The 72089-nt window shown below is 36.0% G+C and overlaps 3 protein-coding genes and 1 long non-coding RNA gene across 5 annotated transcripts; 1 reads left to right on the top strand and 3 right to left on the bottom strand.

Moving 5' to 3' along the window:
* Positions 1-2838: 2838 nt before the first annotated feature.
* Positions 2839-31364, top strand: LOC135076853 (probable peptidoglycan muropeptide transporter SLC46). Its single transcript, XM_063971322.1, has 8 exons — positions 2839-3024; positions 21390-22265; positions 25327-25486; positions 26860-26961; positions 27637-27774; positions 27845-27928; positions 29484-29640; positions 30205-31364. The coding sequence occupies exons 2-8, from the start codon at positions 21405-21407 to the stop codon at positions 30458-30460; spliced, it is 1758 nt and encodes a 585-aa protein (XP_063827392.1). The 5' UTR covers positions 2839-3024; positions 21390-21404; the 3' UTR covers positions 30461-31364.
* Positions 31365-31625: 261 nt separating this feature from the next.
* Positions 31626-35456, bottom strand: LOC135076855 (collagen alpha-1(VIII) chain-like). Its single transcript, XM_063971326.1, has 5 exons — positions 35340-35456; positions 33904-34137; positions 33201-33427; positions 32511-32660; positions 31626-31844 (listed from the first exon to the last, which is right to left on the bottom strand). The coding sequence occupies exons 1-5, from the start codon at positions 35347-35349 to the stop codon at positions 31758-31760; spliced, it is 708 nt and encodes a 235-aa protein (XP_063827396.1). The 5' UTR covers positions 35350-35456; the 3' UTR covers positions 31626-31757.
* Positions 35457-38706: 3250 nt separating this feature from the next.
* LOC135076500 (uncharacterized) lies at positions 38707-44116 on the bottom strand. Of its 2 annotated transcripts, XM_063970955.1 has the most exons (9): positions 43993-44116; positions 43258-43346; positions 43031-43140; positions 42848-42953; positions 41905-42129; positions 41445-41570; positions 40707-40781; positions 40489-40636; positions 38707-38928 (listed from the first exon to the last, which is right to left on the bottom strand). In XM_063970955.1, exons 5-9 carry the CDS (start codon positions 42055-42057, stop codon positions 38750-38752), a joined length of 681 nt encoding a protein of 226 aa, XP_063827025.1. In that variant the 5' UTR covers positions 42058-42129; positions 42848-42953; positions 43031-43140; positions 43258-43346; positions 43993-44116; the 3' UTR covers positions 38707-38749. The 2 variants fall into 2 exon arrangements, with proteins under 2 accessions (XP_063827025.1, XP_063827024.1); XM_063970954.1 differs by lacking the exons at positions 42848-42953; positions 43031-43140; positions 43258-43346; positions 43993-44116 and having other exon boundaries at positions 41905-42558.
* Positions 44117-44893: 777 nt separating this feature from the next.
* On the bottom strand, positions 44894-46709 carry LOC135076501 (uncharacterized). The gene is made up of 2 exons (XR_010258277.1): positions 46619-46709; positions 44894-45117 (listed from the first exon to the last, which is right to left on the bottom strand). It is a non-coding gene; the product is annotated as an uncharacterized LOC135076501 (long non-coding RNA).
* Between the last annotated feature and the right edge of the window lie 25380 nt (positions 46710-72089).

The raw sequence follows: 72089 nt of genomic DNA on the forward strand, positions 1-72089 counted from the left end.
TGCCACACTTAAACCCCGCTTCCAATCTATGCTAATATTATAAGGCTGAAGAGTTTGTTTATTTGCTTGAACGCGATAATCTCTCAGCAACTACTGATCCGATTTGAAAAAATATGTGTTGGATATCCCATTTATATAACATCACTCTTCAGCCATAGGGCGGAGCAGTAACAAAAATGTTGCAAAACCGGGAAATATTTTTCCAACTGTTTTCACGCGTCACGGGCACAGCTAGTTTGTCGTAATAGTGCAAAAAATATTAATAAAACATTAACAACAATGGAATCCTTTATTACTCTTATGAAATTACAACTTGCGAATTGCGTAAAACGTGGTAATTGTATCAGATCTTTGTTTTAATGAGGGACTGATTAATGTAAAAGATATTGACAAAGAAAAGGGAAAATCCAGTAAATATTTTTTTGGTTCTTTTCCGATCAAATCAATGTACCTAATATCTTAGGACCATAACAACTTGTAATATCTTAGGACCATAATATGTAAAAGCTGTTCCTTTCTTTTTCTACATTAATAATAATAATATTATAAATAAGAGATTTGATTATGTATATTTTTGTATTGAATAGGCTTCGAAACTACTGGACAGACGTGCAAAATTCTTTTGCGTTTAGAAGCTTCTATTATTTTTACAGAGCATAAGGCGGCACGAAATTCTTTGGGTCAGTTAGTAATAATTATTTTTGATAATATCGATTATCAACATTACAATTTTTATTAATGTTTACAAATATTATTAACGTATTTCGTTGATACACTTGGTAGGATTGCTTAATATTTGCATACATTTTTGACATACGCTCGCTACCAATCACCGTGAGATGTGCAATGTATTGGTCAACACTATATTGCTTGTATAACTTGCCAATTTGTATGACAAATATCGTATAACAAGGATAACGTTTCTGTAGGAAGTAATAAAAGACAAATCAACCTGTCTAGGCTGCTAATCAGACTACGGTACCCTTATCCTAGAATGTAGGTCATTGTTGTTAATAACCTAATACGCATACGTTTGTTAGGATCCTTACACATAAGTGTTGTGTTGGAAAATTTATATAATCTTATTTTTATAAAACGTCAATGTAGATTTTTGTAGAGACTAATTTCAAGAGACAAAACTCGTATCAATCCTAAGAATATTCAATCCTTTTTACGCAAAATCATCATCATCGGGTAATTCAGTGTCCTCTGCAGGAACATGAATCTCCAATTTAACTGAGGCAAATGGAGAATTTGGCCTACACTCCCCGCTCTGGCCAAACGGATTGGGAGTCTTGATACTCGCATATTTCTCCCTTGGTCGCCTTTTACCGCAACAACGGAAGAGTGGTCTTACTCACTCTATCGAAATTACATGATTGCACTTTTTTATGCATAACAAGGCAGGTATTTGACTACAGTCGCACCTGGTGTTAAGTGGGATACAGTCTAGGATGGTAAATATTTGCCCTGTAAGTGCCTATTCATACTTGCATTGAAAAAGCCATTCAAATATTTCAAAAATCAAACACATCAAGCTCTCACGTTTGCTTGAGTTAGTAGAGTTTGAATCTAGTCCCGAGCTTCATTTACAATACGAGCCGTATTAAAAGGTGCATAGAGTTGCCTTTGTGCAACAAACATTTATCGGATGAGAAGAAGCGCCGCATCAAACTCAGTCACCAGTCACCACTGTTACTAAGTCTGCAGGTACCTATCATTAATAAATATAATATTAATAAATTAGGTAGAAATCTAATTTCTTGGTTACAGACTTGATCTACGACACGGTGACTTGCAAAAAATATTGTAGAGTTTTAAAAGTTAGGTACTGTGCGAGTCAAACAAAAACCACTACAGCTTATAAACCGCAAATGTTTTTATGTTAATAACAAATACATACCTATACTTTAAACAGCGAAATCACTAAGGTCATTCAAATTTACGCTTTGGAGAAATTCAAAGTGAGACTTCACGACTCTATGTTTTCATAAAGTTGAACCAATACTTAACCGTGCATTCTAATTCATTTTTCCAGAAAGTCTTTATTTTTATTCTTGAAACCTTATTACTAAGATATTGGACGAATAATAAACTAATCTGGCAAGAAAGTGGTATAAAAGTTTTGTACAGTCTGGTCAGCGAAAAAGAGACCAAAAAGTTGATAACATAACTTTATTCCAATTGTAACAAAGACGTTTTGCGAACTTTTTGGCTACTTTGAGTGTCCCGAACTATTTGACGCTGACTGTACCTATAAAATCACTAAGGAATAGCTTAGTACCTATGTCAATTGATTATTAGTGGTATGGAGTCAATTGCAATAACATTTGATTCTGGTGGACATGTTTGGCAAAAACATGCCGCAATCAAAAGTACCTAGACACAATTTGCTTTGATGTCACTATTTCTAAGTGAATACACAGCCTAATCAAATAGCCCATTCGGGTATCGATAGGGAAATTAAATATTGATTAATTTCAAGTCCAACTTCCTACATGACAATGCAAGTTGAGACAAAAACGATAGTTGTTTTTATTTGACCATAAATCAAAAAGTTAGAATAGGAATAGTAAAAGGTGCAGCTTTTTTATTAATTTTGCAAAACTTCAAAAGAAGGGGAGGCTGAAAAAGTCATCTAGAAAAAAATTGACCCTCTCTCTCGAACCATTTCTCGAAGTACTTCAGAGTAACTAATATTGCCCAAATAATGTTATTGTTATCACAGCCAGTAAGCAAATTAAAAGAACATTTATCTTCAGTAGCCTTTACAGACGTATTGACTGGGACTAGATGGACATCCGTTACTTGTCGAAATGGTTAAGAGTGTAAGCCGGTGCGAACTAACCGCAATCACCTAACCGCTTGGCACGAACGCGCGCGTATCCACTCCTGCGCATAGCGCGGCCGTTTGAATATCGAACGCTCGATTCGAAACAAAATAGAATCGATTTAAAGTGGATTAATGCAAGTGTAGTGAGTGATGACCTGTAGGTTGTGAAAAGTTCTTAATAGGAATAGTTGGTAAGTTTTTATGGAAAGAGCTTTTATGGAATTTTCCGATTTGTAAACAGATGTTTGGAAAGAAATGCTAACTGGAACTTTTTCGTTTTATTTACACAACAGAAACACATTTTATTAAATAAAAAATATAACCATTACCTGTAAATGAAACTAGTTCTAAAATAAATAAAATTATCAATTATTACTTGTACGAGTAGGTACCTACACTTTTGCAGTTTTAAGTGTGAAAAATATAACTCAAAATGAAAGAAAACTTCACTCAGTCAATATTTTTTGATAAACTATTCTGAGTTTACTCAGTTATAAAAAGTTATAATTAGTTACTATTTGTATATTTTTTTATATAACTTGTGTAAAATAGGACCAAAATAATTGATAAATAACGAAACAAAAAATCTTTACTTAATCTTCAAAAGAATTCGGATAAAAACATTGCGTAATGTAATCCCGATGCAATTCAAAATTAAAACAAACGCAACGCAAGAATTTCAAACAACCGCAGCGCAAACGAAGCTAAGTATGCAAATTGGTTAAACCGAGAAGTGAAAGCCACACCGTGAACCTAACACAAACATCGCTTATTCAATGTTTCATAATCGACGACGCTTAGAAATTATTGATTATAAATTAAAATATTGGCGACATAATATAATCCTTTAATCTATCCGGCATACACGATCCTTTTACTTTTATGCAATAATTTTAACCGGCAGATAGTGACAGAGACTATTACGGCACCTTACAGTATTTATTTACCAATTTTTTGTATCGAGGCGAATTAGGCAAAAATATTATGTGAAATGGAAAAACTTAATGTTATGCCTATTTCGGAACTTGAAGATTTCTCATGTAAAAGCTTTGTGGTGGCAACTTTTATGAGGAAAAAAATCTTTTAATACAAAAAGTTTGATGATTGATATGCAAAAATCAAAAATATTTTATTAAATTTTTACCAATAATGGCACTTATGAACGTCAAAATACAGTAAAAAAAGGTAGCCCTTAAGGGGCAGGAAGGATATTATTATTTATTTTGCAAAGTTTCTTCACCTTCTAAATAATAAACGAATCGCCTAATACATGCGTTACGGAAATTAATTAATGCAAAGATAAAATAAATTCAACCATAATGTAGGTTATCTTTCTTATTTGTAAACTTTGATTTACTTTAGCAATCGATACACTGTCATGATCCCTGTCATATTTACTTAGGTAGATTATATTTTTTTCTACTTATTTAGTACCAAAACTGATAAGTAATTAATCATTTGCATTATACTAAATAGTAAAACAAGTACATATTCATTACTCATATTAGCAATAATACAAACATAAATATAAGGTCGCATTTTTATACCAGCTGTATAATGTTTTTCTTGCAGAAAGAGAATCAGAACTGAATATGATTCACCAAAACAAAATTTGGGTGAAACAAATATTGCATTTATCAAATTAATGTAAAACAGTAACTTTAATACAATGACATTTATGTCAAATGTACAAAAATAAAGGAATGTTTTCTTTCAGTAAAATTTTCTATCTAGAGTATTAAGAGTATTTTCCCTTCAGTTGGCATTACAAAATTCCACCTTGTATAATCCGCCTTTATTTACAATTTTAGTCTTGACTAGGATGCGTTCAAGCTTCGAGTCTAATAACCAGCCTTGACACGCGGTATTTAGAGCTCAAAATAACACTATTTCATTTTATATAAGTTTGCAATACGGAACCCCAAAATGTAACTGGAAAGTCTGCAAATTAATTACTTCCTGATACTTACAGGCATAGGACCTAATTATTTCTTACTCGATAGTTATTTGAAAATAGAATTGAAATGTCACAATTAATTGTTTAGGTACGATAACCTCATGAAAAAACATAAGCACAATCTTCTGTTTCAGTGATATATTCAGACACACCATAAAGTTTATGATCGAGAAAATGATAACCACATAAATGGTCATTTAATAATAAGACCAATGCGGCAAGTGGTTACGATGTGCAGTGAACATATTTTAAAAACTACGAATAAAATAAATACATTCTTAAAATAGGCAAGTCTCTTAAATTCTGGATAAAAATGACATACTGAAATATTTACGTATCACATACTATAATTAAGTATTTAATTTAGGCAACTAGGCAATACCTAAACTGGATGTGACTTGGCAATTGAACTATAAATGTACGACTTAGTAATTTGCTACCGACATTTAAACGAATTAAAACTCGAAGTGATGCTATTATGGTCTAAAAATAAGTCAAATTGTCTTCCTGATTCACATGAGCTGACATTTAAGATGCCTACATTCTTATTTTTTCGATGAGGAAAAAAGTTTCAGGCTGACATACTAGTATGGTATTAAGAGCGATACAGAATTACAGACTGCAATGACTGCAATGTATGTCGCATTACGAGTATATTGTAAATATTTTTTTGCATTGCATATAATTTATTCTAGAGTGTCTCAACTGTGACGACATAGTAAGCCAATATCGCTTTACTTAAGGCAAATATTTTGCACCAATAGTCAAATATTATTGTGTAAATCTCTATATCAGCCTTTAGGGGGTTCCACTTCGAACATATCCTCTTCAACCCTCCACCGACTTCTGTCCCTGACCACTTGCATCCAGTTTACTCCAGCCTGCTGCCGAATGTCGTCTGTCCACCGCGGCACCGTTTAGGCGGTCTTCCCCTGCCGCGGGTGTTGTCGCGGGGTCTCCACTCCAGGGTCTTTCTGGCCCACCGATCCTGGTTCATCCGTGCAATTTGCCCTGCCCATCTCCATTGACGGCTCTCAATCTCTTCCACCACGTCGCTGACCCCTGTCTTTTTTCTGATCCACTCGTTTCTTCCCCCATTGTGTAAATAGCACTCATATGTATATTCGCGTACTTATTTCAAATTGGAAGTATCGTCTTACGATTTAAGTAATTGGCTAATAAATGAAGTCTGTACAATGTAAACACTGCAAGTCTTATAAGACCGAATCTTCTGTTTGAACTCATATGACCGTGTCATGCATCTCTGGCGAGAGCCAAAGGACTCGGATTTAAAGCTGTACGTATCTATACGTATTTTGATTGACATTTTGATAAGATACTTTTTTGTGAAACTTTGTGTCACTGTTATCGAAATAGAGCTTTATTTTTGAAGCGCTACAATTGCAATTCGCATGCGGCATCAAACAAACCGTACGATTATGAATTTCAATATGACTTGTGTCATTTAGAATGCGTATTGAAATTCCAATCCGTCTTTCAAAAATCCGTGGATATTTTTTTGCATGTTAACTGAGGCCAAAGTTAAACCATTCGACCGATAAGATGAATGTGGTACGAAAGCCGAAGAGAATAGAAATAGCATTGAGTAAACTATGTATTTATAGTTACACATAATACCTAATTTTAATTCTGCTGAGTATTTGAGTGCAATATCAGGTAGTACTCAGATAACGTCTACTTACAAAATAACAACTTTCTAAAGTCATGCACCTTATAAAGCTAAAATATGTTTTAGCCAGTACTTTTAAGAACTGTAACGTGTATGTCATAATGTCAATTTAATATCCGTATTACTTTAAATCCGTGTTTTTCTGCTGTTTACACACGGTAATTCCCTTTGGTATTTTGGGTTTTACTTAATTATTACTTGCCGAATCTATGTATTTATGAACAATCAGTGTTATCTGCTCGTAAAACTTGTTCAACATTACATACCTATTAAGTATTCATAAACTTCTTCACAAACAAACCTGCGAAAACTTTGGCTATTTAGTTTTCTGATGCCGGTAAATAGTACTTACTAACTAGGTGTCAAATACAAAACTGCTGCGTTTATAACCTGTTGGTATTTTTTGGGAAAAAATTGTATTTGTTATTTGCTAGAGAATTGGTAGATAACCCAGAATGATATTGGTAATAAATAAATAAATAAATAAATAATATCTGTTCACTAACATACATTAATTTGTCGAATAGATCATATTTTTTTTCTATTTCTTCATACCATCACCATCACTATTGTCATGTTGTTTAACATCTATTTCGATGCCTTTTATCGCATTGTTTTTTGTGGTGGTTTCCTAGGATAAACATTGAATCGTGTGTGCGCAAAAAATCCGCAACTTTTTTCATGCATGTCATCACTACATAATTTTTCCCTAAAAATTACGTAGTGATGACATGCATGAAAAAAGTTCCGGATTTTTTGCGCACATACGATTCTCTTTATCAGTTTTGAGAACATGAAAGCCTAATAATTGCAGCATGAGTTTTGGGTGTCAAAAGAAGATTGTCCAAATAATGTTTTTAGGTAGCGAGAGGTTTTGAGGAAAGTGAAGTAATTCAAAAGCATAACTTTGGTACATTAACACAAATACATATACATTTTCTAAGATACAACAACAAAATTGTGATGTGAAAATGTACGGAACATTCCGCACACAGGATTTCTCGTAGCTGGCCGGATTTTCAGTTCTAATAGCTAAAGTTCTAAAAGCTACACAATAACACGTATGATAAGTTACATTTTTAGCAGAAGTAATCTAGGGTCATGTTATTTGTTCGCCTCTTCCACCCTATTTACGTCTAAACGTCAAATTAGTCTTTAAATATAGAGGAAAATAACCATATTGACAAACTACCAAAACAGGAAGCCTTCTGTGGAAGCTTGTATGCATAACAGGTGACAATCCTAAGTATTTTCCACCGTTTTTAAAGAGTGATCCATCGTTTGGTCGCGAATAGGTGATACGACCCTATCAAACTTAAAATCAAGGAGCGTTCATAGCGCCATCATTCATGATGTATGTCTTTAACGCCCAGCCATATTAAATACAGTCCAGATACCAATTTAATTGCAGCTTAAGTGTATTGTGATAAGGGTCAAAATAAGTATTCATACGGCCTTGCGAAGTCCATCATTCCTTTGTTGCCCAACTTCACATGCTCATCCGATAATTGCATCCATTGTGTCCTGTAAGGCTTTATTACTCACTAGCTTGTAGTTAGCGTATTGTTCTATGGGTTGGCAGTCAGTTAAAACAGTTTTTGATATAATGAGAGGTTTATAATTACTTTTTGCATGACGTTGGATAAAGAACATACACGCGTAATGTTTGTCTGAAACGTTTCATGCTGCAGAAATATTTTTTTACTGTTAAGCTCTTAAGTGTCACTCTGACCTTATTAGGGTTCCGTATTTACTCTACGACTTCATTTCAGCTAGAAAAATAAAATTAAATGCCAAAATTAATCTCTAACTGTTAATAAATTAGGTTTCATTTAACATGTCTTACAAACAGAATACCTGCAATTATTACCGTCAAATTACCTACCTGTGTACTTCCACTTCTTTGAAGTACCTACTTACAAAAAAGTTCTATTCACAGTACTACTTAGTTTCGTCACGATTTCGAATAAGTTTAAATTAAAATCTTAAATCGAATAACAACTATCAGAAAGAGGTATAAGTTTCCTCTTAAAAACCCCATGTGCTTTGTACTAACACTTCGAACTTTGTACTTTGATTCGATTCCCAATCACATCAATTAAAACATAAAAATTTTCGTCTGCATTTAAGATCTTTACAAGAGGTGGTCTCTACAACTTGTCTATTTTATAAATTGAAAACTGTTGGCTGACTGTAATGTCATTTAGATATGGTTCGTTCGTTCGTTCGTTTCAGCCGATAGACGTCCACTGCTGGACAAAGGCCTCCCCCAAGGATAGGCCTTAGATATAGGTACTTATAAAAAATAAATGTCGTAGACTCATAATGTACGCGCCAGCATTAAAACCTCATGCAATTCAAACTCATGTCACACTATTCTATCACTCATTCTGACAGTCCTTTTTCCTATCCTCTCCCTCCCACCTTCAGTCTCGCTCTCGCATCGCAACGCGCCGCTTCGCCTACCTATCTGGGCGTTAATTACTAAATAAGTATCCAAAATAAACCAATTCAAATAAACCCAAATCGCGCGCTAAACTCATCTCAATAAAATTCAAGTGTTTGTGAAAGTGAAAGAAGAACCAAGCTTGGACCGTCCTGTGGAGTCTGCTCAATCGAAGGTATCCCATCCCATTCCTATCCCAATCTCCTACAACTCCTTTCTGGTCCTACCGAGCCGCATGGTTCATTTCCTATCCTTTACACTTACAGAAAATCACAACTACACATTTTCACGCATCCGTCATTTTGACAACTCTCTAGAAAATTCTAGAAAATTCGCTCGTTTGACACATTCTTTCTGGAAAGTTCGATTCGTTTGATATTTGACACATTCTAGAAATTACTATTCGCTCAAACGTCAACTCGTTGTTTGTAAACACGTGTATTTTTAAATTCAATCTTTTAAAATTTTATTTCAATTCAATTTCAAATTCGCTTACATACGCTACGCATTTTATTTTCCTACTGGATTATAAATAAATACGCACAACTCAACTCATTTTTTAACGCTAGCTCTCGTGCGTGTGTTTGCTCACCTACAATACAATGGAGGGAGTAAAACGCAAAATTAATTTGCTTGAAGCTAAAAAAGAAGCGCTTTTTCAGAGGGTTCAGGAACTATACGACCTCAGCCTAAAGGTCTCCGACCCTCAGATTGAACAAATTTTCATGTCTCGCATGCATTCGATTGAAAAAACGAGATCGGATTTTCTTGATACCATTGACGAACTTAATTTGTGTTATATGAAAAATGATGAGGAACTCAAACCTACATTTGCCGCACTCAACTCGTTTGACGATTTGTACTGTAACATCCTTTCGGTGCAAAGCTCCATCGCACAACTAAAGGCCAACACAGAGCGTCGCAAACAGGATTTCGTAAAAAAATTACCGCCTTTAGAACTAGTCTCTTTCGACGGAGCCCCTTCCAAGTGGCCCGTTTTCTACCAAAATTTTAAAACGCTTATTCATGAGAACACTGGTTTGTCTCCAGGTGAAAAGGCTCAATACCTTATAGGAAAACTTTCCGGAAAAGCACTTACAATTTGCTCGGGTATTCCACCTACTGGTGAGAACTATTTCATAATTTGGAACAACCTATTAGAAAAATACCAAGACATAAGAGTACAAGCCTCTATGTATTTGGAACAGTTAATAAATTTCAAATCGCAATCTTTAGATGAATTTTTGGAACAGTATTGCTCAGCTGAAGCTGCCTTACGACGTTTACAGATTGATGACCTTTCCGATTTCATTTTGACTCATATTGCTCTCAGTAAATTAGACAAAGACACTCTAAATTTATTTGAACAATCCATTAAGCACGTAAAAATGCCTACGTTTAATGATCTCAAGACTTTTATAAAAGAACAGAATAAGATCCATTCTTTACGCTCATCTTTTACGCAGAATAAGCTGTACGTTAATAATAAAACGAATTTCGCATCGCAGTCTAAAAACTCGAAACCGACACAGTCGTTTGTTTCTAATACAGCTTCTGGAGTAAAACCCAATCAACATTACTTCCAATCTCAACCGAATTCGCAAGGCTCATACACTCCATCCTCTGTACGCAAGAATTGTCAACTTTGTAAGACGGAACCTGAACATGCCCTGTTCAAATGCAGTTATTTTCTCTCGAAAAATGCGCCAACTCGCCACTCTTTAGTTACTAAATGTAACTTTTGTCTCAATTGTTTAGGCTTTCATAACATCAAAGATTGCAGATCTCAAAATCGTTGCTCAGTTTGCCAACGTAAACATCACACTCTTATTCATATAGATAACTTTAACGTGAATAGACCTATGACGTCACAACAGCTGACTTGCAGCGCGACGCTTTCGCCGACCGACGCGTCCATGTCCGCGCCCGGTCCGGTCACGCCGCCGTTGCAATCGATGCCAACCAACAATGTATCTCTCTCTGCAGTCACTCCGTCGATCGCTGATGAATCTAGTACCACGGTCTTATTACCCACCGCGTCAGTGTATACTTATGACAATAATAAGACGTGTCAAAAATTACGCGTGTTTCTAGACACAGGTTCGATGAGCAACTTTATCACAAATAAATGTTGTGCGCGACTGAACTTAAAAGTCAATCCGCTACCTACCACTATTAAGGGCATAGGTCAGTCTGAAAGTGTGTCGCTAGGATATGTATCTTTCACAATTGCCTCACGCTTTGATCCCAGGTGTAAATACACAATTAACGCACGCGTCATTGATACAATAACCGATTATTTACCTAATGTAAAGGTTGACATAACCCAGTTATCGCATTTACAAGGTCTTCCTATGGCTGATGACAGCTTCGATATCCCTGCTGAAATCGATTGTTTGTTAGGCAATGAGATATTCCCGCTTCTTTTAGGTAGTAATAAAATAACTTCACCGCAATCCTCTGTCATCGCTATCGAAACCACGCTCGGATATCTCGCTATGGGACGCGCTCAGTGCTACTCAGCTCATTCACGCAATGATAATAAAGCATTCTTTTGCAATGTAGACTCGCACTCATTAGAATCACTCACGCAACGCTTTTGGGAGCTTGAAAGTGTACCTACTAAGAGACACATCAGCCCTGACGACGAAATATGTGAAAACATTTTCCAATCAACTCATTCTCGCGACGACTCTGGGACTTATACAGTTTCTTTGCCATTTAAACTCGACCCATCAGAACTCGGCGATTCTTATTTTACTGCTAGGCGTCGCTTCTATAACTTAGAAAAAAAGTTAGACTCAACTCCGGACTTACGCACTAACTATAATGAAAATATTCAAGACTGTATCGATCGCGGTTTTCTGTCAAAAGTCGAAAACGCATCGAATTCAGAGGAAAATACTCCAAATTATTATATACCTCATCATGCAGTATACCGACCAGATAAACTCACTTCAAAAACTCGAGTCGTTTTAGATGCAAGTTGTAAAACAACCTCTGGAAAGTCGTTAAATGATGTTCTTTACACTGGCCCAAACTTACAAAGTAATATTTTTGATCTTTTAATTAACTTACGCATTTTCTCAGTCGCTTTATCTGCTGATATTGAAAAGATGTATTTCTGTGTAAAGCTTGATCAAAATCACCACCCGTTTCAACGCATATTATTTCGATTTGATCCTGAATCACCGATTGATACTTATCAATACAATAGGGTTTCTTTTGGCGTTTCTAGCTCGCCTTACCTCGCTATGCGTGTCGTTCGCCAACTCGCTGAGGACGAGCGCGCGAATTATCCTATCGCCGCGTCTGAAGCTCAATCCTGTATGTATATGGACGATTATGTCTCATCGATGGACGGGTTAGAAAAAGCTGAACAATCTTATCATCAAATGGTTAAGATGTTCATGGCCGGGGGGTTTAAAATGGTTAAGTGGATCTCGAACAACCCTGAGCTTATAAATAAGATTCCCGATTCGCATAAAAATCCACAGCTCGTCGATTTTGACACTGACTCAGAAATTACGACAAAAATCATAGGCATGCAGTGGCTTCCTAATGATGACGTTTTTCTTTACAAAATTAACTCTACTAACTCTGACCAATGCACAAAACGCACGATTCTTTCCGCAACCGCTAGATTATTCGACCCTTTGGGTTTGCTAGGCCCTGTGACAGCGTTTCTCAAACTCTTAATTCAAGAATGCTGGCAGCGCGAACTTGAATGGGATCAGCCAGTTCCAGACTCAATAAAAAATAAATGGAATCGGTTTGATAGTGAGATTAACTATTTATCGCAATTAAAAATATCTCGTCATATAGGAATCACCGCGGGTTGTCACGTCACTATCATGGGCTTCGCGGACGCCAGCGAAGTATGCTACGGAGCTGTAGTTTATGTGCGCGTGAGCTCTGATGCAGATTCACCCGGTGAAGTCTTTCTTATCGCATCCAAATCGCGTGTCGCGCCTTTAAAGAAAATATCTCTTGCGCGGCTTGAACTGTGCGCAGCGCTGCTCTTGACAAATCTTTTATTATCGGTTCGCGATAGTATAGAGAATCGTTATCATGTTAACTCAATTTACGCATTTTCAGACTCGACTGTCACTCTCACGTGGATACATTCTCCCGCGTACAAATTTCACACATTTGTTGCGAATAGAATTACTGAAATTAATTCGAAACTCAACGCAAAAATTTGGCATCATGTTAATGGAAATGAAAATCCTGCAGATGTAATATCGCGACCTGTAACTCCTAAAGCATTATTAAATCAATTAAATTGGTTTCACTCTCCTCAATGGACAGCTCAGCCAATCTCGCAATGGCCTATCGAGCCATTTCAAGTTTCATCTAACAGTGTTCGACTGGAAGAGAAAACTATCGCTCTTGTTTCAGAGACAAACTCTCAATCGAACTCTCACTTTTTCGATCGATTAATTGATCGCATTTCCACGTACCCAAAATTATTACGCGCTACTGTGTACGTGTTACGCTTCGCTAAAATACTACGTTCAGACGGAGTGGTTACATCCTCTGATTTAGAACTCGCTGAACTCTATTTAGTACGCCATATACAGGCACTATTTTTTACTCAAGATATGCACGCAATTAAAAATAATAAACCCTTTAACAAATCGCTTCTCAAACTTAACCCTTTCATTGACTCTGATAATATACTTCGTGTCGGAGGTCGACTCACTCACTCTCAACTCAACTATGGACAAAAGCATCCAATCATTCTATCGCCTAAACATCGCTTCACTCAACTTTTAGTTGATTACTTTCATGTATGTAATTTACATACTGGTCCTTCACTTCTACTCAGTCTGCTTAGACAGAAATTTTGGATACTTTCCGCACGTAACTTAGTACGTCAAAGAGTGCATCAATGCAATATCTGTTTTCGTTTAAACCCTAAAGCTACAAACCCTCTTATGGGCGACTTGCCATCATTTCGCGTTTCAGAAGCTAAAGCCTTTGTTTATACATCGGTCGATTATGCAGGTCCCTTCTTTATTACTCACATTCGCCGCAGAGGTGTTAAAAGCCAGAAGGCTTATATTTGTTTATTTTGCTGTCTTACAACTAAGGCTCTACACATAGAGTTAGTTTCAGACTTAAGCTCTGATCTATTTCTCGCCGCTTTTCGTCGATTCATTTGTAGAAGAGGCCCCGTTTCCATGATATATAGCGACGGAGGTACTAACTTCATTGGCGCTAAACGCAAGCTTGACGAAATTTACGCTCTTTTAGAATCTGACTCTCACAAAAATTATTTAAGTTCACATTTGGCTGAACAACGCATTAAGTTTCTTCATAGTCCACCATATGGTCCGCACTTTAACGGCATCACAGAGATAAATGTTCGTTATGTAAAAACGCATCTTTATAAAGTTATTGGTCTTCAAGTGTTAACATACGAAGAGTTCAACACTGTACTTGTACAAATAGAAGGCTTATTGAATAGTAGACCATTGTGTGTTCTTAGCTCTGACCCATCTGATATATCCGCTCTCACTCCCAATCACTTTCTCAATATAACTCCACTGAAATTCTTACCAGTAGAGAATGTCTCTGATATTTCTGACAATCGGTTAACGCGTTATCAGTTAGTCAATAAATTAGTGCAAAGCTTTTGGCGTCGCTGGAGTCAGGAGTATTTAACTTCTCTACAACGCCGTGAAAAGTGGAATACGGTGACCAAACCGATAGATGTGGGCTCTGTTGTTGTTATAAAAGATGACAATGCGCATCCTCTTTGTTGGCCATTGGGTGTGGTTGTGGAAGTATATCCCGGAAAGGACAAAATCATTCGCACCTTAAAGATTCGCACTGCAACCGGTACTTATGTTCGGCCTGTAGTTAGAGTTTGTCCTCTTCCTTTACAGTAACTCAAATAATGTTCTTAACTTTATTTTAACATTAACTTTAATTTAACACAACTTTAACGCTAATTTAACTCGTTTAGTTCTCTCTAACGCATGTTTTTTTACGTTTTTAACTTTTTTTTTTACAAACGCTACTCAATCTAGAGGAAGACCTCTAGGCCGGGGGAGTTGTACGCGCCAGCATTAAAACCTCATGCAATTCAAACTCATGTCACACTATTCTATCACTCATTCTGACAGTCCTTTTTCCTATCCTCTCCCTCCCACCTTCAGTCTCGCTCTCGCATCGCAACGCGCCGCTTCGCCTACCTATCTGGGCGTTAATTACTAAATAAGTATCCAAAATAAACCAATTCAAATAAACCCAAATCGCGCGCTAAACTCATCTCAATAAAATTCAAGTGTTTGTGAAAGTGAAAGAAGAACCAAGCTTGGACCGTCCTGTGGAGTCTGCTCAATCGAAGGTATCCCATCCCATTCCTATCCCAATCTCCTACACATAATATTCTTACTTCATTTAGTAAAGTGGTCGGCAACAGTACGTTTCTCTAGAAACTTCCTGCCCCGTACAACCAAACTGTGGAATGGACTGTCGTCTGCGGGTTTTCCGGACGGATACGACCTGCAAGCTTTCAAGAGGAGAGCTTTCTTCACCTTAAAGGCCGGCAACGCACCTGTAACGCCCCTGGGTCTACGGGTGTCTATGGGCGACGGTAATCACTTATCATCAGGTGATCCGTCTGCTCGTTTGCCTCCTGTCATATAAAAAAAAATACTATACTACTCGTATATTAAGCAGAAAAGTCGAAAAATAAAATCTATTTTTATTCGCTCAGAAATCAAAATTTTTGGTACCTATTCTATTAAATTCAATTTTTTATTGCTATTCCAGACTTATGTATTCAATTTGGTTATTTTACGAGTAATTAAACTATTGTATGAGGAATATTGCGCCTTAGGAGTAACCCGGCTGATACGGATAGGTACAAGAAACATAATATTGATGATACAGTGATGCTAATTCGTGAGACATATTTTTTTACCAGATTGCACCGACACGGAAAACCATACGCCGTTGCACAAAAAAGTCTCAGTTTAACAACGACGAAAATAAATAGTAAATCATTTTAGTATGAACTATTGCATGTAATACCTATCTATATTCTTTCTTTGATGTTGATAAAGTAAGCGTTGCAAAAAATAGGCTATTTCCATGTCTCTTTATGTTTAGGGTCCTATTAGCACTTTGAAAGAAAATATTTATAGCAAAGTGTTGTAGAGAAGACCGTAAAACAAGCTGTGATCGATATTAATTTTATTCTTAAAGTACGTTCAATGTAGACTTTACTTTACCATTTCAAATCAAGTCTTTATTTTTACTTTAGGGGTTTCTAGCGGCCGCCCGCGACTTCGTACGCGTGGATCCCGTTTTACCCCCTTAGGGGTTGAAGTTGAATTTTGTAAAATCCCGTCTTAGTGAGCTAACCCTCATTCAAAATTCGAGACGCCTAGCACTTGTAGTTTCTGAGATTTTGTGATGAGTGAGTCAGTGACCTTCCGCTTTTATAATCGTAGATAGATAAGATGTTTGAAGGTAGTGAGGTTTTAAGGGTTTTAATTAAGATGAGTGGCTGAAACTAACGCCAGAAGTAGCGTATGCGCTTGCGTGTCATACACGGCATTAAACTGCAGAAGAATGAATGGATGCGTTGTTTCGTTTGTATCCTATTAAAATAACCATGTCATGTTTACAAACTCTCACCTGCTACCTGTTGTTCAAACACTGGATACATTTTGCTGAAAATGTTTTCAAAACAGCCACCCTTTGTCTCCTCAGTTACGAAGAAAGAATGGACACGTGATAAGACAAAATTTCAATTTGGTTCTTTAATACAATCTCTAGCAACATTTACACTGAAAATACAGGATGACTTTTAAATCGTTGGCATCCTTTTAAACTAAGACTCTACTCATGGTATATTCCCTGATTATGAAACTTTGATGAGTTAAAATTTCAAAAATCAAAATCTTCTACAGACGATAGAACACCAAACTTAACTCTGTGGCATCTTATTTCGATGTAGTAGGTGTTATAGTGCAACAAAAAATGTATAGTTTGACGTGCTGTTAACTGTACTAAAACAAATAAATAGTAAAATTAAGACAAAAAACTCATTGGATTTGTCTCATATTCAGGGAACGTACTACTCGTATGTATCATGAGTAGAGTCTTAGTTTAAAAGGATGCCAACGATTTCAATGTCACCCTGTATACTCGTCCCCAATAGACATAGAGTAGGGTGTCCCTTATATGGCCGAAAAAAAATTTTTTTTAGATATTGAAATGCATACCCTCTATTTCTTTTCGTACTACTCAGACATACTTAAATACAAAATTTCATCATCCTACGTCCACATTAACCCGTGCCGACTTAGCTCTGAAGATTTTGAAAAATGCTGGTTTCGTTATGTAGCTAAATCAATTAAAATATTTATTTTTTATAAAATATTTATAAAAAGAAGATAACATTACAGATCAGACAATATATTTTACTTTTGAGGGACCCTTTTTTACATTCTGGATACAGATTTCCATGCTCCTGAATATTGGCCTGATTTTTGCTACACTGTGCGTAGCAAAAAAAGCTTTTGCTCTTCCTTTGCAGTGATCAAACCATGAAAATCTTGCATAAGCTTTATAGCTCTTTCAGCTGTATCATTAACTACCCTTAAAGAAGCACTTTTTTGCCTTTAAATAGGCAACATCTTTATCTCATATAGAAATGTGTCTCAGGGGGAAATTATTATCAATTTTCAATCGAGAAAATAAATTTATACTCTTGACAGACACAAAACCACTCAATGGTTTTCCAACAACAATAAATAAGGCAGTATTATTATCAATTCATTACAAACAGGATAAAAAATTAGTACAAAGTCCTATTTACCATAGAAATAATCATACCTTCTTCAGATGGAATGTATCTCTTCCCAGAATCATACATACTCTCTCTTTGTACTTTTACTACAATATTGACGATGTTTGTTCATGACCTTCATCATCAAAGAGTGATAAAACGGCAATTTCTTCTGATATGAAGTACCAAAGATGTTGACTAAACTTGCTCAGGGCTGCTTTGGAAATCAATTTGTCAACACTCTCATATACCTTTTGGAAAGTGGATGTCAAGAGTTCCTTAAGGCTTTCCTCAGAGCTGGTAAGCTGGTCGTGATGTCCTTGCGTTTGTATAGAATCTTGCGTAGTAAGAGATGACGATAAACCTCCGAAACATATTTGCTCTATTTTTATTTATTTATTTATTTAATTTTCTTTGTCTTGCACTTTCTACTTTCTTAACTAACTTTTTGTCTACACCTTAACACTCTGGACGCCTTGGTTTTATTTGTTTTTGTTAAAATATTTTATTTGTTTTTAAATCCTCCTCACCGCGGCGCTTATAAATCTTGATTTTTTTAAATCTTATAAATCTTGAATTTTTCTTGCAACTCCCTCCAAGCATGGTGAAGATACACAAGTTTTTTTTACACAGTTAGGCTCTGGTAGGATTTATAGCTTTTCCCAAAATATAATACACTCCCGAATGATAAGATTAGAGGTTTCAATAACATTTAATTAACTTCGCAAAATATGTTAAAAACTACTGCAAAAACTTGACGATTAACGGTAAATTGGTGCCTATTATTTGATAAATTTACGTCCCCGACTAAGAATATACTTTTTTTATTGCTTCTTAATTCCACAGCCATCTTCTAAATGTCAAACAATAGGTGTTTATCACGAGATTAATTGAGAACAAATGACAAATACCGCGAATACGCACCGCTACTGCCGCGCAACATGTTTCGATGCAAGTCGGCACGGGTTATCATACTCCAAATAAGGTAAAAATTTATTTTCGAGTGTTTTAGAGGCAAACAAACAAAACTAAGACCTATGCGTTACAAATTTAAAACTTTGAAAAATAAGGGACACCCTAACATAGAGTTATAAATTTTTACAATTTATTGAATCTAAGCTATGTGCGGATATAAAACATGTTTAATGGGACTTCTTTCAGAATGTAAAATAGGTTTAGGCTGAAAAATTACTGAAAAACGTGATAGTTTATTAAATTTTCTGTCAAATGACGTCTTACATCGAGACCATTCACCTGTAAATAACTACCTTTAACCAATAATTCCAGAAATAGAAATGTCAAGAACGAAATTGCATCTTGTATCGTAACTTTACAGTCATACCAGTGATCCCGGTAGGTGATCACCTCTATGCAGGTCTAAAGAACTAACGCTATAAACGTATTACTAGATTAATTGAGAATTAAGATTTGGTCCTTAATTTTTATAGCGTTATCAAGTCTGGTGTAATAACCATTAAAATAATTTGCCTACAACATTTATCTGCATAATCTTGGCTTGCAATTTTTATAGATATTTGTGACAAGGCCACCCTAAGATTATGACTGTTACTTACAAGTGAATGGTTTTTGTAACCATTCGTCGGTTAGGCTAAGCTTTTTTCAATGTCAAAAGTTTAATGTAATTTGATTTCGGTTAAAATAAAAAGTGACATAAAAACTCAAGTAGCTTTGTATGCAATATAAAATTACTACTTAATTGGCTCTTATTAACAAAAACTAGCACAGCTTGAATCAAATCACTCAATTCATCTTAAGAGTCAATGTTTGAAAGAGTTATATCGGGATAAAATATACCTAACCATCAGTTTTGTAAACGGATGTGTATGACATCTTTAACTGGTCGTAAAAACAAACACTGTTCATAAAAACTAAATTATTGTTTTCCTTAGTGATTGCCAAAATATGTATGAATAAAGCTTGGTGTGTGGGAAATTTTCATATTCGTCATTTAAGTATGACATGCTCTGCATGGTTAGATGATTTTTCAATTGTCATGATGTTTTTAAACTTTATAAAGTGGTTCTAAAGTGACACAGGTTTTTGTAAAAATCACGTAACCCTGGAAAAATAATATCATTTCCTCTAATCATAGGGAAAATTACACCTTAATTTTAAATTATTACAAATGATTACCATTCACCATGAAAAACTGACAAAGAGTAGGTACCGAGAATTTAGTAAAATTCGATTTACACGTGTTGTTACAAAACTCTACATAATTTGATATATTTTCTTGAAAATTTAAGGAGGCGTTTAAATGACAATACAACACAATGTAGTAAACAAAACCACTACAAATGCAAATTGCGCGCCCATCAACGTGCAAAACATTAAATCCGGCCCATTCAAGATGTCCTCAACTTGCGAGACTGCCAAAGTGATTCGCGTTTGTGTCAATGCGACATCCTCTTATTGATAGCACCAGACCCTTTATGCAAACGTACACGTCCAGTCCCTGACCTTGATCCGTAACGCGGAATCAGTTACAGCAAGGTCAGTGCGATGACACTGCGTTATTTTTTGTACCAGCTGATGTATTGTGCAAATAATACTCCCACAACGCACATGACAGCAGTTAGAGACCGAATTACAGCATTGAATACTACCATGACAAGTTCGTAGTCAATTTTTGGACAGGTTTCATGATTCAATGTAACTATTGTGGAATTGTGTCGATCGATCGCGTTCAATAGATAAAATGGATGGACAAAGCATCAATAGAATGTAATTGTAAAAGACCTGACCAACCCATGATTAGCAGCCCACGGAACTGGCATAGTTATGTATATATACGTTTTGTTAAAACACGATGCTTTACCCCTTAAATTAATAATTACGACGTAACAAGTTGATGTTTTGTATTCTTTCTCAATTGACGTAAGACATTATTTTCTTTTTCTTTTCACTGTGTACTATTATAATTTAATTATTTTCTATGAATTTCATTTGCATATTATAGTACAAAACAGACTTTATTTACATACTTTATCCTATAAAACCTAGTACTCTACAGATGTTTATTAAAATTGATATAAAACTGCAGGTTGGATAGAACCGTGTAAATGTACTAAATCAAAGATTTGGAAACATAAGAGAAATAACGAACAGTTTATTTAGTTCAGACAATCAGTTTAAAATGTAATCTACTGACGAATAGTTATTTCTGCGACACAAGCTATCAATTCAACCGTTAAATTAAATTCCACAGCTACTCGTAGACCAAAATCTGGTAGGTATTGATTAACGTGCACGTGTTTTATCTCTTTTTTAAATAATGTACTAAAATGCTAGTTTGAAACATAAGAATGCAGATTAAATTCCCATCTGTAAACAATGTAACAAAAGAAACAACGTTTTCCGTGACTTAGTGACTGCGATGGTCTACCTCGATAAACCATTGTGACTACGTAAAGTTAATTCTGTCTAACAGTCGGCGACGATTACGTTAAGTACGTAGGCAATCATAAAATGATTACGGCGTCCGGTGTATACTGCATTTACCAATCAAAGGTACAAAGCCCATTGAGCGAAATATGAAGTTTACGTCTGTAGGCACGCGGACACAATAAATACTACTGGGTGGTGTGATACCAGCACTTACTCCATTGATATGTGTCGTCCTTGTTTCAGATACGTGCACCAGTCATGACGGCTGACGCGAAGAATCTAGAAAACAGCAAAGCTGAAAAGGCTATTAATGGCAGCGACTTAAATGGAACCAATGTAATTAAGAATAGCTTTAATAAAGAAAAACTCAATCAAGATAAAAAAGATGTAGACGATTGGGATGAGTTGGACATTTTTCAGAAAACGAAACGAGTGATGTCCATGATTACTGTAGAACCGATTTTAGCATGTTACGTGATGCCATCCGTGCTGTCAGCTTTAGCAACTCAGAATTTATATTTGGAAAAAGCTTGTAGAGTTAATTTAGGGTTCGATCATCACGTGTGTGATGCCTTAACGAGAAGGGAGACTGCTAATTATACTCTTGAAGAGGAAGCAGTTCAGACTCTAGTTGCTTCTGTTGCTGGCTGGAAGACCGTGCTGCAGTCATTCTTGCCCTGTGGAATATTAATTTTTTTGGGAGCGTACAGTGACAAGATTGGACAGAGAAAATTCTGCATGCTGTTACCAATCATTGGAGAATTTCTGACGAGTATAGGTTTGATTGTCAATACCTATTTCTTTCATCAGCTGCCGGTTGAGGTTGCTGCAGTGACTGAAGCTATATTCCCTGCCTTGACTGGAGGGTGGTTCACGATGTTTATGGGAGTGTTTAGTTATATCGCGGACGTCACTACAGAAGAACAAAGGACGTTAAGGATCGGTGTTGTGAATCTGTTTTACTCAGTCGGAGTGCCAGTGGGGGCTGCTCTCAGTGGGATATTGGTGCGGAAAATTGGACTCTATGGTGTGTTCTCGTTGAGTGCTTCGTTATACATTCTGAGTTTCTTCTATGGCTACTATAGGATCAAGGAAGTCAAGAGGCCTGACTTAAATACGGTAAGGACATTTTTTGTTTCTGCTCTATTAACGGAACGGTTTATTTTATTAATGTATTATTATAATTAGTTGCTTGTAAAGTCGACGCCTTGACAGCGCTGCAAAATTAAACGGTTCATTGAACTAAATAAGAAGTTGTCTGTTTAATGCGATTACTGGAACGATAAGATGACAGTCACAGTCCAGTTCATACTAGGTATCTAATTAAATATAGCTCTGATGCAGTAACTATTTTAAGTTGATAGTGTAATGGATAAGATGATTGTTGCATGTGTCGATAACAATCATTGGTGAGAAGGGGTTCTATGTATGTCAGGGCAAAGAGACGTCTATGTGTCAATAATGTTAATTATGTGTTACTAATAATATACTATACTAAGTACTATTATATGACACTTGTGACAAATACAAAGGTTTTCTGGACACGCTATCATAGTAACAGTGAATACGATTTACACGTCACGTTAATAGGACAAACTATTGAAACAACAACATAATAACACAAACGAACAAACAATGGTGGTCATTATAATAATAATAACATCTAATACAAAAAAAAAGATTTTTTCAAAGCAATTATACAACATAATTTTAATATTGCTATGTATGCAGGACGCGTATAAAACTTTAGTAAAAATTTACTATGGAATAACTGTTATCCCATATTTACAATTGTTGTACAGCTTTTTCTATTGACTTTTACTATTAACAAATAATGCGACTTCTTTGTTAATTAATAATAGAGCTGGTCATAATGGTTGTGTCATCATACTCAGAAATAAAATAAGGTTATTAGGTTTTAGCACTCTACTTTCTCAACAATAAATTTGCAGTTGTATAAACATCAATGTTGAAACAAAAGATAATAATATGATTTTCCTATAGGTACATAATTATTGTTTCAATTATTTTTAATTTGTGATAAAATATAATTGAAAATAACTTAATACTTATACAAAATTTTTGTCATACTATACAAATACGATTTGGTTTTCTGTCACTAATGATTTTAAGGCTTTATTCTCAAATGGTAAAATTTTCATGCAAAAAAGAAGTAGGTACCTTAATGATTGTGGTCGTGCATGTTTAGTACGACCACTAATGAAGGAAAAATTCTTAGTGAACAAACAGAACATAATTATTTATTAATGAACAATAAAAAGGGAACTATTTCATTACTTAGTCAGAATTTCCTCATTAGTGCTTTTATGAATGGTGATATACAAATAATTTAAATTAACTTTAATTCCTTGTTTTAGCAATCAATGCGATTTTGTGATTGAACGTGTGTGACCCTCACGTAGTCACGATTTTTGCCTGTCACTTATCCTTTCCCACGCAGGTAGTCTTTGTGATGTTACCAAAGTTACTGAAAATGGGTAGGTACCTATCTAGTATTATAAATTATTTGGAGTCGTATGCCCGTATTCACAAAAATTACTATGAGGTCTCACAGTGCGCGTGGACGCATAGGGTGACACAATCACAGAGCTCTATTCAATGCTGTGCGTTCGATTTGCTGCTTCACATAAGCAAGCATCGTGTGTAAATACGGGCGTTAGTTGCAACTTCTCTAGTAGGTCTCACCAAATGCTGGCTTCATACTGACAAGATTCGAAATGGTTTTTTTTCCACTTCGCAGCCAGCTAAGTTTTATTACGAAATGGTCCGAAGCCAAAAACTTTTGATATTTAAGTAGCCTAATTTTAAGGATTTGTATCAATGTTTCCTTTTCCTTCTTTTTTAGAAATATCAAAACTAAGTAATTAATTTATCTTAAACTTCACGTTTAATGTTTGGTCGGCTTCTAATTATGAGGAATCGGCCGATACCAAATCGGTGTACCTAATGTGTGCTTTCATACTTGCCCATACTGCCAGCAGCCTGCAGTCAGCGTTATTAAGCTAGATGACAATATAATGTATTAGTCGATATTACATTTACATAATAATATTGTTACTATTTATATCGAAGCCTCCTATTCTACGAATTTCATTATTATGCAAATACCAGTACTTGAACTTAAAAGTAGAGTGTTCAATTCACAATTTTATTGTAACACTTAGAAAATAGAAAATATTATACATCCTTGACGGTGGAAGATTCTTCGGCATTCTGTAATCTTTTTACTGACGATAAAACCGGCAGTTACTGTTCTTGTCCGTTATGTAATAGGCCCCAAGTTCAATGATTGGCGTTATTTGAGCATAAAAAGGCCATCAACTTGACCCAAATTGTCACACTCTGTTGACAGGAAGGACCTTCAGTCATTCGTTTTTAGCACGATACGAAACAATCACTTTTACTATTGGGTGTTAAGCACTCACTTACTTATTATTATGAAATGGATTTTGTTGTCTCGTGAGAAAATCGAATGTAGAAATCGACTGGTTGATCGCAAAAAGATATCTATAAATAAGTCCTTTGTATCGAGCGTAGAACCCTGTTGTCAGACGTGTTCAGTAACCAGTGCCCTGAGTACAAATAAATATCTCGTATGAAATGGTATGAAAAACAAAATAACGCCTCTACGGTTAAGTTGTAGAAAGAACACGATTACGAGAGTTATTGTGCTCAGGGTACAGGCGTCTGTGTGCCTACCATGAGTTTACGTTAGGTGTGCTCGCTAGCGACTGCGTAAAAAAATGACATTTAAATGTATGACATATTGTGCAGCGCCCCTAGCGGCTACTTTCAAGAAACAAAATCTTCATAGAATTTTTTGACGTATTCGCTAGCGAGCTCACCTAACGTAAACTCATGGTAGGCACACTGAAATGGTTCGATCGGATCGACGCCAATGTGGTTCATTCTTTGTTCAGTGATGTTCATCGTAATAAATATTTCTTTCTTTCTTTTCTTTCATTCAAAACACACCTAGGAATCGAACCCAGATCACTCTGGGACAAGAATGATGACACCTTGTAACTTGAATCGAAATACCATGACAACTTCTTTCACTGGCTGAGACGTGACGTCTCTGTAGACTGTAACAATATTGATTCTTCGATGCAATAAACCATTGCCTTATAATAAGCTTTTGTAATGATCTTGTTTTCAGAAACCAGCGAAGAACTGTTGCGAATGGCTCCGCCAGTTCTTCGATACGCGATACGTCAAGGAAACCCTCATGGTAGCCTTCAAGAACGGGCCGAACAAAAGGAGACTCCGGGTCATCATGCTTGTAGTGGTGCTGTGTGTGGTCATTGGTCCTATTTATGGTAAGATAGTTTCTTTGGATGTGTTCGTCAATTTCAGCCCAGCTAAATGACGTCCACTGCTGGACAAATGCCTCTCCCAATGATTTCTACAACGATCGGTCCTGCGCTGCCCGCATCCAGATACTTCCCGCGACCTACACCAAATGGTCGTCCACCTAGCGGGCTCACAATACTTCTTCTGGCTAGTGGTCTCCACTCGAGAACATTGAATTTGTGCCAGTAATGATTATTTAAAAGTTTGATGACTTCATGGGAGTAATTTTAAGACATCAACTTCTTCAAGTAAGGCCGTTTGTAGACATCAGTTTTTTTACCGGACGACGGACCGTCAAAAACGGATATCATTTGTTTGCTGTCAATTTTCTCGCCGAACCTATGTAAATGAAAATGAAATATTTTATTCAGCGACACAAAACAGCATCAAAAATATGAAACAAAAGTAAAACTAAATAGAGTAGGTAGGTAATGTGCTTGTCACCGAAACGGCATCCACTCAGCATCATGCCGAGGTGTCGTAAGGGACACCACGACGCTGGTCTTCCGTGGATACCCGAAGGGCAAGAGGCACTGCTATAACACAGCAATACTACTCCGGTTGCAGTACAAGTACCTAACACAGTTATCACTTTAAAAAACACACCGATTTACGAAATAGTTAGGTATGTCCGATGCAAGTTCATTAAAAACCATAACCCACAATAAATCAGGTGAAAAAATCGGGCCGTTGTCCGTACAAGCGGCCTAAGGCGTTCTAAAGCTGAAAATTCGTCTTATGATGTGAATGTAATAATGGTTGACAATTCTTTGGCCTTGCTTGTTATTTTCCACTGCGTTTGATTAAACAATGTAACTTACATAAACATGACTTTCGCTATGACAGGTTTTACTTTCCACAGTGCACTACGGAATATTAATTTCGTCGAGGCTGTGTATGAGTACTATGAGTAGGTATACTAAAAATAGTTAAATCTAACAAATTATTGTAAAAATTTAGTACGGCCAGCACCTGAAATGAAATAAAACGTAACATTCACAGTATGTATCTAAGAAGTTTTAAGCAATCAATTGGTTTCGGTAGCACGAACCTGGATGTTGGGCTACTATTGAAGATGATAGTGATAATTACTCACTCATGGGCTATGATAGCCCCCCCTAAAAATAACCCTAGATACGCCAATGTACCATCGGCAACAGTGTTAACTATCCATTGTCTGTCATGTCGTCTCGTTCTATCGCAAAGAATCACCATTTGATGAGAGCGAGAGCAAAAACGGAAATGGATAGTTAACAGTGTGGCCGTGTGTACGTTGTACTCACAGATCATTATTTATACGTAAAATAAATATTATAAAATACTTTTGTATTTTTTCCAGGTGAAATGTCGGTGATGTACTTATTCACCAGATACCGGTTCAACTGGAACGAGGTGGACTTCAGCATGTTCTCTACTTACGCGATGTGTACTTCATTAGTTGGTACGTTTTATATTTTTTTAAAGATTGTATTGCACAAATATTAAGTCCCGGTAGCCCCTCGTGGTAAATAAGCTTCCTCTCGACTAATTGTGGTGAGCCCACCACAATAGTCGAGCGGGCGGTGGGATTCGAACCCGCGTTCCTCGGATCTCGAGTCGGCCAGTCCGACCCTTCACCGTTCAGCTATCGTGGCTATTATAATTAATTCAGTACTCATTTAGCTAATTAGCCTTACTTCAGTCAAATGGAGCCAGTATTACTGACTCAATTTGAACGTGGGTCTCCTCTGGGTGAGCAAGCACATTAGAATTTTGTATCTGAAAATCATGTTGATGTATTTTGCGTACATTTTGAGTAGCATTGCTTATCCGCGTCGTTATTGTTCTTGTAGACCATTGACATACCCTCTTATTAATAAAAAGTTACACCTAGGATGAACTTTGGCTTAAAATGACATTTCCATAAGTTCAACTAGGGTGTAACTTTTATTAATAAGGGGGATAGTGTACTACGCTAGTAATATTAGTTCAATGTTGTAGACTAATTCAATAGTTTTTTCGATGTGCATCAAATATGAATAGCAAAAAAAAGTTTACAAGTATTTGAGTAAACATATTGAAAATATCATGTAAAATAGAACTTTTCATTTTAATTCTGTTCCAATTATTTTTCCAGGAACTTTGTTCTCGGTGGGGGTCTTCAGCCATCTTTTGAAGTTCGACGACGCCATCATCGGGGTTATATCTTGTACCAGCAAGATCCTAGCCGGGTTCATGTATGCTTTCGCTACCAAAACCTGGCACATCTACATAGGTATTAATGTTTTATTACATTTGAGTTAAAAAATATATTTAAATATGCTAATTTTTAATTTTTCTTTCAGCCCCATTGATCGAGATTTTCAATGGGACTTCTTTCATTGCTATGAGATCTATGGTCTCTAAATTGGTTGAAAGAGATGAGCTGGGTGAGTACGTAAAGTTAAAGTTAAGTTTGTTTAAGGTCATAACACACTTATCAACCCGGAAAGGGATCAACATCATATCGCCTTTAGCCGCACTGTCAACCGCCTTGAGTTGATACGGTTACGATCCGTTTCCGGGTTGATATGTGTGCTTCGTCCTTTAGCTGCTGTAAAGGTGTCCATGTATGTATGGACCAGTCCATATATATGTATGGACTAGGCGTTCTGGATACGCGTAAACTGAGTACGCGTACTATAGTCTTTTTCACCTAAGATGATCCGTATGACGTTTCGAGTTTGAAAGATTTAGAGATGTCACTTAACTAAACCATAGCGATTTATCTATCGATTTGTTTCGAAGAGTTAGTAAAACCTACTTTTAGAGAAATATTTTGTATAGGTGTTATTTAACAAAAAACATGTTTTTTTTTAATTACAAATATTATTGTAACAATTTTTATTGATAATATTTAAATTTCATGGTTCGTGTTCAAAAAAAAGAATTCCTAAAAAGTACTGGTTCTGTTTCTTTAAATTAAAAACTATTAATTTATTTTCAATGCGTTTATTAAAGTCAATAATCGAAAAATATATTTGATTTTTGTGATGTTTTAATAACTAAGTATTCACTGCAATCGATTAATGAACCGCGGAAATAATCGATTTTATTATACAAGAAATACCCCAGCACTAAATCTATTCCGTTTCACACATTGCGTACATTAAATAAAAAATATTTTTACATCGTATTTAATTAAAATATAATCAATAGACTCAGATTTTACTATATATTTCAAGACAAGTAGTTAATTATTTTTTTATTATATTGCTAATAAAATACAAATATTTTTTCAAAAATATTCTGCATATGTAGTATGCGTAATATGGATAACCTTGAAGTGTCATACGGATCATCTTACGTGAAAAAGACTATAGGGTACGCGCAATCCGTACGCACCTTATAATAACAATGTTGCTATCAAAATCAACAAGTCCAAAAACAAATATGATCGGTTAAAAGACGTCAGGCAGTTTTATTTAAAACTTCAATTGCACATACATGTAATATAAAAAGAGTAATACAAAAGGCGAAGTTAATGCCATTTAGCTTTGCTTCTTCAGAAAGTTTTATTAGTTTCGATTTTCTAATAGCAGTAGGTATTCATACTATCTGCTGCGTGATCGAATCAGAAATGAGGAGATCCGCAGGAGAACCAAAGTAACCGACATAGCTCGCAGAATTGATAAAATCAAGTGGCAGTGGGCGGGGCACATAGCTCGTAGAGACGATGGCCGTTGGGGCAGGAAAGTTCTCGAGTGGCGACCACGGGCTGGAAGACGTAGCGTGGGCAGGCCTCCTACTAGGTGGACCGACGATCTGGTAAAGGTCGCGGGAAGATCCTGGATGCGGGCAGCGCAGGACCGTTCATTGTGGAAAACCTTGGGGGAGGCCTTTGTCCAGCAGTGGACGTCATTTGGCTGTAACGATTCATACTATCATACCTATTATTCGTATCCTTAAATTTTATTCGTAACTTGTAACTTTTTCTTTTTCCAGGCAAAGTGAACTCGTTCTTTGGAGTAGCCGAAGCTATGATGCCTTTAGTGTACGCTCCTATGTACACTTCAGTGTATACTGCTACCATAAAGACCTTCCCTGGAGCCTTCTTCCTTCTTGGAGGAGGACTTACAGTTCCTGCCGTGGTGATATTCTTGTAAGTTATTTGTTGATAATCTAACTTAGGTGTATCAATATTTTAAATTACCTTGTTTTTACTATCATCATCATCATCAACAGCCCTTTACAGTCCACTGCTGGACTATGAGCCTCCTCCACTATAGTGGAGGGTTTTGCCATAATCTCCACGCTAGGCAGGCGGGTTGGAGATCGCAGTTTAAAAGATTGATGTTTTTCAGAGAGCGCTGCTGCCCATTCTCTGTTTGATGTGTAGTCCCTAAGTCGCCTCTTACGACACCCGCGGGAAGAGTAGGGGTTGGTGACAAATGTATTCTACTCTGCCGTCACCACACGGTACTAATACTATAGGACATTTTAAAGCTGCTCTTATAAAATGTGTAATTACTTGAACATTCGCGAATACACTGAACTATGGTAATGTTACCGTGACTGAACTGTCGAAATTAATTTTCACCTAGCTCGAATTAATAAGGCTGTATAAAGTTTGGTGCTAATTTTACCAGGCCTTATATTACCGTGTAAGAGCCAACTCGCTATGATACCAAATTATGCTTACGCGCAATTTATATTCAAATTGCAGGTGGTTATACTTGGCGAATAAGAAACATGGCCAACCAGACAAGTCAAACGCGAACGCAGACACCATCGGCAACGTCGAAAATAAACCCGAAAAAGCTGGCATAGACAACAAAGCTTTTGAAGCTGAGAACCACGCGGTTGACCATAAAGCTCCCGATGTTCATTCAAACGCTGGTACCGATACCATAGATAACGTAAACCAATCTCAAATAGAAATGGGGTTCACTGAAAGTATGATGTGTACCAGTAAACTTTAAGGTTTAAAATAAACAAAAGATTAGTGTAATGTTGGGACCATGATACCGAATTATGAATAGTTGGTATTTAAACTTTACAATACAAACGTAGGTATTTAATCTTTACAATACAAACCTATGTTAATAGATGATTAAAATTTGACAGATATAAAGTTGTAAACGAGGGTAAGTCTGGCAAACAGCGAGCATGAGTGGCGTGAATAAGTATCGTCGTTTCTTAAGCTATTGCTTCGCGTCTTGTCGTGTCGTGTTGTCAAAAAGTTCTATGGAGACATCGAACAGTCAGCGTCATTATATTTCACCTAAAATAGCCAATAAGTTCGCAACACGTCTTTGTTACAATAGAATAAGGTTGTGTTGTCGAATTTTTGGCCACTTTGGGTGTCACGAACTATTTGACGCTGACTGTACCATACTAACGCTGCAGCATGCCGCTTGTGTGTCAAAAGCTTAAAGATGTAGATAATGCTAAATACTAAATACGGCTGTGACAAAATGACGATATTACCGACGGCAGAAAGTCCTGTACTGAAAGTGCAAAAATCGAGATAATATGATATTCCATATTAAAGTAAACTGATTTTCAATTGTTTGTCGATACGCATAAAGCTGTGATAATTAAAATATATAAATATTTGTGATTTTATTATAATACTTGAAAGGAAATGTTTTGGTGAAACCTAAACTTCTAAAATAATTGTTCCTGTAAAGAAAATATTTATTATGTGTTATATTTTTAGAAGCGATTTGTGGAGTAGACTCTTATTATTTTTAAGTTAATTAGTACTTAAGTTTTTGATTGTAGTCTGTGCTATATTGACTATTGTAGATCGCAGTGAATTAGTAAACGTCCAAGTACTTAGGTGTTTGATAAAAATTACTAATAAAGATACAATAAAAATTATGAAGTTTGTATTATTAGACCTTCAGAATAAATAGGTCTGATTCCCTATTACTATCGCAATCAAAATATAATTTATCTCATACGTAGTTACCTACTTTGAACCATAATTCATCGGCAAGTAATGGTAAAATAATTAACGCAATATTTGCAATGAGAGGAATTGAGCTTACTTAGATTAATTAATTTTCTAAACCTCAGGATATACCCATTTATGCTGATTTTCAAATTAAAAATAAGTGTTTTGGCTTGAAAATAAAACAATTTCATAGAAAAAAATATTATAAAATAAACATGCTTTACGTAGCATTCCATTAATACAGACATTCTGAAATCATAATAACAAGTAAATATCAGATCAAAAATCTTAACAATCAGATTAATTTTGTAAAAGTTCTAAACGGTACAAAGTACTTCGTAATTGTGGTGTGGGAGTTCGTTTCCAGCGAACGACATGTACATTACTTTGTGGCTTGGGTGGATCTGAAACAAAAAAAAAAAACAAATTATAACCATTTTCGATTTCAGATGTCATAGAACAATATTTTCCAAGGTTCATACTGAAGTATTTAGCGACTGTTTTTTTTACCGAAATAGGTTTATTAGTTACTTAATTTTACTCTAAGATAAAACAACACAAACTTGAGGGAATTTGTATTTTTTCTTAATTTCATTTTTTACAACAAACTGGCAACATTCACTCAGTGACGTAACAGGTGTCAGTTCGAATTTGGAAAAGCGCCCGTGCGCAACAGCAGTGTTTTTAAATTCGGCACTCATCTAAGCGTTCGCCAATTTCAAGTGAATCTAGTGAGTGAGGTATCCAACCCTATGATGTTCTCCACCAATATGTGCTTTACAAGCAAACAGAATTTCGGTGATACGCCGGGCCCGGCCAAGCACAAAAAAAGCACGCATCTGGCACTGAGGAGAAGAGATTTGTTTGCCGTTTGATTTTTAAAAATAATAATAGCCATCAGAGACATTAAATCATTAGTCGTACCTAAAACCTAACGATTACTTTAGCCCCGGATAGGGGTCTTACACTTGAGCAGTAGCTTTTTTATGAAACCCTTGACGAGGTTTTGATTTCTTTATAATTTGATGGACGTTTAAAGAGTTTTTTATTGCTGAAGAAAGTATGCTTACCTTTCCTGGTGTCAGTGATCCTTGGTGCTTGGCTCTGCCGATGTACAAAGTTTCTCCTGATGACGTACGTCCTCCTGGAATTGCGTTGGGAGGTGTAGACCCGTTGCCGCTTTCTATCCATCTGACTCTTTGCGGATCAGCTACGCAGACCTGGAATTATAATATTTTTTTTAACGTTAAAGATGGTGAATAGAGCTGTATACAGTGTTGAAAGGAACAGTTTGTACCTAATTTTTCGTCTGACCACCTTCAAAGTTAAAACGGTGAATTAGTAAAGACAGTCAGCAGGCCTTGCGGTTTTTAACTGTGGCAATAAGTAATCTAACGAGTATTACATACAATCTAACAAAAAACATGCATAGTGTAGAATTTTCAATATGTGATAACCGCATTACCTTCATCATCATCATCAAACGTTACCTAAAATCTCACAAGCTCTCTAAAGATTCGGCAAGAAGGAAGAATAACAAGGTTCATTTTTCTAATATAAGCATGCAGCATGTCCATTCCCAAATTCTCAATTGAAAGTTATTAATATCGCGACTAGCTATTTTCATTTAGGATCGAGTAGCTAGCTAACCTTGACGTGTTATTAAATTTAGTCTATTGAATCATCGAAATGTTTGCTTTGCCTTAGTCTTTTGGAATCAAAATTTACGGAATTATTTTGTGAGACCCTTTTCCACATACCTCGAAATTGTGTACTCTGATCTCCTGGCCTCCCCAAGGTATATAGGCAGATTTGTGTTTGATCGCTAGCTTTCCGGGGATAGTATCGCCTTCATGGTGCGCCCTGATCACCCAGAGAGGGCTTCCATCGTGGCCCTCGTAACCAGCTACCACAGCTCTGTGTACCAAGCCTTCTGCAGCGTAGTCATTGCTGGCAATCCATTCTACAGGTGGTGGTTGATGTGGCTCTGGAATACACATAATTTGATTCTTTAAAAATGTAGGTGCATGAGTGTGTTATAATCGTTTGATAATATGTTATGACCAGGGTCAAACAGTACCTTGGTAACAATGCCTCCTTGATTAACGGTATTTCGTGACGAAAACCAGTGGTTAGAACTTTGTATTGTATTACCTACCTGGTGTTCATATCGAAATAATGTTGATACCTGCCACTACCACTAGCCATGACACGAACTTTATAGAGACGACTACACCATTGTTCTTAAGATTACATGCAGGTTTTCAAGAAAGAACATCTTGCACTTTGTTTTTATACGAACTGATGCCCTTTTGTTACTCAAATGACACAGCTTCAGTATCATGCACATACGTATATGTATACAAAAGGAGAATTTACATTTTGTCAAGACATTTTGTCCGAAGAATGAGGCATTCATGCGTAAAAGACTTCTGAAAGAGAAATTGATGAAAATTTACGTACGTCCTGCAGGAAATCCAGGGTAAGCTGGTGTTGGTTGTATATGCGGCATGGGGGCTCCAGGGTACGACATCGCAGCTGGGTTCATGCCCGCCGGAGGGGCGCTAGGGAACCCTGGCTGTCCTGGCTGCCCAGGGGCACCATACGCTTGCTGGTATATTTGGGGGTAGATCTGGTTCTGGGGCGGGGGATACTGTGGTGGGTATTGAGGAGGGTACTGCGGGTTGTTGTACGGATCTGAAATAGTAATATTACTAATCAATTTAGGAGCTTTATCGAATAAATCGATTTTATTAATCTTCATTTGTTTCAGGTGTACTCGTATATTGTTTACTCGTTGAGCCGTTTTCGCAACATTTATCATTGATGCTCTGTCCCTATTAGACATTGTGTGATTACATACTGTTTGTGATTCATTTTGATTGTTAATCCGTTTTTATGTTAATTTTGTACTTTGACTGAACACAATGGTTAAAATTTTGTTATCAATATTTTGTGAGTAATGCGTGACTCATTTAAATTAAGTTAACCGTTTTTACTGATAAACAAAACGGTTCTAAACTAACCGATAACGTTATGTATTAATGAATTATTAGTATAGAACAACAAAATAATACGACTATGAGAGGAAATTCCAAAGGGAAAAATATTAAATAATGAAATTTTCCGTTTTTACCCATTGCATATTTTACAATTACTTATTAAGTTATTTTGAGTTAGAAGTATTTGACATTTTATAGTTTGTAAACTTGCTGTTATCTTATTTTATCTGAATGAGAGTTAACTGTGCGAAGATAAGACCGTTAACTCATTATTTACCTTCGTAACATTTACAACAGCAAAAATAGTTATTTTGTGACAAACGTGCGCAAAATAGCTATAACAGTGAATTAATTTTGAAACTTTTGAGGTGAAAATTAGTAATTTTCCTGGATACTGAAATCATGTTTTCCTCAATAATTTTCCAACAATTTTCAAAATCAGCTAACGTACTCATAATAATAAGTATAAATTACAAGCACTATAATGCATGGGAAACGTACAACATAATTTGGAGGTCAAATCAGTCTGTTATTAAAAATAGAAAACCGGTAAGTTTCGCAAGCCGGTCGGCGTCTGTTGCGGTAAATAAATAAACAACGCGTGAAATTCCGCGAAGCAACCATTGTCTATTGCAAAGCCTTCGGATTTAGGTAGATGTCCTAACTGAGACGACAATAATAATTAACGACGTACTCAAATAATGAAGCGAAAATCATGTGACGCGCTGCGTAATTTGCATCGTTCACCGCACACAACGGGTAATAATTGTCAAAACAAAAGAGAAACTTAACTAGGCAGCAACAAAAAACAACTCTAACCTGTTTCCAACAATCAAATCTGATTCTAATGTACTTCATTATTAAAGTATAAGGATAAAATAAGTAAAAATGACTCACATCCAGACATTTTTGCGTAGAAAGCAGACGAGCGTGGAGCGTGTAGGGAATGCGGCACTCGACTGGCGGACCGGAGCGACAGTCGACACCGGCACACTTCTGAGTGGATTGTGGAACGGACGAACGGTTCGGCTGAGCTGTCTGGCGTTGGAATTATCTATGGTAGTGTAGTGACGTGTGCGACGTGGAATGACTGGCAAGCGGCCATTGAAGGAAATGACTAGGATGCGGTAGCTGGTTACGATTTTCTGATTATGTATTTTATTTATGTAGGTCTGTACTTATGTAGTAAAATAAAGCGTATATTAAATTTTAAAGTAAAAAATAATAATATTATAAAAAATATAGTATGTGTTGATTTACCTACAGTGTTTATAAAAAGTATAAGTAGGTACTTTTTATTTACGGAAAATAATAATTATTAATAATTGTAATTTACATAATAATTCAGGATTACTGGAAATCATATTTGCCTTAGAGATCTTTATAAATAATTTCTAGATTTATTTTGTAGCACCGATTTTTTGTTTGCACTGCGACATGGTGCAACAAAATGACGTGGCCTGGTTGCCTCTCTATCGTACGAGGCGGCCATTTTGAAACTATTCGACTATTGAAAGGCATTTTCACAAAACACTGTTTACATAATTGCTAAGCCGGTTTTTGTTATCAGCTCCATTTGAATGAGAAGAAATTAGTCATCAATGACACTTGAATGATGTTAGGTAAATATAAAGTTAAATGATATTTCTAATTACGAAAGTAAATAAGAGGTTTCCTTTTAATTTTGTAGATGACGAATATCTTTAGTGTTAAATTTTTATTTAGCTATTCCTCTGTTTTTGGGATTTTCTAGAAAGAACCTTTTTTGGGAAAAAACCTGTTTAATTTTAATCAATTTTCTAATTTATTACCCTTAATTAAAGAGAGCCGCCGTTAGGGCAGGAAAGTTCTCGAGTGGCGACCTAGCGTGGGCAGGCCTCCTACTAGGTGGACCGACGATCTGGTAAAGGTCGCGGGAAGAGCCTGGATGCGGGCAGCGCAGGACCGTTCATTGTGGAAAACCTTGGGGGAGGCCTTTGTCCAGCAGTGGACGTCATTTGGCTGAAAAGAAAGAAGAAGAAGGAAGAAAGAGTTATGGCTGAAATGTTGATGATGATGAAAGAGTTATTTAAAATAAGACAAAGCAGACCGTCGCAGTAGATGACTAAAACATTTTTTATAACTTACAATATTTTATCTCTTGTAAGGTTTTTCGGTACCCCAACATGTTCAAAGTCCAAAGCGTCATAACTGTTACAACTACATATAAAATACTTGCATGTTGTGCTGCATGTCTCAACAGTTTCTAGTCACGTCACTGATAAAATAATGGCGTAAGTTACTCAACCTTTGTCCAGTAAACAGCACATAAGACTCTACATTTTTGCCCTTAATCACACAAATGTTAGTGTAGTCTTAACCGCCTCTGTGGTCTAGTGGTAAGACCACTTCAGACGCAGAGGTCCCGGGTTCGATACCTAGTGGGGGCAGATTTTTCTGTTCGGTTTGGTAGGTGGTAGGGCTTGTTCTAAGTCCGCCTGGCAAGCTACCACCATCTTACCTAAGTCTGTCGCCATAACAACAATGTTAGCAGAATTGTTGTGTACCGGCAGTTAGAGGTAAGATAGCCAGTTCCTCCGTGGTTGAGGATTCCGGGTGACGCTCGCTTCCACCTTCGGCCTGATCATCACTTAACATCAGGTGAGATACAGGCCAAGAGCTTCCTCGTTGTGGATAAACAAAAATTTTAAGTATCCAATTAAATCACAATAACATTAACAATTACGGTGTATGCTATGAAAACGGTAAATTGTAAAAAAAACCTTCCGTACATTTCCCATGTCATCTACTTTTAATTTTAAACCTTGATTCGTTGTCATAAGATCGAATGATCGCAAACAAGATTTTCCACCCCTACCTAACAAAATCTAAGTTCGTGACGTCATACTTACAACACTGACGAATACTGGCGTGGCTCAACAGTCTGCAGACACGTCACGATTGAGAAATAATGACGTAGATAAGTTGCTCAATGTTAACAAACACACCATAAACTTTTTATGAAGAGCTAAGTTTTAATAATTAGATATCTGTTTCAGGAAAACTGTAGGTACTATGATTCAATACAACATTTTTTTTATAGGATGGATACCTTCATGAAAATTGATGAAACTGGGACGAGCATGATTGATGATCTGAGACAGATAAGGCGTTATTTGACCAACCTAAAGTTATGCCCTTAAAACACGTGTTCAAATAACACATGCGTGCCGAATGTAGTGGAAAATTTATCAACAAGCACATATTATATTATTACACTATCTATATCAGAAAAAATAAACAATACTTTTTGTAAAGAAAATTATATCCATAGCCTGACATCTACCGGAAAAGTGACGAACTAACGCTACGAAAGGTTACTGCTCTACACCGGTTGGGCAGAAAAGGTAAAGTTTCTACGGAATTGCTTTAGATGGCATTGAGTCAACTTATATTAAAATTTATTTATGAAGTTTAAATTAATAAAATATTCAGTCTAGAAAATTAATTTAGCAGCATTTAAATTCTTTGTTTGATTCGCAATTACAGAATGTACTAGTAGGTACATGATAATTTTAGTAGGACCTACCTTCATTCTATTAGAAAAACATTTTTGATAGAGTCACAGATTACACGGTGTACACGTATAACATAGCAATTACCATGGGCAATTACCAGTACTGCGAAATTTCAATATTACATAGACAAAAACGATACAACATTCAGGTAACAAAAACTAAAATGGCGCCACACAATAGAGTAATCTTAGACAGTGTTGGACAATGTTGCGTTTATTTCTTATACGGAGCATTTCATATTTTTGTGTCGGATTTCATTTCTCCCGGGGGAAATAAGAGAGCACTTGCATATAAGTTTGCAGGACAAAATTAAATTGCAAGACTCTATAAAACCGTTTTCATTTGGAGTGAAATAAACAGTAGACTGGAATTAATCATAATAGAATTGCATTGCATAAAAATGAGTCACAAAACTGCGTGGTAATTCAGTACTATTACTTTTGATCGTAAAAAGTATGGAAATGAATCATCTCGTTAACGTTATAGTTCTTCAGTCAGATTATCACGGACGTTGCCCTTATTACAGAAGAACCTAATAGATTTGATTGTATTGTGTTATGCATAATTAAGTAAACAGAATCAAAATCAAGTTAGTCCAATGTATTGTCCTGAAGTGATGGTAGACCAAGCTATATTTCAAAATAAATGTGTATGAGTGCCCCGAGAAGATCCTACTGCTATTTTGAATTTGAAATGAAACAATCAAGAACCAATCGAAGTATTTATTCGTTACTACTACGTTTACATACATCATTCTGCGAACAGGTACAAGTAAAAATACTGTATCATGATTACGGCGTACGAGATCGTCTGTCCACAGAAGCCGAGGACTATTGGCGCGTTTACTGTGAACACATTTGCAGTTATTTCTAGTTTCCTCGTCTCTACCAGGTCTATCATTGTTAGCACTTGATCTCTATAAGCTTCGTCTGAAACATATTATATGTATAAAATGTTATGATAACCTTTCATGAAATAATTATTATTGATGGGATTGCTACCATGTACCTTAATTTCGAGTCTCCGATATATCGGCACTGTAGCTAGCGCCATGATTACGATGTTACATGGTATGATGGTAGCAATCCTGTCAGTAATAAATAATTATTCTTTCATGAAATGTTATGGTAATCTTTTTTGTAATTGACTATAACTGTCTGAACCCATTATAAATTCTATCTCTCTTTTCTATTAGGTATTGGACTTTTTAAAATCTATTAGATTTTGTCCGCTTCTTCGCTCGCGTGAAACTCTATATTGTCATTAACTACTACCCTTGTGTTAATCCTACATATCATCCTTAACAATAATACTGCAGTTTCTACAAAATCCATTTAGTATTTTTTTGTGATACAGTAACAAACATCCATCCTCACAAACTTTCACATCGAAAATACCTATTTTGTAAGATAGTAAGATTTTTATTATTTATAAAAGGAACCCACTTTGACAAGGATTGCGGTGAGGAGCTTCAGATTATAGCTCACCTATCCCTTTGTGTTCTAACTGCACAAAGGGAGACCTAGTGAGGGCTAGGGGGCCAGGAGGATGCGAGAGTTGGATTTTGGTCAGAGCTAGATGAATAATTTATAGAAACGTTGTCTTGAAAGTAGAATATGACAGTAAAAGGCATGTGTTCGATAATCGATTCTACTCTACTACGATCATAGATCGGATATTTACGGTATTATTAAAAGTGTGGTTTTATAAGATAGCAGGATTGTAACGCTTTGTTAATTAATTCCAAAGACCCATTATTTATCATTATTTTTCTAATAATAAAAGAACATCAAAGTTTAACAAATTTCTATAAGTAAGTCTAACATGCAGTTTATGCCACTTCATGTAGGATTTAAATAAATATAAAAACAATAAATAAATATCCTTGGACATTTTACACTGCGCCTCTAGTCCTAAAATAAGCAAAGCTTGTACTATATGGGTACTAGACAATGTTAGCGCCTGAATTTATTTGTCAAGCGTAAATTACACAGACAGACTGAAGACAGCAAAAATCGGAACGTGTTGGCAGATTGCCTGCAGAAAAATATCAGGCGTTTTCATTGCATATCACCATTTGTTTTGACAGCAAAAATACCATTTAAATAGTGCTACGGTATTGCAGTAAAAACTAACAGTTTTAGAATTTTACTATTTTATAATAGCTCCTTCTATGTTCTTCTGATTAAATTCGTTGCAGATCCAATGATAGTTTAATTTTCCCAAGGAACAAACTTGACCTTCACGGTTGGGTTTTTATTGGCGGTCAAGCCGTAGATCTTGGCTACACAGGAATTGCAACGATGGGAACGAGAGGTGGTGTTGGTGGAAATAGTCCCGTAATAGACTAAAATAGGTATGTCACAATTATTGTTACTCCTACACTTATTATTATTCTGTGGTACTAGTAACAATCGACTAGTTGAGATACAATGGTTTAATTTTAACATAACGACTATGTAGATAAGATAGAACCATAAGACTCTTACCTAAATTCCCATGGACTAAATAATTTATTAGAATTTCCAATGTTTTCTTTCTTTCCTCTATAAATAATTCACACATCTTCGTCATGAATATGGGACGTCCATTGATAGAAGTGTACATGAAGATGTCACTAAAAATTACTTCTGAAAACTGAAAAAAATATAATTAAAGACCTCTAAATTTCAGTACAAGTTTAGATTTTTAAATAACTTTTATTTACATTTACTGTTGGCGATAACATTCTGCAAATGATCAACAGGGTGCAAATGACCCAAGAGGTGAACATCAAAAAAACCTGAAAAAGATAGAATAGGCTTTTTTTTACAGTTGAAAAATAGTCTTAACTTCTTAAGCTGAGTTGCACCATCTAAAACTATAACGATAACCGGTGTGTTTTTTGTACGGAGCTTAGCAGAATTTTTGACGTTTGTCAAAGTTAAAGTAAGATGTGCAACCCAGCCTTAGTTTAGACACCGCGCAGACTAGAGACTTTTACTCGACCGATAGTTTGATCGGGCTTTTAATCAGTATGAACATTTGTATGGAAGTGCGCACATTACATCGATTGGTATCGGCCGATTCATACAAATTGGAAACCGACCAAACTTTCACCTTCCCAAAGTCTGTATTCTTCGGCTAGTTTACTTAAAATTGTTACAATACATATAGATTTCACATATTAAGCTATGGCATATCATCATCATCATCATCTCAGCCATAATAGGACGTCCTCTGCTGAACATAGACCTCCCCAAATGCTTTCCATGTTGCCCGGTTGGTAGCGGCCTTCGTCCAGCGCCTTCCTGCTATCTTTATGATGTCGTCGGTCCACCTTCTGGGTGGACGTCCCACGCTGCGTTTTCCGGTACGCGGCCTCCACTCCAGAGCTAGCTATGGTACAATATTACCTTTAGTTGCTTTACTTAGGCGCTATTTTGCAGAAAATAATTGAAATTACCTGTCCAGAATAGATTTTGTTGAATATGTAGACACAGTCAGCAACTTTGTCGTATATCTGCATGAGTTCAAACCAGCAATATTGTTTTTTAGAGTTTTCAACTATCACAGGTTCTCGTAGCATGCTCTGGAATATGCAGTGTAGTATTAGGATAGCAAAAGTAAAACATAGAGTTTATCTGATATGCGATCAAAAGTCAAATTTTATTTATTTGATGGAAATTTTATAGGTAACCTTTGAATATTAGTAATCAAAGAATTTATTGTAGATCTTAGTACACTTTGAGTGCAAAATTGTTAATCATACACGTAACACACTTTTATCTTTAGCAGTGTGATAAAAAAAGGTTTAATCTATATGAATAGATAAATGTAAGTCAACATATTTGTGAGTGGAACTTTTTAGAACTAGTCACTGATAAATAAATAGAGCTTTAGCCTAAGTTATTAACTATACTTACTTTGAACACACTGCTTACAAATGATCTCTCAAATAGAATCTTCTTATGCTCAGAGATAGCCCCAGAAGTTTTCTTCAGCAGCAAATTGTTTAATACGAAGTGCTTCATAAATATGTTCAGAATGAAAAGCAATATTATTGACCCTTGCAACATTATTAGAAAGAAAGACAAATGGGCACCAAAGTTACGAATGTTAAATTTTCTCAAGTAACACGTGGACAACACCTGTACGATTGGCAATATTAGTAAGCACACACCCATGATTCTCCTGGTCAGAAACATCTTCTTAGATGTGCCAAAGTGCCAGTCAATTTTGCTCAGTACACCAAACATTTCAACATAGTTCTGACTATTTGCAAAGGATACAATTAAAACTGAGTAAAGCGCCTCAGCAGTATGAAGTATCCCATAACTTTTTGTTAGAATGTTCAAAGGAATATCCAGTTGCGTATATTTCCAACTCACTGGCTTAACAAATATTGTAAGAGAGATGATGGCCGCCACAAAAGACACAGAATATAGTTTGCTGAATGCTTTAACTTTGATAATTTCATCGTTGGAATATTCAATCATTTTCATACCAAATATAGATATGAGATACGTGAAAGGTTTCACTGCAATAGCCATAGAGAATTTGTGTGGCACTTTTATTTTATTTAATCTTGTTATAATAACAGAAAAACAGCTGGATGGTATAGAACGTTTCATGACGCTGTGAACCAGTATGCTATTGACAGAAATACAAATGAAACTAAACTTTACTATGGAATTCATAAAGAAAGCAATCCGTAATAATATTAATTCTAAAATCAATACATTTCATTAAGCGATGATAAAATCAGAACACAAGTTTTCAATTTTAATTAAGGATAGATTATTATGAGTGCCAGACTTAATGGCATAAGATTTTGACTTAATTCTCATGTTACTAACCTATACTTACCTAGTACGTTATTCCATTTCATCGTATACCTTGCGTAAGTTTATGTACATAACGAAATATTATGCTTAAATGTATTTTAATAACATATTATTAACGCCATTCAATCCTGAAAAAAGTTTTGATTAGATTTAAAAAAATAGTTACTAGTTTTTTTAACATTAAGCTTTAAAGAAAGATACTAACAAGATGTCGTTGCAAGCTTGTAAACGTAGACTGTGAAATAAACTAGGATGGCTATGAAGAGTCCTGCTATAATAATGTGTATCACTTGACATGCTAAACTAAATATGCAGCTGAAATTAGGCAAAAAAACGTTATTCAGTGTGTATTAAAGAAATAAGATAGGAAGTGTAATGTAATACAACTCTATCTGCTATATCGCTCTACATATAAGTTTGGTTCATACAAACCACATGTCCAAAAAATAATAAGGTTACTCATACGTTCAGGAGATAAAATAATTTGTGCTTGTCAAAAACACCTTTTTTGATCTGATCACCTGTGGAATAATGAGAAATGATTGAGTATTGTGTTGTGGCCCAAGGGTATCGCGAAAGTTGTGACAACAGAGTTCATAACGTGTCAGATTAAATGAACTGGTATAAAAATCTAGTATGTCAGATTTCTATAGCAGTTCATAACTATTCCCCTGGGCCACAAATAACCGCGACAGGTGGACCGAAGACTTTCGACTATGCAATAAAGTACAAGTGCCTACGCGCGAATACATGGTTACACATCGCGATAGTGCGAATCTTCTGGGCCACCCAGGCCAGGGGTAAAAAGAATCCAACGACAAAAAGACCATGTACGTATATATAGTGTAGGTACTTAAGTATGTATACTCTACTATACAACACTCCTGTTCCCGCTTATGATGCTACCATTAGTTGTAAGCAACCTTGCAAGCCAAACAGTCCACTTACAACTGATACCAAATTATCTTTATTGGGGGCATAATGTGCACCGTGAAAATGATATCACTCGGTCCAGTTTCTGTTAAAGACTTTTATCATACATAAATGGAAAGTATTGACGCGAACTGTGGATACTGGATAAGCTATCGATTGAAATGTTCTATGGCACGTGAGATATCGATTGAGTGTTTCCGATAAGATAACAGCGATAAAAATATGTATACTTACATTACATGCTGTGTGAGTAACGCATGCACGCCTAGAAAACTATTCGTCAGTTCAATATTTCTGGACAAAGAAACTGGTGGCTTATTTATTTTATTTTCCTTTCAGAAAGAATCTCTTTGACTAGTTTGACTGTGTCAAAGAGGTAGATAATGATAAAAGAGACAAATAAAATAAGGTATCAATAAAAAGGTTTTATTTACTAAAATATATTTATTATTTACAAGATTTGTTGTTTATAAAAAAACATCCTGATTAAATATGCTTGGCCAGGATGGACACACGGGCACGGGTGTGGGTGCAGTGCATTGTACTGAAACATAGTGGCGCCCGTACGTGTTTCATAAGCCTGCGCCCTCGCCCGCGCCCGCGCGTTTCACCTGACCAAGCACTTACATCCTTTCAAATAATATTTATCAAAATATTCAAACATTATTGTATGTTACTTCCTTTTTCTTTTACTCGCATAAAGAATATAAAGTAACAGCAAGATATTTTAGTTAGATAATGAAATACAGTTTTTACTTGTACAGTGAACAAGTAAGTAGTTTTGAGGACACACAGGAGACTTATGTGAATAAGCCTAAAGTATATTTAGTACTTATTTACTAAGAAATAATAATTTAAGAGATAAGTGGCGGTCTCAAGTACATTTTATTTTAAGGTAGGCTGTAATATAAATAATTTTCAAACCACTGATTTTTTAACGCCCCATTTGGTACCACACGCGGGGGCGTGTGGTACCAAATGGTGATCAAGTTAGATTTAATATCAAGCCTGCAATTGGTTCTTGCTGCTTGCTATTAAATTTTTAGGTTTAGCAGCTACTTAACTGCTTAACAGTCATAATATTTAATCATTAAGAGAGCTTAGGGCACTTATAACAATACAAAGGTAACATAAATTAAGGAGGTGTTAAGGATTTTATTTAAAGTCTAACTTAATTTTGAGATAACATCATTTTTGAGCAAAGCTAGTCTTCCATATGCTTCTCTGGTGACTTCCTCGGGTTTTTCATCGTTATTGAATATAACTTTTGTAGCCCATAGGATGATGAGTATTATTGCCACTATAAACAGCAGTGACAAGATGAAGCTGATGATTTTGCACAGTAAATTGCACACACAGCTGTAAAAGAAGAAAATTATCAGCACCTTAAACATCGCGCTCCTTAAAACATAGCTCCTTATTTTAATATTGTTTCAAAAATAAGTCATTTTGGGTCAAGAGGAAACTACGTTAATATTTTTGAAAACGCCTTTCATTAACCATTACATAATTATCTTTATTTGCTCAAATATTTTTTAAAATTTTAGTACTTAGGCACGGCTGGAAAATATGACTGGAATCAGGTATTTTTCGCAATCTATGAACCGACGGTACTGAAAATACCTACTTATCTATGAAGTAATCGCATAATAATCTAATCTAACTAATTTATATTTCTAATGATCTCATAATGAAGTGATAGAGGCAAGTTGAGACAGTTGACATTAGGCTATATTTTGGTTTTAAAATCACAACAATTACAACTTAAGGTGCTACAGTACTGAGCTTTGATATTATGATGGCGTAGTTACAGTCGCCATTTAATACTAGACTATGGATTTTGATTACAAATTCGATTTGCCACTACAACTGCTACAACGATGCCATAGTTTCTCTGTAGTTAAAGAAATAAACTGTTATGATACTTTTGTAAGTCTTTATTCATTTCTATATCACACTAAGCCAAGTTTTAGCCAACTGAATAAATACGGAGGCACATATGGCGTCAACAAAGTGCGTTATCAATTAATTATTTCAAACATCAGCTACTTACAACGATAAAGTATTATTTTTAATTTTTAATTCTCTTCAGTGATGATAAGGGTTGAGTTTTGCGAACTACCTATTTAAAACTACCTAATTCGATTGATTGAAGTTTGAGTTGGTGATAAAGGAAGAGGTGGAAAAGCAGCACCAATATGATATTCAATAGATATAATAAGTAACACCCGTATTCACAAACGATACTTGCTTAAGTGAAGCAGCACAGTGTTGAAGAGCTCTGTGATTGGTTCGTGTCTGACCCTGTGCGTCCACGCGCACTGTGAGACCTCATAGTAATGTTTGTGAATACGGCCGTAAATGTAGTGTGACACACAGTGTTTTTGTCGATTTGCCACAGACTCACTCTCACAATGTTTTTCTAATTAAAAATTAATGCGTACCTTTATTTAGACTTATGACGAATTTACTTTAATGTTGGAAAATTACAAAAGTGTGACGAAACGAGTTTCTAGCATTGACAATAGCCCGAGTCATGGATCGATGCATCTGGGAAGACGTCATCATGGCCTTGAATTCATCATCAATGTTTTATAGAGTAATGTTTAGATGCAATGTTTGTCCAAGTATTAGGTAAGTATTTATTTCTAAGGCATTAATATTCTCCCAGTCTCTAAACACATTTAAAAACGATTTTTCGTTTTAAATATAAGATTTGCTATTGAAATATGTTTTGAAACATTTTACTCTACTTATTCTTTTTGAAGATTAAGTCACATTTTGCAATCATATCACCACATAAACATACGATTCATGTTAAAAATATACAATTTTAGAACAAAATAATTAAAGTATTTACCACATATTTGCAGATTTTAAGTCCTTGGCGAGTAAAGTCAGTAATTAAAATCGGTGTTTGGTTAACACACAGCACTCGTCACCACGGTTAGAACAACACTGCTGTAAGGTTTCAGAATACAAGATTTTCATATTAGCACTTATCTACGCTTAACTGATATTCGTACCGTATCGCTGATTCATTGTTTATAGTAAATTTTCGCCAAAATATCTTTTGTTGGCATCCGTACTTGATATTATTTTTTATTATGCATTGTTATTTATAGAAGGCATCTCTGACTATCAAGAGATAATTTGATAATACAAAAAGTCCCAAGCTAAGCAGATAAAGGGTTAAAAGATTATAGATATAAGATTAACGAATTTTATATAAAATTCAGATAATTAAATAACCCAATTTTGATGAAGTTTGGTAAAGAAGTAGATTGGACCTTAGAGAAGAAAGACATCGCTTCATACTTTTTGTCGCAAAAATAAATATAGAAAAGGGTGAATTGGTGGGACGAAAGTTTGTATTAGGGATCTGTTATTTCTTATTTCAGCGATGAAAACTATTAATATGATATTGCTTATCAAATATGAAGAGTTTTTTAACGCACAACCGAGATGCGAACCTGTAACCAACCACACTGACTCTCTAGTCCGGTCATGAGTCGAGTTACATAAATAGTAAACTCATCAGAGAATTATTTTCTTGTCTAAAAGCAAGCTAATTAGTTCAAATCTCCTTAGTATTCCCCGGATTTGTATTTATAATTAAACTAATTAATAAAGGTTCTGATGCCTAATTAATTAACTTATTTTGGTTCAAGACGTATATTACTGCTATTGTTAAACTTAAAATAAAGATTTAACTGAAAAATATAGGTAAATAACTGCAGAGGAAACTATAATAAATTAACATATTAAGAACATTCAGTAATCGAGCTTTATATATTATAGATTTTCTTTCAGTTTTCAATTACGCAGTTGTTTCTTCACATAACAAAAACTTTACCATATTTCTGGCATACAAATTCAACAATTTTCAGCTTCATCTGCTTAAATGTAACAGATATAGACCAATGACTTCGTAGCTCAATGGTAAAACCTACCTAACCTATCCCTGATAGTCGTGGGCTCAAGTCCAAACTGTGGCAGTCGATTTTTTTCATTTTTTTATCACGTTAGAGACGTTATGTTCTGCTTCAGTGGGGATGGGATTGGGTACCCATTCTATTGGCCCACTCGTCTAGGCGGGCGTCCCTTATTTCCCAAAGCATTCTTAGGACGTAAATCAATGTAACAACACTGTAAAGACCCAATACACTGAACTGTCCCACCCACTATGACATTGACAGGGGGGCGCCACCGTCAATACCGGATCGCTGGTTCCGATTTTTGCCATATTGGAAACTACACGTTGTACCTACTGTTGAACGTTGGTGGCGCTCCCCTGTCAATGAGTTTGGTGGGAAAGTTCAGTGTAGGTATAGTTAGCGTCAAATTGTTTGTTTGCTGTTTTTTGTCAAGTTTTTGGCCACTTTAGGTGTCACGAACTATTTGACGCTAACTGTGCTATAAAAGATTTTCCAGCAAAAAGGTATAGGCTGACGTGCTGTCGACTGGACGCATACTATCCCCGTATTAGGTATGCAAGGGGTAAAAACGAATACACGTGAAAAAGAGTCACGTTTCACAGGGCACAGCATGTAAAACATTCCTGAAAATTGAACCTTATTTAGACGTCTCACGGTTCAAAACTAGCATGTATTAGCTATCGAATTACCAGTTACATGACTGATAATCGCTTGTGACTCACTAATGCTGTTAGGCAAATGATAAGGTAAGGTTTGATAAAACTGTACCTGAATGTGGTTACGTATTAATGAAAAGCCTAGCCTTTTCCGGTGGCTTTACTCGTGATTTGTCACGAATTATAAAAGTGTGACCACGTTGAGAACGTAGGTATGTTTCATGAATGTCATTTATTCCATTTGATGTTTGATAATTTCTTTATGGTATAATTTAATAAAGAATGTACCTGTTTATTGCGAGCTGAATACTAATAATTCTTAATGAGTAAGAAGTAAGTAAAGTTTGATCAAAACCGATCGCCATTACAACTCTGGCCCACGCAGAAGCGTAGTTTCAATCTATTCTAAAAATGTCTACTCACTCCCAACTAGATGATTACTTCAGAAATATTGTGAAACTTCATGAATATTAATCTGAAACACAATTAAAACTTAGATTGTTCCATTAGTAATCTGTAGTTTGTGCACTAGTAATACTTTAACAGCGACAAATCGGCCGGTGCGCATAGTAGAGGCAGCAAGGGATCTACGATTTTTAGGGTTCCGTACCTCAAAAGGAAAAAACGGAACCCTTATAGGATCACTTTGTTGTCCGTCCGTCCGTCTGTCAAGACCCTTTATCTCAAGAACGCGTGAACGTATCAAGCTGAAATTCACATGAAATACTCAGGTCTATTGTCCCTTTAAGCTGTGAAAATATCAAACTTCTAAGCCAAGCCAATCAAAAGATACAGCCGATTATGTCGATATTTTCAACTATGTAGGACAATGTTCGTTCTCCATACATTGTTCGCCTAAGAACCAACAATTTTGACATATTACTACCCGAAAGCGAAATAATACGATTCTGTGTGTAAGAACAATGATTCCTGATGGACACTTGCCATAAAATTAATGATTAAGAATATTAAATCACAGCGATTTTATAATATGTCGTTTATGACAACATGGCGTCTAATGTATTGTGTGAATGTATGAACACCGATTCGCGAAAAATGTTTTGTATTGTCGTCACGCCGAGTCGCAGCCAAATAGTATAAAATAATAGAACAAGTTTTAGAAATACAACTCGGCATTCCACTTTTATAATATGCCCACATATTGCACGTAAATAAATAACATGAATCGTAGGTTGTTTCCACCCTTGTCATCTGACACATGAAATAAACTCCTATTGTATTATAGATATCGAAGCCGAATCGTATATAATAATAGAATGGGTTTTGGAGATCACTCGGGGTTCCACTTTTATAAAATACCTACATATTGCATAAAAATAACACGAATCATGAGTTTTCTTTTCACCATTTACATCTGACACGAGATAACAAACTCCTATCTCCATGACTACCGTCGTAGTCTATGCCAAAGACTACAATATTTTAAGCAAGAAGTTTCAAACCTTAGCGGCTACGGTAACCCCTGGGCCACATACATCGTGATAACATTCGGTCGACACTGGAACGAAGTCTTGCGATTATGCAAAAAAGCATCGTATTCTAGTGCGGCTATATCACGTTCAACCGGGGATTTAATTCAACTAAAGTCCTGACTAAAGACTGGAAGAAAATACGCCGCATTGTATGAGCACTTCGTGTTCGTTAAAGCGGCTTCAGATCTAGAGCCCACATAGTTTTCTTTCCAATAATATCCGCAAGTAGCGCTGCATGATCTTTACAACAAAAACGGCAATAGTTATTAAGGTGCCAAAATTATATGATTACTTTGGCACGGTATTATACACGTTCGAAGATTTGTCATTTTCATTCATTTCATCATCATCATCATCATTTCAGCCACAGGACGTCCACTACTGAACATAGGCCTCCCCCAATGACTTCCACATCGCACGGTTGGTAGCAGCCTGCATCCAGCGCCTTCCCGCTACCTTTATCAGGTCGTCGGTCCACCTTGTGGTGGGTTGACATTGCATCATAGAATTCGGCGGGGATATCCTCACGGAGGAAGTTCGTAAAAGGGCGGAACAAGATCTTATAATAATGCAAGGCCGAAGCTGTAACGCGCGTGCTCCTACGTGTAATCCGGCGAGTATGCAATAAATAGTAATGTCTGGTAAATAGTGGTAATACGTATCGTTCGTTCGTTCGTTTCAGCCGAAAAGACGTCCACTGCTGGACAAAGGCCTCCCCCAAGGATTTCCACGAAGACCGATCCTGCACCGCTCGCATACAGGCACCTCCCGCGACCTTCACCAGATCGTCGGTCCACCTAGTGGGAGGCCTGCCCACGCTACGTCTTTCGGCTCGTGGTCGCCACTCAAGAACTTTCCTGCCCCAGCGGCCATCAGCTCTACGAGCTATGTGCCCCGCCCCGTCTATGTCTATATGCGCTACGATTACAGGGTATCATTTTGCATAGTCGCAAGACTTCACTCCGCTGCTGTCAAATCAATGTCGCATAATGTTATCGCAATGTGTGTGGCCCTTGGCCAAATCACAGAAGCCTATGCGAAGAAAGAGCACTTGAATGACAATGAAAATCAGGGTTACCATTTTATAAGATCTCCTCACTATTGAGGGTAACAAAGTAACATTAATAATCTAGCCATTAATTACATTTATTACCTATACGAGAAAGTAAAGCAACATGCGGTTTTATTTTAATTTGTAAAATATTTGTAACAGTTTGTTCCAAGTTTAGTTTTACAACAGTATTGCTGTTTCAGCTGTCACTGTGAAGCTTTGGGAAAATAAATAAATACAAAAAATATTAACATAAATATTTATTTAAGTTTTTTCTGTTCATTATCATAATATGCCAATTTAAGTTACACTGTGTGACAGTCTTTGACACTAAACAAACTCTTCAGCTTAATAATACCTACCTACAGGGCGTTTTTATAGTTACTCTTGCTGATGAAACAAGAAGGGTTGATTCTACTACTGAAATACAACTACTTTTCTTACAGGACCAATATCAAATTCTCAAAAAAATTCACATCCTCGTGATGGTGATAATTTCTATGGAGAGGTTTTTTTTTTTATATTCTGTCTCTTGGGATAAGTTATTCCATTTGAGCAGTAGAATTAATCCTTTTTATTTGATCACATATAAAAATAACACAAGTGTGTGTGTTTAGGAAAACTTCTTCTTTGGTATGGTATCACTCACCCGTTATAAGGGTGTCATACTTGCTATCGAACGTTGAAGTATCTATTGTCTAGATATCGACAACTATGCATCAACGGGTCGCTACATCTACGGTACTCCATATTAAAAGTCATGAAATCAACGGGTCGCTACATCTACGGTACTCCATATTAAAAGTCATGAAATCAATCGGTTGTTTAATCAGTGTCAGGCTTTACTTGCTAACATTATCAAGTAATGAGTGCCATTACTGTGGCAGTACTAAATGTATGGAAGCTAGTAACATTGAATTTTCGGATATTATCCAGTCTGTAACCTATTACTAATATCGTTTGAAAGAGCTCGTGAAGCACTTTCAGGATCAGTAATCAGTTTTTCGGTATCTTGTGTAGTTTAGAAATAATCGAGTTAGATCACTTATCGTTTCCACCCTGTATAGGTACTTAATATTTGAAATGTATTACTAATTATTGCTATAAGAATTTTGACCGAATAAAACTTTCAATTCTATTAGAACTTTAGACATTTCTCTCACTTTAAGCGGCATTGGATTTTTAATCGGATTTTGAAACTGTTACAGATATATTAAAGATGATCCCATATTGCTGTCAACGGAACGGGGCAACAACGACTAGGCGCTGCGGAGACATTTGAGTACATACGCGTGCGTGTGTGTGACGAAGTCCTTGCGAGCAAATACGTGGGTTGCGGGCGTACGTTAAAAAACCCATGCCAAAGCGGGAATACAAATAGATACAGCAACATTCATTGTAACGTACCTACTAATTATTATGGAGTACTGTAAATGTAGCGACCCGTTGATGCATAGTTGTCGATATCTAGACAATAAATACATCGACGTTCGATAAAAAAACATTCATTGTAACGTACTAATTAATATAGAGTACCGTAGATGTAGCGACCCGTTGATGCATAGTTGTCAATATCTAGACAATAGATACTTCGACGTTCGATAGCAAGTATGACACCCGAGTTATAATGTCGGCAACTCTGTATCACTGACTTGTAACTTTCAAACAATATGAATAATAAGGGCACCACATTGGTTTTCTTTCTGAAAAAAGGCTTTCACTTTTAGTACTAACCCTTTAGCACTATTTCATTGAAATAAAAATACAATAAACGCACAGAAGACTGAAATTGAGTCAACTGACGTGACATTTATAATTTGTTGACATTATGACAGTTTGACAAGACTAGGGATTGAAAAAGTTTTAATTGAAAAAGTAAAATGACAATTTATTAAAACGATTCACAAGGATATAATCGATTAAAAATATTTATAAAATGTTCTGATACTTGCCTGTAGCGATTATCCAATCCTGGTTTCTACTGAAAAACTACTTCGTGGCAAGATTTTAATAAAATAATAAAATCTTTATCTTCTCTTTCACAATCTATAAAAGTTCATTTGGTCTATTATTAATGTGCTATGAATGAGGGTTTTCGCGATTGAAAAATCCGCGAGATGGCAATACGTAGACGCGAGGTCCAAATGCTGCATGATTGGTGGATATCTGTCAATGTCATGTCAAAAATAACCAATCATGCAGCATTTGGACCTCACGTCTACGTTTTGCCATCTGGCGGATTTTTCAATCGCGAAAACCCTCATTGGCATAGATTATGAGAGACTGGCAACTATACTAGGTTGATATATGTTCCTCACACTTCAACTGGCATTGGATTCAACATCGGATTCTGACACTTTTACAGTTATGATACCATGAATATCAGTTTATGGTCCTAATTATTTTTATTTTATTTACGACCTTCGACCAGTTGGACACTTTAGATAGCTTCTTGTAATAGTGTCAATATCTTTTTAGCTTTTAACGCAAATCTAGTCTTCAAAGCAGTTTAATCGATTTATTTTATTTTCAAAATCGATATTTTATTGTCTATGATGGCCGCAGGAACAACTATACATGGACTCCCAGCAATAAAGTACGGTAATGCCTCGTACAGATTTTATCGGCAAAAATTATGGAACTTGATAGGTTTTAGACCATGCCACGCACCAAAACGTCCGGAAGTTGTAATAGTATTATAGAATAAACGTTAAAAGACTTATTTATTTAATTTTTCAATGCTTAAGTGTCCATTAGAACGAAAGGGTGCTTAATGTATTAAAAAAAATAGAAAATAATTATGATGGGTTAATGTTTTTGGGCGGTTTTTTAGGCGGTTTCTGACAATGTCCTTTTCGACACTCTACCCTACCCTTTTTCACATGAACGCGTAGAGATATTAAAGTTGAAATTCATATCAAACACTTCTTAAATCTAATTGCCTCTAAACTGTGAGAAATTCTAAATCAACGCAAAAATTCAAAACGCTGAGGTAGGTACCTACCTATAATGCAAATATAGGAAAAATAAATAAATAAAAAATAATCATACCGCATATTTTGAAATTCGCCACTACTCGCAACGGAATCAAGTAAGTAATTTGATTTAATACGTCATAAATTGTAAACCGCTACGTTTGTACGGCGGAACCCTCGGTGTGCGAGCCCGACTCGCACTTGGCCGGTTTTTTTCTAATCGGTGCTATTTTTTTTTGTGGCGCCCCTTAAAGAAAAATGGTCAAAATCGTCGAGTAGGTAAATATGTCCAAAATCCAACTGACCGATTCAAATTAACTATCGATAGAATAACTTGCGCTTTGTGACACAATTATTTTTTTTACAAAGCGCCCCCATCTTACCCTGGTGCCCCCTTAGGTTGTCGCCAGGCGCCCCTAGGTCCGTGCCTAGTAAAGTTTTGTGTATTTTTTTAACTTTTTCCATTAGTGCAGAATCCCTGGAGTAAAGGCGGTTCGTCGCGTGAGAATGAGCAATTTCCTCCCGGCCGCGATTTCGATCTGACTTCCCGTCTGGGTAGCGATTTTAAAATTTATAGAATCGCTTTGCATGAAATTGAAAACAAAAACAAAACTTGCAAGTTTGGGCGGCAATGAAGCTATAATTCTTCTGATGGGCGTAACGAGACATGAATTACAGGGAAATGTGCGATTTTATCAACTGAAAGCGTTGTGTTCTAATTTTATCACTTTAATTACATTATGAGTGGTTTAAAGGTATGTTTCTATGTAGATTCCTCTCTGATTAGTAGGTATTTGACATGAGTACTCATTACGAGTATAATAAATAAATTGATCTCTCGATCAGACAAAGTATATAAATTTCCGTTATACAAAATTATCACAAGAATTAAAATTTTGGTATAAAAAAAAATCTTTTCTGGTAGGTATTTGATTTTAACACACATTTTCTTCCCTTACTTAGCCAAAAAATGTGTTTAGAAACTGGAATCCCTTAGTTTAGACTTGTATTCCAGACCGTGCTCCAGTTTCTGCAGTTTCTGGAATCAAATGTAAATTTTAAGCAGTGAACTTTTCTCTAAGTTTCTATTCCATGTTACGGTCTAATGAATGGAATTTTGGGAGGAAAGTTTACTCTATTCGTGTGTAGACTTAGACTCGTAAAAAGGAACTAAAAATAGTAGATACATGCAGTATTTTACTCGTAAGCTCGGTTATCTTGGAATTCAATGGAACGAATTGATCATCGCATAAGGCTAGTGTTTTTTTTTAAATACTTTTAGATTTATTACTTCAGTATGTGTAAAATCAAAAATCCCAATCCTATTCAAACGCTTTTTCGATAGTAACTTCTTTTAAGGCTCTTCTTTTAGTCTGAAAATAACTTGGTAGCTCCAGCCATTTCTAAGCTCTATAAATCTGGCTACGATTGCAGATCGGGCCGTAAGTCTCATTGCGAACACTGCGCCAGTTATAAGTCACTTTTTCACCTTTTATTTACCTTTTATTGGTGAACTAAAACTGTTTAAGGTATGACAATCATATAAATATTACAATCGAAGGCTTGTAGAAATTGTAAGTTAATCAATCAATGAGTTTTATTAAAAATGATCTCGCTAGTAAAAAATAGCTATAAAAACTGTCATTCTGATGTCAATGTTAGTACTTAATTATTATAAAATTATAGAATAAGATAATCATCCTATTATTACAACCCAAAAGAAAAAATAATATAAAAACAGTTTATTGATTAATTACCATTTCAAAAATATAAAAGTCTGTGAGACTAGAACGCAAAGAACACTCATTTCCTCTCTGTCAGCCTTTGAGAAAATAAAAAGCTTTACGTTTTATTTTCTTATCAAAAGAGTAATTAGATACTTTAAATTTTAAACCTATTAAATACCTAATAGTTGATCAACAGACATCGCCCAATTATTAAAATACGAGTATCCCATATAAACCCATTATAGACAAAGATTTCAGTTTCCCCGAAGTTGAAAAGTTTCTGGAAAACTTTTTCAATTTTGCTTTTCATAAGAACCTTTCTCAGATTTCAAATAATATTAAAACAAACATACCTATTGGCGACGTAATTACTCGGAGTTATTTTTACTACTGTCTTATTACTTTCCGTATATATACTTATATTTCCGTAAATATATTTCATGTCAAAATTTTATTCCTTCCGAAAGCTGAAAAGTCAGACGAAACAAACTTAACGTTAACGAATCACGTGCCAAGATTCCTGATAATTTTAACAACGAATACCTGAATTTTATTATGACTTGTTATGTTAACATTAGTTTATTCAAACTTATTCTTTCAAACTTCGGTCGGGTCGGTAGTTACGGTAAATTCAATCGTGTTGAAGTTTCGAAATTTCATCAGCCTCGAAATGAAGATAAAACCTCTCCACGGGTCACAAGTTGGACTCCAGACAGAAACTTCGGAGTTGTTGCGATCGAACTGCTCTTGATTGCACTCCATCTTGGAAAATTTGAGCAAATACTTATACACTGGCGGAGAAATTCAAGGGACTTTGAAATGCGAATCGGGGAGTGGTTTTGCGTTTGAAAGGGCAATCATAAATTGCTATCGTTTGTTCTTATTTTGTTTCATTTTAAACTTAAATCAGAGGAAATTTATGGGGTGTAGCCCCATGGAGCCATGTCAACGGCAAATAAATCAATACCATGTTATAATTTTAGCGAAGAACCGGTTGGTATATAAATCTTCTTGAGACAAACTTTTTTTCGTTTTCCACGAGGCGTCTAAAGCAAAATATGCTTATGCTACTGAGATATTATCTCCTTAGATACTTAATGTGCTTAAAGCTGTATACAAAGAGATTTGTATATTAAAGCGGGTACAAATAGCTGATTCTGTGGACTTAACCACATCTTCCCAGCTGATATTTTGAGCTCCTAATTCTAACACTCTCGAACTCAAACTACAAGTCATCTAGTAAGTGGGTATTTGTCTTTGAATGGAGTTAGTAACATACTGCTTTAAACTTACCCCCAATTAATATTTGCTAAAGGTACTTTGGCAGCTTGCAAAACTTAGGTGCAGTTTGAAACTTACACAGAGACAGGAATCGCGTGTCTCTCTCTAATTAAATGCGTCTTCGGAGTGTTTCATCGTTGGAGACTCCTCCTGTTTCAAAATCTTAGGATCAGTTCACCGCTGTATAAATTATACTTTGAACTTTCCCTCCCTAATTAACTTCTCACGTTAGTTATTAGCTCGCAAATTGAAACGTATTTTTCATTTACTCGAAAATACGAGGTAATATTCAGGGCATAAAGCAAACCATAATTCAAGCCGAAGTTAAATAATTACTTAGGGAACGCGAATCGTTTCATAGATATTGTTTGGGATCCGCTTAGCTCGTTCGCGACCAACCCGGTTGTCGCCATTGTTCTTAGTAGTGATGCGATTTTAGTTCAGCTGATCCTACAGATCCCCTTAGAACTTCGGTTCCATAGACGAAGCTGGATCGATTTAATCGGGAGCTTATCGTTTGAAACTCGCAGTCAGCTATATCCGAAAAGAGATTTGAAAAAGAAATTTTGAATTTATGAGTATGAACTTTGCCTGCAGATTTCATAGTTAGGGTTCGTTTTATAACCTAACTTATAGTATAGTTATGTAATTTTTACTTCAACAATATTTCCATTAAATGCAATTCATTAAAGCCGATAGCGCTGAAAAAAATATGAATCACCTTATGACCCAATCAAGAAAGTCAAATTATGATACTTTATTGCAACTTTTGACCGATGTTTAATTAATTTTATTAATCATGCAGTTCACAAGCCTCAACATAAAACCACTAACATCACTAGATCCGCCCCCGTCGACTTCCGGCGGAAGCGGTCCTTCGCGTCGACGGAAACGTCCGGGTCCGCTTAAGCTGGATCTGATAGCGCGAGGCGAGCAAACAGTTCGCAATTATCGCTGGATCGTCGCTAACTAATTATATCGGTGCGTTTCAATGATCAAGTCGAAGTCGTAACGTGAATCGGTCGGCATTTTTGACGGAATGTTAATTGGGATTTCGAACGTCTTTTGTCTTAATCTTTTGTATTCTCATGCTTAGAACAGAACAGGGTTCCCTTTAAAAAATCTCAATAAATTCCAAAAAAGATTTTTTATTAAATCACATAATATCATCTTATAACGAAACTTCCAAGATTGAATACCAACTACTTGATATTTAGGTAATGTTATTATAATACGCAACTTTTAATTTGATTAAAATAATCAAATTACTACGTACTTCAAGATAGGCTGATAAGCCTTTATTCAGAAAACAGATATTTTATCGTCAATAATACCTACTTAAAAGTAGAAATTATCATATTATTTTACTTACGTCGAACAATTTTAGTTCGATTTTATTGAGTTCTGTAATTTTTTAACTTTAGTATGTAGGTATCTCTTACTTATAAAGCTTTATCTATTCGTAATTTCGTACATATTTTAGTCCAGTTATATACTTACAAACTCAACAATCAATGTATAGTTATCCAGTAAGATACTATCTTATTGAATGAAGTAACAGGATGTTATAGGTATGATGCGATAATAGTAATCACCGTAAATGTTAATCTTTAAAATATTATTTATTGTTGTGACTGAATGAAAGAATATAAGTATGAAATCATACGACATCTGAGCAGGATATTATGATACAATCTTATATAAAAAAATAATCTTATTGATTAGCACTACGACGTTATTTATGCTAAGAAAATCTGGAATATTTGTTTCTGGTAGACAACTATAGGATTTTTTTAATGACTAGACTTGAATCACCTATTTGTATGTAACACAAAGACCTATTTTTTTTCCCTCAATTACAGATACTGTTATGAGACGACAATGATTAGTGGGCATTTAAATAAATAGGAGATATCGCTGTCATGTAAAATAATTTAGGCATACAATATTATTTATTCTACTATAAATAAATTGAGGAGGTACCTACCTATTTATTACCACTTACCCATGTTGGCAAACGCAGAGAGCGACGTCCACGTACAAGGTGGACCGACGACATCATAAAGGTAGCAGGAAGGCGCTGGACGCAGGCTGCTACCAACCGGGCAACATAGAAAGCGTTGAGGGAGGCCTATGTTCAGCAGTGGACGTCCTATGGCTGAGATGATGATAATGATGATGACTCATGTTGCCTCGAATTTCATACAATACTAAGATGTACTTAGATTATGTACTTAGTTTAGCAAACCACAGAATCAAAGCACGTGAATACTTGGTAGTAATTTTGCCAATATCAGAGTGTAAAACCTCATTTCGATTCAAAGTCCTAAATGAGTCACACCACTACAAGAAATGTCTGCAACTGCTAATACCCGAAGTGTCGCAGCAACTTCACCCAAGGCCCGAGATAGATTTCAAGCAACTTCGTACACATTGTAAAGCCTTGTTCGCACTAGTAGAGTAATTAGTAGAGTAACTCGCCTTCAGTAACTGAACTAATCGCTACTGGTAAAAAGATCGTTCGCACTTTGGTCGAGTTCGTTCGTTTCAGCCAGTTGACTTCCACTGCTGAATAAAGGCCTCCCCCAAAGATTTCCACAACGGCCGGTCTTGCGCCGCCCGTATCCAGGCACCTCCCGCGACCCTCACCAGATCGTCGGTCCACCTACAGTACGGTTGAGTACAGTTTACAAGTAATTTTATTAGTGGTTTTATGTGAACCCAACTAAACCGTTCGGAGTCGTTGAGCCGTCGAGCTAGTGAGCAGAGAGGGACGCATGGTGGGTCTAATCGCCTGTCAAAATATAAAAAAATGGATTGGCTCGATTATCGATTTAGTATTCTACTCGACCAAATTTTTGGTGTTCCGACACGTTTCTTTTTTAAAATAATATTAGTAATTTATATTGCACAAAATAATTACTATTAGTCCCGTTAGCCCGTCGTGGTAAGCTAAATGTTGCTAAAGCTTGTGTTACGAGTGGGCTCACCACAATAGTCGAGGGGCGGTTCGAACCCACGTTCCTCGGATGTCGAGTCGGGCAGTCCGACACCTTCTTCACTGTTCGCTTATCGTGGGTTATTCAACGTTTAGCTTCTAAATTACTCATCACTCGACTAAATTACTCGACTAGTACACTAATTATTGTTCTGTGCTAGTGCGAACAAGGCTTAAGACGAAGTTGGAAAACGTATCTCCGAAAGTTGCTAACAACGGAACTATCAGCATCCAGCGACAATACTGCGAGATAATGAATTCAACGTCAGACACACCGTATTGTTTAAGCTGCATCGATGGGACAATGTTGTGGAAAAGGCAGGTTTATTGAGATTACGTCCAGACAATGATGCAAAGAAACAGACGCGAACGCTTTATGCTGGAAAGTTTTTATAGTGCTTATGACAAAGTATAGGTTTCAACGTGTGTGTATTTTTACGAGGGCATACCTACTACGAGCTCAAACACATTTTTTAACAAAAAATATCATTCTAACAGAGACAAACTACCTTGCTGGAAAAAAATGTGTATAACCAAACCAAAACCTTAGCATTAAACGGGTCTTTAAGGAAATGTATGTACAACAATGCAATGTAAGCAATGTAAAATGTTAAAGTTGTTAAATAGACTTTTATTTATTTATTTAAATACAGTGAAATGTTTTGGTATTTGATCTACCCCTGAATTTGATTTACTACCACATGGTAAAACGTTTTGATATTTATTTATCGCTGGCATACAAAGGAGATCCGTATCAATTTACATGGAACCCTTTATAATTAATTTCTTAGAATTGGGCTTCATTTGAAACAAATTACCCGAATATATTAACCATAACGTTTGATCTTACCAGTATACCCTTATTTTCTAGAGTAAACGAGTTTCCCACCTAGGGTTGCTAGGTCCAAAAACACAAAAGCCGGACTCGTGCTTAATTTGGCTGGACATTTTTGATATTATTCTGTGGCTTGACATTTAACTGACGCGGCAGCCACATAAAAAGCCTAATAAAAGCCGGACAGGCCGGACAAGAGAATATTTTTTGGCCGGACAAGTCCTTAAAGAGCCAAACATGTCCGGCTAAACCCGGACACCTGGCAACCCTATTCCCACCCGACCACTCACCAATCATATTCGCAGTGTCGTCGATGCAAAGAAGAATTTATAGTCACCATCCATATTGCGCCCTGTACCAGCTTTCAGCATTATACATTGCATTAATTCTGAATTATAAGACAGTTTTTCTTATTACACCTTCAACATTCCCCTTTGTCGTTTTAATATGAGCTTAGAGTATGCTTTATAACCATTTTCTGGAAAGCGCTTCTTCTCGGAACTGGCAACATTATTGCCCTGAAGCTGTGATAGGGTTAAATATTTATGATACTCGTATCTTTTCTGGATAAAACGAATTTTAGCACAGAGTAGTCGCAATCCTGTGTTAATTTTATCACGAAACTATTGGTAACTATTTTGTTCTGGAATTTAAGTTCCTGTCTTAACTCAAAAACAGTGATTAAATAATCTCGAACATTACTACAAAACAAACAAGTTGCAAGAAAGGATTTTTTTCCTGGCGGCTTGGTGACTGGAATTGAACCGCCACCGGTGCAGACTGAGAAGATGGTGAATTGTCTGCACGTGAAAAAGAGGTTGTCCGGCTTGCAGAAATTTATAAAAGTTACCGTTCCTTGTATTGTAATTAAAAAATTTAAATAAAACAGCTCCCTCTCAATTGCCACAATTTATTTTTATCTCGTATGCTCATATACAGTTAACAATTAAGATATTATAACCACTGTAATAGATAGTGCCAACCTCAAGGGATTCAGGGTCGTCAAATAGGTTCGGTTTGGTGAATATTATTGCCACTACAAATTTCTTAAAACTCAGCCTAAATATTAAAAGACTCTACTAGTTTAGATAACTGCGCGATGTCAGGTCGGAAAGACTCCTACTTGAAGGATGGAAAAGTGGGTACCTTGGAAGCCATGCGGTTATAAGCCGTTACCCTGAACGTTCCTCTCTTCTTCCGGGGTCCAACGGGTCTCGCACACTTTTAGGCTATAAGCAGCGTCCTCCACAGCCTCAAGCGCGCAGTGCCAGATGAAGCTCTTGCATCTCCTCGGCAGGAAAGCGTTCACACTCTTGCAGAGACAGAGGTTTGATGACAAGGAGGAAATGCGAAGAGATCAGCAGTTTAGAAAGGAGAAATAATTTATACGAAATGATAAGAAATCAATATGAAATATTGAAATATCTAGAATATGAAATGTCTATGAAATAATGTAAAATATGAAATCCCGCAGCTGAAACGAAAAATACGAGTGTCAGCATCACATGTGGAACGTGGCATTAGGTTATGAAAAAACCCGCAATGGGAAACAAATACTTACAAAAACTGCTCGCTAATTTGAACCTCACTCGCAGTTTTCAGCATCCCAGCCCTCGTCCAACATAACGTTTAGGAAATTTCTGAAAGAAACGATCACATGAAATACCACGTACTGGAATACGAAAAATATCAATCACGAAAAATAAATAAATTCTCCGACGGGAACTTACCTCATGTGTGTTATTTTTATTTATTCATCAAGAAATTATCGTGGATGCATTTTGCATCACCCGATTTGAAATACAAGGAATTACATTCCCGAAAATAATAAAATTGCGGTTGCGCAAGATCGACCAACATTCCAAAGTGATTTGACAGCTCAACTGACAGCCGCGAGTCATTGACATCGCAAGACGTTTCGTTTCGCCGCTTAGATAAAAAGCAAACACTAATAAAAACCATGATGAAAACAATTTCCAGAACACTGAAAATATTCTATTTAAAAAATAGAATAATCAATATAAAAACACTAGGAAATGTTTCATCAAAATATATTTCAATTAACTGAGCAAAAAGCGCCATCTATTGCAAATTAATTCTAAATCACGCCAATAGATGTCGCTAGTGGTATCCAAAATCAGAATATCGAGAAGAAATATCAATTTGTGAAAAACAGCAAACGGCAACGTTACAAAGTTCAAAACTTATTACAGCCATTTTATTTCCTTGTAATATTCATGCGTATCTACACTTCGTTGTATTGTGAATGATTACTCGTTATTTTTATGTGATTTTATCGTTATCATTTACGAATCATAAATCAAGATAGTTAAGAATGATCAATAGATTCTACTGATTTTTAGCTCGATATCTTTGCTCGATATCCCACGCTATCATAATTTTGAAAACAATATGGTAATTTGCTTCTGAATAGCAAGTATCTCAAACTCCCCGATTGTTCGCATTTTCTGTCCCCATTAACAAACTATTGCCAACTAGCAAGTTTTAATAAATTCGTCAGTGAAGTTTCAAACCAAAGCCTTAATTAAGATAACGTCCTTGGCGAGAGGAATTTCTGGTACCCTACGGAGAGCTTCAAGTTTAGCAGTTTGGTGTTTGTCTTCGCAACTTGGACAGTGAAGTAACTAGTCAAACAACGCGATGGTCACCGCTGCGTTTTAAGCTGGGAGCACCAAATTAGATGCTTTTACACGTTTTGTTTGGAGCTGGTTTGAGCTTTAGCTTGGTTATCGATAAACTAATTCATAAATTATTTGCTATACAGGCTGTTAGGGACCCTGGTCATAGGTCAATACCTAGTAAACCTATTATTGACTGTGCGTTTAAATTGACATAAATGGAGTCTTTTGAGTTTCTCACATTGTTCCAAGTTTTTTCTTTCTGGGTGTATCTTTACGCCTTTTTTTGAATACATGTTTTTTTTCATTTACATAGATCCTAGAAAGAAATATTAAACTCTAAGCCAGGCAAAGCTGTAAAATACTCTTATACTCGTATTACTTTCTCAGAAACAGTTTTTGTCAAATTGTCTCTTACATCCTATTTCTGAATCGACGATGGTACAACACGACTTTTGTAAGGCTCAGTTGAACCATATTATTTTAACCGTAACAATGACAATAACCTGTGCTTTTTGTATGGAGTTTGACAGATTTTTGACGTATGTCAAAGTTAAAGTAAGATGGTGCAACTCAGCCTAAGTGTCTACACAAAGTCGTAAATGTAAGCCGTCTTAGTTTTAACGACACAACAACATAGCCAATTGTTGTAGTACTTGCATGATTCGCGATGGCGCGACACGTCGCGGTGTCCAACGAGCGACCAACAAAACTTGGTTGAACTTATATCAGTATCAAAATAAAAGATTAAACCTCCATTTTCATGTTCAGCCTGCATAAATAATAACAGTAATTCGCAATGTTATAGAGCCATTCATTAATTTGAATTCCAAAGATTTTGGCTTAGCAGTTTGAAGTGAGGGCTTTCGCATTACTAAGAAATTCCAAACAGGGCTTCTAATATTACCTTTGAATTAGATGATTTGTTATATCTGTAGGCAACATCAAAAGGCTGTAATGTATTCGTAAGTATCCATCAAATCAGGGGTACAATCGGGCGGAGCTTCATTCCTCAGATTAAGAATTTCGCTAAGAGAAATAAGTAATGAAACGTTTCGCCCGATCTCTTTGTTAGGAACACGTTCATTAATTTCTCAAAGCTTCGGGCTGTTTTGTCTAAGCCCGCTCTTGGGTGAAGCGAATTTATAATTGGTAAGATGTAATGGAATATGGTGCAATGACCTCTGTTTCAGTAATGTATTAGGGTTCAATTAAATAGATAGCTAAATTCTGAGCAACATGTTAATAAGAAGTTTTTTGGTGCTTTGAAACTCGACTTATTCAAACACTGCTTACACAAAATAGTAATTTAAGTTAGGTGTAACTTAGTAATAATCAACCGTTCGTGTATATTAATATGTAGACTATTTTAATTTATTTTGGAAAAGTCAATATTTTCTAGAATGTTAAGTTTGCTTAGTCTTACAGATTACAGACTAGTAGATAATTAACTGTAAACATAATCAATCACTTACTGAAAGTAGCTTTTAATTACACTTTCAGAACTTGTTAATTACACTTTGTAGACCGTTCCTTGGGAATACAATTTACTGGAGTTGCCTATTTCAGGTACAACTTTCCAGCCCAAAGCTAATCAAAAGTGGTTCACATAAACAGTTGCAGTTCTCGATTTCAGTTAATTATTTCTAAATCTTGTTTACAGCGCTTGTTTTAAACTACCAAACAGTTCCTCCAGTGGATTGCAAATACACATTTTCGCAAAGTTATTGCAAAAGTTGTTCAATACAGTGGTATACACTAGTGCAATGAAGTTAAATTTATGTAAGCACGAGCGGTAGCTAATTTTAATTCCAAAAATTTTCAATATTGAATGTATGGAGGTACAGATAACGAGTTAAAGCGACAATTTATTATGTATGCAGATTGTGGTGGTGCCTGTTATACAGGGTGTTTTATTGTTACACAAAATATTGGTTCAGATTGGTTTTTCAAAGCTGTCAATTACCCAATTTTATTTGTGCACCACTGTAGGGCAATCTGTAGGCGTAGGAAATTAATTTTGGGATTCAGTTTATTGAATAATTTAATTTCACAGTTTGAGCTTTTATACGTAATTGAGTAAGCGATTGGTTGTCGCTTACATACATCCTGTATAACGTTTAATGGAGTGCGATCGGTGGAGCGGACAGATGTTGATAGCATTAATGATATGCGAGCTGTGTTCATCATGCTATGTGACGTCATAACTCGCAGCCATAGTTTATGATGTCAATTTTCATAATGTGCAACATTTGTCTAGCAATTTATTTTGGTGTTCGCTATTGCAGTGTATACACGGTAAAACACTGTAGTGCATATTATGTAGTTATGCATAATGTAGTATTAAATTATTGTAATGAAGTAATTCCGTTCCTCCACTTTGCTCTCAGTCTAGAGGTCTTGAATATACTATTACTTCTTAGATAGGACTTAAAAGCTATTGAAATTCTAAGTTTACTTAGGACTCGAAATCAGCCGAGTGAATGTAGGTACCTACTTAGATACGTAAGTTTCATAGATAAACAAAAATTCCAGGGATCGTAAAGTTACAGTGGAGTAGAAATCCAATTCTCGTATTTGGCTTGAGCAACCGATAAATATTTTATTTTATTTATAAGTTTTAGCCTAGGCGCAGACCACCAACTTTTAGTTGGTCGATAGTTGGATCGGGCTTTTGATCAGTATGGAGATGTATTATGAAAGTGCGCACATTACACCGATTTGGTATCGGGCGATTCCTCATACAAATTAGAATCGGGCCCAACTATCGGCCAACTAAAAGTCTGTGATCTGCGCCTAGGCTTAGAATACACGTACACATCGTAAGAACTAAGGCGCTGATTTCAAGTTCTGTAAACCAACCACTGTATCGAGCAAGGGCATGTGTTCCACATCTGCTCTCCAGGCCCTTGTAACTTACGGTAATCCTCTAAGAACCAATCTGGGGGCGTAGTGTGAGTTTACGTCAAACGTCGTCACTAGCACATCACTAGAGAGCGCGTTAAAAAAAAATGAAAATTTCAGTTCTTGAAAGTTTCCGCTAGAGGCGCTGTACAATCCGTCATACATTTTTAATGTCACTATAGTGCTCGCTATAGTGACGATGTTTGATGTAAACTCACACTAAGCCTGCTCTGCTCCTGCTCTCCACAGGCCCGTAACGTACAGTAATCCTTTAAGAGCCAATCTGGTCTCAAGCAATATTCAAATGCGGTCCACGGAGGAAATATTGCCGCGTGGCCTCTATGCAAATTCTGTTTGAAATTCGAAAACTTTCCACAAGAGCGAAGAACCTTCAATCGTGAACGCAAACAGTTTCAATAAGATTAGTCGCAAGATGCTCCTTCTGGTGTCAATATTGACTGGGTCGGGCAGACGGGCCTGAACTACGCTTCCTTGAAATGTACGCTTATTCGCTAGCTGACTTATTGTCTGTTTTAGTTTGCTAGAAGTATTTGCTGGGCGGTATTGCTTTTGTGTACGTCTCAGTTGTAGCACAAAAGGTCCGAATATCAGGTGCTACCTATTTTTTAAGACTATTTATACAATTTCTGAAATTCATCTTAATGATTAGGTAGGTCTAGTTCATCAAAGATTTAAAATCAGCCCTATTTCTGTATTGGATACTGTTTTCTTGTTGGAATTAATTGCCTTATTTACTTATAGTTATTACCATTTTCTACCTTGGTAAAATCAATAATGAACAATTTCAAATTTAAAAAAAAAACAACTGAACCTTACCACATATAATGATTCTTCAAGAAGAGATTTGGGTAACATGATTGTACAATCAACTGCACATCAGATTATTGTATTCTTCCAAAAACAGCATCTATCAGAACTACAAATTAAGACGTTAGTATTTACCTTACCGTGCCGTCCTCTGTACATCAAACCACTAATGTTGAACGAGACCAATAACATTTTGTTGTCAATATTGACCCGAACGAACCGTAGTAGTCGATAGCGCTCACGGGCTCAACTGCGCTTCGTGTTTTCTCCAAAACTACTTACTCGTCCACCGAATTGAGTCACAGACAATAAAAACAAACGATTCCTTCTTTATTCCCTTCAACGAGCAGCTTATGAAACAGTGAAACAAATGACAAACGGCGATTTTTCATTTCTTTTCACTTATTTTTCTAAGAATAATTAGATTCTTACTGGCCAGTTAGTGAAAATCTAACTAGATTATTTCAATTGGCTCTTTAAAGAGTTACAAAATGAAGTAAGAATTTACTTTATCATTTATTTCTATACAGCGTTTTAGGTATTTAGCTGTCAAGGGTTCGCTAAACTCACTGTTAATAAGACAGGCCAAAATAAATAATGGTTTATTAGCTCGAGTAGCCTGTCTGAAATGTCTTTAACAATGCTGAAATTGCGTTTCATTCGCTTTTATAAACTTTTAGTAAACGTTTGGTTTATTTTTGATATAAATATTAACAAAGGTGAATGTTATTCTTTACCATATTTTGTATAAAGGTTTTTTAAAACAATATTCTGAGAATTACAGGACGTTAATATTCTGTGTTCATTCTGGGACTTTACATACAATTTACACCTATTTGGAGTCACAAGCCTTCTTTTTGATTCCGAGAAAACACATTTGCGAATGAATGCGATGAAATACCTATTTGGTAAATACATATGTATTTTTACCAAGAGCTGCAAAATAGCATACACTTTTAACTTTTTTCATTTAAAACTGGTCGAATGAAATTATTAAGTTTAAAACATGTTTACAAAAAATGTGTGGACATGTTCCTCATTAATACCCACAGAGCATACAATTAGCATGGTCTTGCAGCGGCAGTCGGATAACGAAGCACGACTCCACTTAACACATGCAACTTGACTTCGGGCCTGCGGCTGGCCATCAAAAAGCAATTCTACCTTCCTCTAGTCCCATCCTAAATGCAACCCTATTTCCTAACTCGCAAAGCTTATTTAATGACACTGCGTGGAAATCGCAAGGATGCATTTCGCATGACTCTATTCCTGGATGCAGAACCCTACCTCAGGATAGTGGATACAGAGAAGAGCACTCGAGTTCTGAGTACACACGAAAGAGGGAAAATTTCATGCCTCACCATAATTTGAGGTTTAAATAAAATTAAATGGCATTTGCTTTTTTCATTCCTTTTGATTCGTTAGAAATCAAAATATTTTTAGTTATTTCCACTAGTGCATTTTTGGAGCTTTTCGTAAAAATGTTTTTAACAACGGAGAGAGAATATCTGTCATTTATATTGCGCTAAGAGATTGGGTCGTAGTTAAACGTGAAAATTAAATGATTAAAAAAGTACATGGCTGCGTTTCTAATACCATCTTTATTGCTCTTGTACGAGTTATTGATTCAAAAGAAATAATTAACCCAGTAAATATGTAAACAAAACAAATTGTTAGCGTGAAACGGCGAGATTCTCAGAATATTTAAACTATTCGCCACCGCACGAAAGCCTTAAGAAAGCCAATATTTTCCAACAAAAGAATTTAGGTATTCAGTTTTTAAAGGAATTCCTTTCCACGGGCACGTCCTAGTCATCACAAAGGCTGGTGCACTCCCCACGCATTCTAATGCAAATCTCATTGAAATGCCCTCCATTGTTATCACTTCCAGTCTCTAAGGAGCCGTATTCATACATCTGCCCTCTTTTATAATGAGCCTTTATACGGCGTTATTAGAACCGTAATAGCATCTTCGGACCCTTGCGTGTGGAGAATGTTGAATAACCCGAGTTGAAAAGAAATATCTTTATTTAATGATATTTAAACTATATTAAATCGGCATGTTTTCAAGTAATGTCTGCCTTTCCTACTTATTACATAGGTATAGTTATGTTTGACTGATTAAAAGAAAGGAAATATTGGATGTCAACTATGCAGTAAAGGTGCTATTCACTGAAATTAAAAAAGGTAGGTAAGTACAAAAAAGTTTTTACCGCTATTAATTTAGAATAGAATAGAAAAGGTTTCTTGACACAGTAAAAAAACACATAATATGTAGGCTATTAAAACAAGTGGTGAGAAAAAAACTGTGCCAATAGGCACCCGCTCAGCATTTAGGTAGTTTATAATAAAATTTAAAGTAAAGTAGCTGTAAATATTTCCAAAACTAAATTGTAATGGATGTGTAACTTTCAAAGATTATTCTACTTTTGCAACTTCTCTTTTTAACAAGACGTCGTAATTAGAGTAAGCGCGTAATTTACACCATGAGTGTGTGAAATTCATGAATTCAAAGTTTAAATTGGTCTAATTTAAGTTTACAAAGTTTTAAACAAATGGGTAGAGTGTGAACATTATGCGTATGCGGATAAACAAATGAACTGAGATGGTTTTCCAAATAAAATAGAAAATTAAAGACATGCAAAGATTCTGTTTAACTTTTTCTTATTTGATTATGATACCGTTCCGTTATTTGCTTTCAGATAAAAGAAGATTGATAAATTCTTACGATATGATAAGATAAAATCTGTTTTTCATTCTTAAAACCTTGACCTGGTAAGGTTATTTCTTTTACCCCACATAAGTCAAGAAAATATCTAGTTATTTGTAACACATAAACAAACCTTTTTAGGCATTTTCACATTATGAGCCAAACAATTGTGTAACTGCCAAATTTAGTACGATATTATTAGAATTAAAGTAGTTTTTCATCCGTTATATACAACATACTAGACAAATGCGATTCATTTAAACCTATCATGTTTCAGTATTCACCTGCCACTATTAGGTACACTGATTGCGCATTTGAGAATTTAATCAGCCGATAACAAAATTTCGCAACGTACTAAAGGGGAATAGAGACAAATGTCGTATTGGTTGTAGATTTACAGCGCGGCGGGCGACATCTGGCGCGCGAATTTATGAGTTTAATCAGCCCGTCAGCCTGTAGCCTGTACGCGACACTAGCGACACTAGCTTAGCTCGGACGGTACTTATCGATTGCGGATTTTGTGGAACCGATAGCTGGCTAATCGGTCGGATTTTGTTTTATTTTGTCACGTATCTGTTGGTTGAACTAATGAGACTGCTCCAAGCTGGTTACGAGATATGTATCAATTTATGCAGTCTACACACCAAACCTGTCAAGTCGTCGATCCATGACATGTTGTCAAGTCATAGAAAAAAGTCAACTTGGTGTTTCTTAGTGAGTAGAGGGGTAGAGTCTTTTAGGTTGTGTTAGACGCTCTTTTTGTAGCGTGAAGATTATTTAAACATCATCTTAAACTATGACTGGACGAAAAACCGGAAAATCGTCAGGTCGTTTGGCACTGCGTAAGTTTAGCAACGTAAACTGCAATTAGATGAAATTTTAATTGTGGTGATTGCTGATTTAAATTGTAATTTTATGAAATTACAATACAACCGGTAGGACAGAATTCCAAACTAATTTCATTCCCTACTAAATGTCATGCTAGAGGCTTCGACGCGCTACACACGCGTTATTAGATACCGATGTATTAACGCTCTGCGGGTGACATCTGGCGGCGAATTTATGAGTTTAATTAGACCGTCAGCCTGCACAGATCCGTGGTTCGGCTGGACAGCACTTAGGTCGTGATTACACGGTAAAAATGTCAGGAGGTAAATAAACTTCCAAGTTACCTTCTCCTTAGAAAATTAAAAACAGGCGACTGACGAAATAAAGTACCTACCGAATACGTATAACAAAGCGTTAACAGATGTTAAAACTGATAATGACCTCAACAAGATACAACCATCTATACTTATAATAAATCTGTAGAGAGGTCAATTCTGTACATGAAATATATTTTCAAAATAACTATCAGGGGGTGATTAGTGATCGATACTGATGCAAAAAATGCAATCAGTAAAATTTTTGTCTGTCTGTCTGTCTGTCTGTCTGTCTGTCTGTATGTTCCTTATAGAAACAAAAACTACTTGACGGATTTTAACGAAACTTGGTACAATTATTCTTCATACTCCTGGGCAGGTTATAGGATACTTAGGAATTCCCACGGGAACGGGCATTAGCGGGAAAATCCTTTTGTATGAAAAATCTAAACCGCTTAAGTTAGACGCTTGAAATTTGGCATGTAGGTACCTTATTAAACTTAGAGCTTAGTTACAACAAGGAATTCCCGAAATTCTCACGGAAACGGGAACAAGAGGGAAAATCCTTTTGTATGAAAAATCTAAACCGCTTAAGTTAGACGCTTGAAATTTAGCAAGCAGGTACCTTAGTAAACTTAAAGCTTAGTTATAACAGGATATTGCAAAATTCCTACGGGAACGGGAGTTAGCGGGAAAAAACATTTGTATGAAAAAATCTAAGCCACTTAAGATAGACGCTTGAAATTTGGCATGCAGGTACCTTAGTAAACTTAAAGCTTAGTTACAACAGGATATTGCGAAATTCCAACGGGAACGGGAGTTAGCAGGAAAAAACATTAGTATGAAAAAATCTAAACCGCGTAAGATAGATGAAGGGGGTAAAACGGGTTCCACGCGTACGAAGTCGCGGGCGGCCGCTAGTACCTCATCTACACTAATATTATAAAGAGGAAAACTTTGTTTGTTTGTTTGTTTGTTTGTTTGTTTGTTTAGTTGTAATGGATAGGCTCAAAAACTACTGGACCGATTTTAAAAATTCCTTCACCATTCGAAAGCTACATAACTCACGAGTAACATAGGCTAAATTTTATTTTGGAAAAAAGTAGGGTCCCGTAAAATATTTGGGATTTTCATAAGACGTGGAAAAGCGCCAT

This window comes from Ostrinia nubilalis, chromosome 12 (assembly GCF_963855985.1).
Source record: "Ostrinia nubilalis chromosome 12, ilOstNubi1.1, whole genome shotgun sequence".
In the NCBI taxonomy this organism is placed as follows: domain Eukaryota; kingdom Metazoa; phylum Arthropoda; class Insecta; order Lepidoptera; family Crambidae; genus Ostrinia; species Ostrinia nubilalis.

Excerpts from the sequence above, each read along its gene's own strand:
- LOC135076853 (XM_063971322.1), top strand. The coding sequence starts at position 21,405 with ATGACGGCTGACGCGAAGAATCTAGAAAACAGCAAAGCTGAAAAGGCT. Across the intron at positions 22,266-25,326 it reads AGAGGCCTGACTTAAATACG|AAACCAGCGAAGAACTGTTG; the intron begins GTAAGGACATTT and ends TCTTGTTTTCAG. Across the intron at positions 25,487-26,859 it reads GGTCATTGGTCCTATTTATG|GTGAAATGTCGGTGATGTAC; the intron begins GTAAGATAGTTT and ends TATTTTTTCCAG.
- LOC135076855 (XM_063971326.1), bottom strand. Across the intron at positions 33,428-33,903 it reads CCCTGGATTTCCTGCAGGAC|AGCCACATCAACCACCACCT; the intron begins GTACGTAAATTT and ends TGTGTATTCCAG. Across the intron at positions 31,845-32,510 it reads GATCACTGACACCAGGAAAG|ATCCACCCAAGCCACAAAGT; the intron begins GTAAGCATACTT and ends TTTTTGTTTCAG.
- LOC135076500 (XM_063970954.1), bottom strand. The coding sequence starts at position 42,531 with ATGGCTATTGCAGTGAAACCTTTCACGTATCTCATATCTATATTTGGT. Across the intron at positions 41,571-41,904 it reads TTGTAAGCAGTGTGTTCAAA|AGCATGCTACGAGAACCTGT; the intron begins GTAAGTATAGTT and ends TGCATATTCCAG. Across the intron at positions 40,782-41,444 it reads ACAAAATCTATTCTGGACAG|GTTTTTTTGATGTTCACCTC; the intron begins GTAATTTCAATT and ends TATCTTTTTCAG.